Raw genomic sequence first — 68,429 nt, 5'->3', positions numbered from 1 at the left:
GCCACTTTCACACTGAGGTGCTTCTAAACTGCCAGTAAAAACACTGAGTGCTTTTGAAGATCTTTCCATTCATTTCAATAGAGAGGGGAGTTTTTCACAACCCTGCCAGCACACTGCCCCAGTGTGAAAGCATTCATTGATTTTAAGGGAAATAGGTTTTCGTGAGCTTTTTAGGCGCTGTTTTTAGCGGGAACGCACCTGAAAAGCGCCGCAGTGTGAAAGCGGTCTTAAAGTCAGCAGCTACAGTATTTGTAGCTGCAGACTTTACATTTTTTTCTGAGCTCCTCTTTAAGCCACCTGTTGCTTTTGGTGGATGCTACCGCCTGCCAATCGTGACCCATTTAAGTAAATGGAGCCACGTTGCACGTGGCCCTCAATGGCATGCTTCTGCAGGGTCCAAGGGGTAGAACATGTGGTGAAAAAGCAACACAGAGCTGCTTGCTTTAACCCATTGTTTGTTGTACTGCACAAGGTTGCAGGTCACTTGGAGGGTGGCCTCATTCACTTGAATGGGTCATGCTTGGCAGGTGCTACACCAACCATGACAGGGCGTATAACTCCTGCTGTGGCTGCGATATGTGTACACCGCTGGCCACTGCACGTCTTAACTATAGGGTTTTGCCATCCCCCAAACTGCAAATGTTAATGAACCCTTACTTTTCCGAGCCCCCTATAAGGCTTCTTTCACACTGAAGTGCTGCAGTTTACCTGCACTGTGGGTGCAGCGCAGTGCACTGGGTTAGCTGCGCTTTGCCCTAGTCCTCTATTATATCCAGGAGGTGTGGGGTGCACTTTCTGAAAGCGCATCAAAACTCCTGCAACCAGAAAGTGCACCAAACTTTCAGGATGTGATTGAAGTCTATGGCTAAGCACAGCAAACCTGCAGGAAAGCTGTAGGTACACTGCACTGCACCCGCGGTGTGGGTAAACAGCAGCACATCAGTGTGAAAGCAGCCCTATACTAGTATGCCCAGTGTATTGCTTCACACTGACCTGAAGATCTATTTCCTGCTGCTGGCACCACCCTGGGGACCGTTAGCTGGGATAATAGGTGTTGTGCAGTTGGTATTACTCCTTATAGGACAGGAGCCAGCACTACAGAGGAGGCATTGCCCTTTGTAGCTCTTGTTTCCTACTATGGCTCCAACTTTACAAGTAGAGTAGTCCCTCTGCATTGCACTCTGGTGCTCTGGGATGGTGGGTCAGCAGGACCAGACCGCAATCTACCAGTCACCTGTCTGATCTACAGGTTGCTGACCCCCCTCCATAAAGCCACGGCTGACGTATACAGCCTGCCATACCAGTGAATGGTTGTATGCAGTTATAGTCATGTAAATGCTGATGCTTCTGTACATTGGCATTTACCTGTGCATGCATGTTCTAGGTACTTCCCCAGCACAATGGCTATGCTTTTGGGAAATACAACCTATGTATGAGTAGACATCAGCGTTTACACGGCTATGACTGCATACAGCTGTTCACTTGTATGGCAGGATGTACACGCCAGCTGAGACCCCTGGATACAGGAAAACATCTGGAATTTTAATCATGACAGAAAATGCCTTCAGATATGCATGAGGCCATAGACGCTTCCTATGTCACCCGATCAGTAAGCCACCATTCCCACCGGGTTCCATTTGTTATGCATTTCGTGATACTAGACATGAGGATTCCTATGAAATTCAATGGTCCCATTCAGACCTAAGTTACGTGCTGCTGCTTGTTGCACAAACAAGTACTGTATGTGCCAGAATTGTATGTTTTTGGCACCATAGACTTAAATTTTTGGTTTTACTTTAGAACCCGCAGTGTCTTAAAACAAGACACTGAAGTGTACCGAAAAAGTGCATGTGAAAAAAAGTGCAAGACTCCTAAAGGGGGCAAGATACACTGAGGTCCACCTAGCCAAAAGGCCTATCAGACCTCATGATCAGCCAAAGCCGACCAACCAGTACTAGGTGAGGTGCGCTCCCAAAGAGAGACTCCCCCGAAGGCAGGGGAGGAAGAAGCCTTAGGGCCACACATCCTCCCCCTAAACTTCAGGGTATGCCTGAAGACCGACGCCCTACAATCCTTGAGTGAAAATCATGCATAAAAAACTGAAATTGCCACAATGTCACCAAAAGGCCTAGCCCATGAGGTGTTGTGCAGAAAAAAAATGTTGTGGCCTAGTACCCTTTCTCACAGTGGGGTCCCCAACCTTTAGTGATACTAGGAGTTGTCCCGAGGCGTCACTCCCAGGGGGTGCTTAACACTGCAGGCTCTCTGCCTCCCAGACCCCTGGCCAGACAAGGAGGCACTGCTCGAATCAGGAGGCACTGGGCCCCTCAAAAACCTACACACTAGGAAAGTACTAACTGTCGCCACCATACCCAGTAGGTGCTCAATTCCTATTCCTTCCCACAAGGAGGGCTCCTCCGGACCTCCTTCATACAAGCAAGGATACTATATAGCCAGCCATCTCAGGCCAAAGGCCACAATGATGGCGGAGCTCCTCTACTGCACACTGAAAAAACAAATGCTACACTTGATTTTAGCTAAAAGGCAAAGAAGCGGCCAACTGGAGCAGCTGAAAATGAACCTAAAGGTATCCATACACACTTTGATAACTAATCAATTTATTTTCGGACTTATCTCTTCTGATTGGAATACTTGATCTGTAGTTGATGAATGAATGAATGAATGAATGAAAAACTTATAAAGCGCGGCGCATGCGAACTGAATCGCTTCTGGGCGCTAGTTGTTCGTGTCTCATGACATCAAAAGAGCAGAGTTTTGATTCGTCTTCTGAAAGTCAGGTGGTTTTCCTCCAACCGAATGCTGGTTGGTAAAGCGTTCCATAGTCTAGGACCCTGAAAAGCAAACCTTCTTTCTCCTTTGGACTTGTATTTGGTTTTTGGTACCCTGACCAGATTTTGGTCGGTGGATCGCAGAACGCGATTCGAATTGTGAGGTTCTATCTTGTCGCAAAGATATTGCGGAGCCTTCCCATGGATGCACTTATGTGTCAGGCAGAGTGCTTTAAATGCAATTCTGTCTTTTACTGGCAGCCAGTGAAGGGTTCTCAACGAAGGTGAGATTGATTCCCATTTTTTTTTCCCAGTCACAAGTCTGGCGGCCGTATTTTGTACGACTTGCAGACGAGAGATTTGGTACTTTGGGAGTCCGAGGTAAAGGGCATTTGCATAGTCCAGTCTGGAATTCACGATTGTTCCCACCACGACTGCTACGTCTTCTTTGGGGATAAATGGAATAAGTCTGCGTAGTAGGCGCAACAGATGGTGCGCTCCGCTGACTACTGACCCTATTTGTGCGTCCATTGTCATGAAGGTGTCGAAGATGACCCCGAGACTTTTGACTTTGGAGCTAGGGGTGATGATTTGGCCCAGAATGGGCGGGGGTGTCCAGGTTGTTGCCAGTTGACTCTTTCGGCTGGCGTGAAACATAAGGAGTTCTGTTTTTGAACTGTTGAGTTTAAGATAACTCTTAGTCATCCAGTTTTCTATCAAAGAGAGACATTTCTCTAAACTGAGATGATGATCCTTTTTGTTGCAGATGCGAAAATACAGTTGCGTATCGTCTGCATAAGAGTGATAGAGTAGTTCTTGGCTACTGATAATATCAAAGAGAGGGCGAAGATAGATGTTGAAAAGCACCGGTGACAGGGGGGATCCTTGGGGGACTCCACATGACACCGTGCGCTTTTCCGACGTGAAACAACCCAATTTAACTGTTTGTGATCGGTTTTCAAGAAAGGAAGAAAACCATGGTAAATCACCTTCTGCGACTTCTGCTACCTTGGCTAGTCGCATCAGTAACAGTTTGTGGTCTACCGTGTCAAAGGCTGCGCTTAGGTCCAGCAGAATCAGGAGACAAGATTCTCCTTCGTCTGCGGCCTCGAGGGCATCGTCCCATATTTTGAGTAAGGCCGTTTCTGTCCCGTGTCCGGGACGGAAGCCTGATTGTAATGGATCCAGTAGATTGTGGGTATCTAGATGCTGTTGCAGCTGTTGTACCACTACTTTCTCCATTATCTTGGAGAGAACATTTAGGCCTGTTATGGGACGGCGGTGAGTTGGGTCCTTGGGATCCAGGTTAGGTTTTTTCAAGATGGGCTGGATTGTGCCCTCTTTCAACAGGGATGGCACTGTGCCTTCCTTAAATGACTGGTTTATAAGCTGTGTGATGGGTGGTGCCAGGATGTCGGCACATTCCTTCAGCAGTTTGGTGGGGATGATATCATTGGGTGATGTGCTGTTCCGCAAAGCACCAATGATATTTTTTGTGGTATCGATGGAGATCGGTTCCAGAGTGAACTTTGTTGATTGTAGAGCGTTTCTGTGGGTGTTTTGTGGTTGATTGACGGTGGGGTTGAGGGGGGTATTGTTTTGCATGATGCTTTCCCGGATTCTTTCAATTTTGTTGATGAAGAAATCCGATAGTTCATTGCAGAACTCTTGGGTGTCTGAGTTGGGGACTTCAAGACATCCTGGGTTCATGGTCTGGGTGACCATCTTGAAGAGTTCGCGGGGGCGGTTTAGGGCGCTGTTAATCGCCATAGAAAAATGATGTTTCTTGGCTTTGAAGATTTCTTTATGATATCGTGTTGTTATTGCCTTGTAGATGATGAGGTTATCCTCTGCAGGACTTCTTTTCCAGGCGGCTTCCGCCCTTCTGCGCTCTTGCTTCAGAAGCGACAGCTGGTTGTTGAACCAGCCGGACTTTCTTTTTCGGATGCAGGCTTTGCGTTTCGGTGCTACTAAATCGGCTGACTGTAGCAGGGCTGCGTTTATGGCATCCAGTGTATCTGCGGCTGTTTGATGTGGATGGATTGTTTTGATTCTGTTTCCCAAGGTAGATTTGAAGAGTTCCGAATGGAGCTTCTTCTGAGATCTAGCCCAGTGTATTGTCACCGGCTTGGGTGCTTTTATCACTGGGGGAATTTTGGAGATTATGAAATTAATTGCATGGTGGTCTGTCCATGGCAATGGTTCATTTTCTAAAATGCTTATTTTCAGATTTTGTCTGAAAATTAGGTCGAGTGTGTGACCTGAAGCATGTGTTGGCCCGCATATAAGTTGCTGTAGCCCTAATCCCTCCAGGTGATCAATGCAGGCGTCCGCAATGGGATCCTGTGCGGAGTTGGCCCACAGATTAAAGTCCCCGAGCAGCAAAAGGTGTTTGCTGTTAAGGGTATAAGTGGATATAAACTCCGTTAATGATGGCAAAAACTGCGATTTTGGCCCAGGTGGCCTATAGCAGAGGAGAATGTGAACAGTCTCCTGGGGGGAAGTTTGAAGTTGAAGAGTAAGGGTTTCCATGAATGGAAGAGGATTTTGAAGGGCTGGCTTAGTGATTGTAATGCGATTCTTGTGGATCACCGCCAGGCCTCCTCCTCTTTGCCCTATTCTGTTTTCCGTTATAATGCGATAGTTTTCTGGCACCAATTCTCCGAGAATGGTGTTGCAGTCGTCTGAGAGCCAGCTTTCTGTAATAAAGAGGCAGTCTAGATCGTTTTGTAGTAAGAAATCGTGGATTTCTAATCGGTGTTTTACTGCCGATCTTGTGTTGATCAAAGCACATGATATGTGCTCGAGCTGGGTTAAATAGTTAAAATTTTTGATGGTCGATCGTCGATCGAATCTCAAAAGTTGCTCTATTTTTAAGGCCTTTTTGGTGACGGCTGGTAATGCTGTTGCGAATTGTCTCAGACCCCGAATAGAGTGCGCAGAGTATCGCAGATTAGCCATTGTCGCCAGTCACATTGTCATCAGTCTTTCCTAATTGCGGCGGCCGCGAATGAGGCCTGGTCTGGCGCGGATGCGGGAAGAGCCGCGAGACGCCGGACGTGATGGGTGGAAGACTGTCCAAGTGAGCCGTCACTCGTTGAGTCTTCTCTCCCCGATTGGTCCAGAGGAAGGCGAAAAACCCCAGGCGTGCTGTGCCAATCTGCAGCGATCGGGGGAAAAAATTCCTTCCTGACCCCTTAACGGCGATCGGTGCAACCCTGGATCAATTGGCTAGGGGGGTGTGGTGGACCCTGCCTGGCTGCACTATCCCTGGGGAGAGCTGATAACCCATTTAATCCATGCACCACATATGGGGAAGTGGATGTCGATCGATATTTATGATATGATCGGTACTTATGATCATAAGTCATCAATAGCATTTCTGTTTCCATTATAATTGCATAATCTGATTGATAAAAATATGATCGTATTTAATGAGCAAGGTTTTTAATTGCTGCCAGCCGGTGCAAAACAATCGACAATTTTCTGCCTTTGTCCATCGATTCAGTTTGAGCCTAAATTGATCAGAAGAGAAGTTGTGGCTCTTTTCTTTTTTGCAGATTCAATTGTTTTGATCAAATCGAAAATGTTTTAAAAATTTGAAGCATGTATGGCCACTATAAGACCTGTGAACAAAATGGAGGCGTTAGGAGTGACCATGCTGGTGAGGGCCCACAAGAATCTCTACAGACCCCAGCGACGCCCATTGCAAGAAGGGACAGAGGGCCTGAGAAAAATAAGCATAGCGGACATGGCTCATAAGCCCTGATAGAGCAACACACCACAACACCACACAAAAAAACAGGAAGCAGATACAAGGACAATGATGTCAAATGATGTCATAGATGATATTGTTTTCCATTAACCAAAACAAAAATGCCTGCTGCTTAAAACACATTCAGGCCGGGTTCACACTGGTGCGACACGACACTAGTACTACTTTGGATCCGACTTTGCCCTGCGACTTGAAGCTGACATACGTCCGACTTTCAATGAACGGGGATCCGACTTGGATCCCTGCCAATACCAAGCACTGTGTTTGATATGAATCTTGAGGGGGAACTCCACGCCAAATTTTAAATAAAAAACCCGGCATGGAATCCCCCTCCAAGAGCATACCGGGCCCTTGGGTCTGATATGGATTTAAAGGGGAACCCCTACGCCGAAAAAACAGCGCGGGGGTTGCCCCAAAATCCACACCAGACCCTTATCCAGCACGCAGCTTGACCGGTCAGGAAAGGGGGTGGGGACGAGCGAGCGCCCCCCTCCTGAACTGTACCAGGCCGCATGCCCTCAACATGGTGGGGTGAGTGCTTTGGGGCAGGGGGGCACCCTGCGGTCCCCCACCCCAAAGCACCCTGTGCCCATGGCCGTTGGTTGTCAGGGGCGGGGGGCTTATCAGAATCTGGGAGCCCCTTTTAACAAGGGTCCCCCAGATCCCGGCCCCCCACCCTATGTGAATGAGTATGGGGTACATCGTACCCCTACCCATTCACCTGGGGAAAAAAAGTGTCAAGAAAAGAAAACACACTACACAGGTTTTTAAAGTAACTTATTAGGCAGCTCCGGGGGTCTTCTTCCGACTTCGGGGGTCTCTTACGACTTCGGGGGTCTTCTTCCAACTTCGGGGATCTCTTCCAACTCTACGCTCTCTTCTCCATGCTCTCTGGTGCTTTCTGCCCGGTCTTCTCCGCCGTCTTCTTCCCTCTTCTCTTGTCCCGATGTTGACTCAACGAGTTCTCCCGCTGTAATGCCGTGTGCCCGGTGCACAACCATTTATATAGGCATGGGGCGTGGTCACCGGGTGATGTAACATGGTGACCCCGCCCGTATGACGTCACAGTACCGGGGCATTATGGGACTGTGACGTCATATGGGCGTCATATGGGCGGGGTGACATCACCCGGTGACCACGCCCCATGCCTATATAAATGGTTGTGCACCGGGCACATGGCATTACAGCGGGAGAGCTTGTTGAGTCAACATCGGGACAAGAGAAGAGGGCGGAGAAGACCGGGCCCCCCCACTAGTAAAAGAGCTGCAAGAAGATAGTGGAGGGGCCCGGCAGAAGGCAGAAAGCACCGGAGAGAGCGGAGAAGAGAGCGGTGAGTCGGAAGAGACACCTGAAGTCGGAAGAAGATCACCGAAGTCGGAAGAGACCTCCGAAGTCGGAAGAAGTCCCCCGAAGTTGGAAGAGACCCCCGAAGTTGGAAGAAGACCCCCGAAGTCGGAAGAAGACCCCAGGCGCTGCCTAATAAATTACTTTAAAAACCTGTGTAGTGTGTTTTTTTTTCTTGACACTTTTTCCCCCCCAGGTGAATGGGTAGGGGTACGATGTACCCCATACTCATTCACATAGGGTGGAGGGTCAGGATCTGGGTGCCCCCTTATTAAAGAGGGCTCCCAGATTCCGATAAGCCCCTCGCCCGCAGACCCCGACAACCAACGGCCAGGCTTGTCGGGAAGAGGCCCTGTCCTCATCAACATGGGGACAGGATGCTTTGGGGTGGGGGGCTGCAGGGTGCCCCCCTGCCCCAAAGCACTCACCCCCCCCCCATGTTGAGGGCATGCGGCCTGGTACGGTTCAGGAGGGGGGCCACTCGCTCATCCCCACCCCCTTTGCTGACTGGCCAGGCTGCGTGCTCGGATAAGGGTCTGGTGTGGATTTTGGGAGGACCCCCACGCCGTTTTTTCAGTGTAGGGGTTCCCCTTTAAATCCGTACCAGACCCAAGGGCCCGATATGCTCCTGGAGGGGAACCCATGCGTTTTTTTTATTTAAAATTTGGCGTGAAGTTCCCCCTCAAGATCAGGAGAGCACAAGTCGCATGCCAAAGTCGGATCATGCAAGACAGCGTTCTGACTTTGATCCTACTTCAATGATATTCAGTGGAGTGAAGTAGGATCAAAGTAGTACAGGGAGCATTTATAAAGTCGGTCCGACATGTGTCAGACCAGTAAAGACGGCTCCCATAGGGAAACATTGATTTTCACATGTCATGCGACATGAGCTCACAATGTCGGAGTGTTTGTCGGACCAGTGTGAACCCGTGGCATCACATGGGCATCGCTGCTACTAGCAACACATCAGGAGAAGCTGGAATGCAGCTGAATCTCCCTCACCAGTGAAAAAGTGATTAGTGGTCTGGCTAGCGAGGAAGCAGCTCCATTAAAATTGGGGGTTTGTTAGTGATCCAGGTGCTGTTGCGTTGTCGCCATTGACAAGATCATACAAAATTAAATACTCCCCATTGGTGTTTGGCTTTTAGGGCAACTTGAGAAAACAATCACAAAATAATTTGAAAAAAATATTGCATAAATTTATTAGAATAATTGTTAAAATCTATGGGAACACATTTCACCATATAGTATCCAAACGGTAAAAAACAATGCAGTTTATACAGTTCACAGACGTGTATCTTCTTGTTCTTTAGGCCCAACGCGTTTCAGGATAACAATTCATTAGGGGCAATTCTTTCTTTGGAAGGAGATCAATATAAAAAGAAATCTATAACAGAACACAAAAAATGAATTGAGCATATAACAAACTACCGTATTTGCCCTCGATCGGATGATCAAGGAATGCAGACATGTCGCAAGATGTACGCCTAGTCGCATCTCCACACCCACCAGGCATCGTACCTACTAATTTAATGCAGATTGGGGCTTATACCCTTTCCAAATTACCCAACAACTAGCTTCCTGACACTAATACTCAACAAGACAATACACAGGTACTCGCAGATCCACGTGCACTCACAGACCAACATGCACAAGCAGACCCACGTGCACTCGCAGACCCACATGCACCCGCAGACCCACGTGCATCCACAGACCAAAAGTGGTTGTAAACCTCCAACATGAAATATGAACAAAGTATATACCTCTATAGTGTGTACATGTTTCAATTTAAGAGCACTAAGTGTGATTTCTGTCTGCTGCCCTATCAGCATGAGTCACTTCTGACAATTTTTCTTGACACCATGAGAAAAATGGCATGGGAGGGACCTCCAGCTGATTGACAGTCTCAGCTCTGTTCGTGGGTGCTGTGTGAAGGGGGGGGGTTGTCCCCTCTCTCCATTTAACTCTCAGAGCTCTTCTCACTGAGCTCAGCAGAGTGTAACTTCAGCTCTCTGCCCCCTTTTTCTGGCAGCTAAGGCAAACTGTATTGATTCTGGACTTTGAACAGATGTAGGGAAGACAGGACTGCAGATAAACAGGTACAAATTATGTAGGAGGATTTGTTTAATCTCTGTGTATAACCTGGGGCTATTCACTTCAGTGGGTATATGTGAGGGTTTACAACCACTTTAATAAACACAGTGATTTGAAATCTAAAGTGTCGCCTATGGAGATTTTTCTCACCTCGTCTTTTAGGACAGCACTTGGAGAGAGCGCAGCTCCACCCACTTCCCAGGAAACACTGCATTCCTTTAAATCCCGTATCCTTCCACCATGGCCTCAGTTGTAGTGTTTCCTCCGGCCATGGTAGGCCAGGTATGGTGAGCTGATGGAGGTGGCTGGGTGCTTTCTTCCGGGTTTGCGGTGGTCCGGTCCGAGTGGCGGGTGACGTCACTGCCAGTGGGGGCGGAACTTCCGGCGGTGCGTGGCGGCTTCAGGTTCCAGCCGCTGGAGCGCAGAAGGGTAGGCGGCCTCGGCGGTGCTCTTCCGGTCCTCGCAGCGGTGAGTATGACCGGGAAAATTCAAATAAAGCTGCCGGACGTCTGCTGCATTCTGGGGATATGGAGCCAGAAGAGACAGCGGAGGTGGCGGGAGCAGGAGCTACAAGCACCAACCCGGCCCAGGTAGGAGAGACAGTGGTTTCCAAATACTGCCTGGGATATGTATGTTGTGTCCCTCCTTTTGCCCCCCTTAGGGGGGAGGAGAGCCTGCCTCACACTCTCAGGTCACGTCTCTGGGAGAGTGTTTTTTGTTTGTTTGGTACAGCGGTGATGGGAATTGGTTGTGTGTTTGTTCACTGACTGTTGGTTGCCAAATTGCTCGGGAACTGATGCACAAAGGTTAAACAAAGTGTTGTTGTCTTTTGTGTCTTTCAGAAATCTAAAGAAAAACTTAAAGATGCCTTGCCCCCCCCTAAAAAGCGGTGTGCGTCTTGCAAAACATCCCTAATGGGGTCATGGCACAAACCATTATGCAGGGCCTGCATCGCTGAATTGGTCAGAGAGGAGGCTTCTACTAGTGCACCCTCTGAGCAACCTAGGGAGATGCTTTCTTCCTTCCGGAAGGAACTGGAGGATACTTTTCAGTCATTCCGTTCCTATCTAGACAAACGTCCGGTTTCGCAGTTAACATCTAGGGCTTCCACCAGTACCACACACCTTCTGCTAGAGCAGCGGTTATTGAGTCTGAGGAAGACGAACCAAGAAGCATAGCTTCAGGGTCAGAGGCAGAGGAAGATGATGAGAAAGAGACATCTTCCTCACGCTACAAGCTGTCTTTAGAGGAGGTAGATGACCTTCTGAAAACCATACATGCTACCCTTAATATTAAGGAGGATAAGGCCCAGTTATCACTGCACGACAGGATGAAAATGTTAGATGATGTTAAGCATCGCACATTTCCGGTACATAAGGTGTTGTCGGTCTCTGTTAAGAGGGAATGGTAGGACCCAGAGAGAGCCCCCTTCTTCTCCAGGTCTCTTAAAAGGAGATTTCCTTTTGATGAGGATGAGGCACAGGTTTGGAACAAGAAGCCTAAGCTTGATGCAGCATTCTCGAAGGTATCGCATAACACCGACTTGGCCTTTGAGGACATGGGGGCCTTGAAGGACACCATGGATAAAAGAGCCGATTCACTTTTGAAGAAAGCTTGGGATTCCACACTAACCAACCTCAAGCCGGCTATGGCATCTACGGTAGTAGCCAGGAACCTGGAGCATTGGCTGGAGCAGTTAAGAGGTCATATTGAGGCAGGAACCTCTCGCAAAGACCTACTAGAGTCCCTTCCAGTCCTGCAAAAGGCTGTAGGCTATATGGCAGATGCCTCTGCCGAGTCAGTGAGGATGTCCGCTAGGTCTTCGGGCTTGATTAATTCGGCCAGAAGAGCATTATGGGTTAAAACCTGGTCGGGTAATTCAGCTTCGAAGGTTAAGCTGTGTGGGTTACCTTTTGAGGGGGATCTGGTGTTTGGTCCACAGTTCTAGATAGAACGGCAGACAGGGAAAAATCTTTTCCTTTGAAAAAGGTGGTGCCACAGACCAAAAAGAATTTTCGTCCTTTTTACCAGACCCAGAATTCAAAAGAAACACAAAATAACTCTTGGCGGCCCCAGAGGGGTCGGGGGAAGCCTGGGGTCTTGTTCCGTCCCCCCAGCCAACCCGCAAAACCCCAGTGACGGTCTCCCGGCTGTGGGAGGACGGCTCCAGTCGTTTCTTCCACAGTGGGAGGAGGCGACATCCAGTACGTTTGTACTCAAGGTAATTTCGGAGGGCTACGCACTGCAGTTTTAAGAAAGCCCGCTGTCTCGCTTTTATGTGACACAGTTGTCCAGAGATCAAGAGAAGTCTCTGGCGATGATGTCGCTGATACAGGATTTTCTCCAGCAAAAGGTGATCACCCCTGTACCCCAGCAAGAACAGGGTCTAGGGTGTTATTCCCACGTATTTTTGGTAAGGAAGCCGTCGGAAAAATTCTGATTAATTCTGAACCTAAAAATCCTAAACGGTCGATTCGATACAAGAGATTTCGAATGGACTCTATCTATTCAGTAAGGAAGCTTCTCCTGGGAGGATGCTTCCTTGCCTCTATAGATCTGAGGGACGCATACCTACACGTTCCAATAAAAACTTCATCACAACCTTACCTACGCCTGACAATCAGAACAGGGAAGGAGGTGAAGCATTTTCAGTTCAGGGCTCTCCCGTTCGGTCTCTCCTCCTCCCCCAGGATCTTTACGAAGGTCGTGGCCGAGGCGTTGGCACCGCTCAGACTGGAAGGAGTGTCTGTGATACCGTACCTGGACAACCTCCTGTTATTTGCCAATTCAAAAGATCTGTTGTACAGAGACTTGAGGAGGACTCAGAGTCATCTAGAAGGTTTAGGCTGGATCTTGAACAGGGAATAATCAAATCTAATTCCCTCTCAAGTGATAGTTTTCTTGGGTTACGTCATAAATTCGGTTCAGGAAAGAATATTCCTTCCAGAGGAGAAGATAGTCAAGGTACAAGCAGCGGTAAAGGCAGTACAGACAAATCTATCGGTGACTGTTCGGACAGCCATGTCCACACTGGGACTACTCACAGCCTCCATCCCAGCAGTTCAGTGGGCCCGCCTCCATGCAAGAGACCTCCAACAGACGATCTTACAAAACTGGACTTACGGAGAATCGCTGGAGAAACAGTTCAGAATACCATCAACAGTAAGAAGGAAGCTGTGGTGGTGGAGGACACATGTAAACCTGAGTCTAGGTCTGTTGTGGACCTTCCCCACGACAAAAATCCTAACAACGGATGCAAGCTCCTGGGGGTGGGGCGCACATCTCGAGGGCCAGATGGTCCAGGGGTTCTGGTCAAGGGAGGAATCCAGGAAATCCTACAATTGGAGGGAGTTGAGAGCCATTTTTCTGGGGCTGTGGGCCTTCAATCTGACAATCCAGGGTCAACACGTCCAAGTATTGTCGGACAATGCCACGGCAGTGGCATATATTTCAAGGCAAGGTGGCACAAGAAGCAGGTGTCTCCTGAGCCTGGCCTTGCAAACTCTGTCTTGGGCAGAGGACAACGTTGCATCCCTGACCGCGGTGCACCTGAAGGGCAACCTGAATCATTTAGCGGACTTCTTAAGCAGAAGAAGGGTGCTGGAGTCCGAATGGAGTTTAAACCCAGAGGTTTTTCAAGAAATAATAGGCAGGTGAGGAACTCCTCAAATAGACCTGTTTGCATCTCAAACCAATGCAAAGGTTTCTCTCTTTTTCTCCCTCAACAGACTGGACCAAGAGAAAGGCCTGGATGCACTGGCTCAGCGCTGGTCCTTCCGCTTGTGCTACGCCTTTCCCCCGGTGCAAATGATCGCGTTGGTACTCAGGAAGCTACAGGAAGAAAGGAAAGAAAATTTGGACAGGCGCACTCCAATAAAAGGTATAAAGGTGTTGCTGTTTATTCTGGTAAAAAAATACTACAAAAGCAAGAAAAAAACAGCAAACAGTGGGGTAATAGAGCTAACTAGTTTCACATTGATAACCAATGCTTAGTCATAGCTAAACACAATAGTAGAAGCAACCTTATTTATAGGGAAGATCCCAAAAACATCTAATGATCAATCCAATCTGTGATAGGTCCTGGCTAATGCCGATAATCACAAGCATCTGTTGAAAAAAACACACACCCTGTGAAAAACGACAACACCCACAAAGGCCAGGTAAAAGGATAATACAAAAGTCAGCTGATAAGAATGATTAACAAAAAATCAATTAGCTACAAACATGACATTTACCCAAGTAAAAACAAAAAATAAATATAAAATAGATGTGGGAAAAAATGACATGGAACCACCTAACCAATACAATCCATCTCAGAACATTCCATTATCTGTTGTACATGAGAAAAAAGGAAGACGTGAATGTGATATAATAATCATTAAATGTCGCACATGTACAGGTGTGTAACAATGGAAAAAGGTGGATGTATATATGTAGCACTACACTGAATGTGTAAATTGCATTAAATTGAATCTGTAAATAAACACTGTGACAGGTAAAAAATGGTGTTGTAAGTGAGCAATGTGTAGACATGCTAAATAAAAGAAAGGAGGAAATGACAATAGCTAGTGAAGTCACTATATATGTGATGACAAGTGTAAAGAAAGAGAGCAATCAGACCAACAAGGAATTGTATATGTGTGAGTGTTGGAGTCAGCAATTCACAGGACATTGATGAGCTGTCAGTGAGAACACTGGCAGCGGGATCAACATGAATGTGAAAAAACACCTTTTTACCCTTTATTGGAGTGCGGCTGTCCAAAATTTCTTTCCTCCCATTTATGCTCTGTGCTGGATTTTGGGCTATTTCATTTACCACTGAGGTACATCATCTGGAGCGGCGGTTCCTTTTTTCTATTGTCGTTTTGGACTTTGCATCCATCACTGCCAGCTCGACGAGTACCCACAGTGCCTTCATCTTTTTGTGTTTTTTCTGGTTACATCACCCAGAAGCACTGTCCAAACATCCCTGCCTTCTTATGGATACCATCATACCAACTACAGCAAACACAGCAACAGAACCGGGATATAGCAGAACCTTGAAAGCTCCTTCAGACAACCCACTAAGGATGAACCCTTTAACACACACTGCATCTACCAGTGAGGACAACAATGTGTCTGTGACCTTTATATTAAAAAAACTTGAACAATTAATGGCCAAGGAGATTAAATCATATTGGGACACTCACTTTTTATCAGAATACACATCTTTGTCACAAATCCCTCGGGGGCTACGCATCAAGAAGTTTCCTTCATCAGAACTTTTTGACGATGATTTAAAACAGGAGTGGATTGACACTCTAAGCACCTGCTCCCTTAAACTAATGAACATTCTCATATGATCCAACCAAAAGCAGGTGGAAAAACTTCAAGGAGAGATGTCTTCCTTACAAAAGGACCTCACTCCACTGCAAACACATGTTGAATTTGCTACGCTTGATGGACATCTAAATAAGAATTTAGATAGACTGGAAAAATCTGTCATTGAAATCAAAAAAGGCAAAATGTACAGGGACAACATGGACTACGAGAACGGCAACGTGTATACATGGAAGAGATCACAGCATCCATCAGGTCATCCACGTAGAAATCGCACCAAAAAAGTTAGCTTTCCTGACCCTGAATCAGAGTTTGCATATGACACCATGGGCACCACCGGCTCTGATTCCTCCCCTGAACGACCAACTACATCATCGGCACGGAGCCCAGGCCAAGAAGCCCACACTCATGCACACCCTCATGCATTGGATCACATGTCCAAAAAGAAAACGTCTTCTTTAAAAAAACGCGGAGGGGAGGCAAACGACACAAAGGTACCAAAGAAACCTCACTACACCTTTCGGGGATCGAATGAAAAGATAGCCTCCAATGTCTTAAACATTTCCAGCAGGATCCTCAGCACTGAAGAAAATAATTTACTATCAAAAGGACTTATTTTTTGTCCCACGACACATTTTAATCTTTTCAGCACGATCCTGGATGTCAACAAATTCTCACGGAGTCTTACTCTAAAAAAACATTTTCATTCGACCACATCTGAGAGTACACCTTCTTGTCCAGACAGCCCGGAGATTGGTGAGTGTATACCTTCCCCCATATTGTTTAAAGATATTTGTGCCTTACAAGACCTTATTGATTTAGCCAGTGAATCTGATCCATGTACCACTGATCCCACTGATACTGACACTACATTGACTTTTAAACTACGATCTGAGTTTTATCCTGTGGGGTCTAGAGGTAAAGATTTAGATCTTTTCCAAAAGATGGTGGAAGGGGACCTTGTTCGTTTAGCCCAGAAGTGTCACAAGAGTTCTTTTATGAATAATTTGTCTAAGGAAGAATCACTTGCATTTAAAACGTTGAGTGCTGACACCAGCATTATCATTAAGAATTCTGATAAAGGGGGCACTGTGGTCATTATGGATTCTTCTGCATATAGAAATGAGGCTTTACGGCAATTGTCTGACATCCATACATACCAACCATTGAAATCTAACCCGACCATTCCTTTTCGCAAAGAACTGACCACACTTCTGGACCGAGCTGTACATGTGGGAATTTTCTCTGCCAAAGAAAGGGATATTTTCATTCCAGCGAACCCCATAACGCCCATTTTTCATCATTTGCCCAAGATCCATAAGGGACTATGCCCATTGACTTGCAGACCCATCGTGGCTGGCATCGGGTCACTGAATAAACATTTAGGCGAATGGGTAGACAATCAACTCCAGCCTTTGGTCATAGAACTCCCCGGATATCTTCGAGATACCAAGGATCTTCTCACCAAACTGCATGGCTTTGAACGGAATGACAATCACAGATGGATAAGCTGAGACGTTTCCAGCCTTTATTCCAGTATTCCCCATCATTTGGGAATCCAGGCAGTCAGCAGCTTCTTGAAGGAATCTGGCAAACACTCATTGGTGCTCCAGGAGTTCATACTACAAGCACTTGAATACTTGTTAACACAACTTTTTTATGTTTGATGGGGGCTACTACCTCCAAAGATGCGGGGCCTCGATGGGAGCCAAGTTCTCCCCCTCCCTTGCCAACCTCTACATGGGTTGGTGGGAGAGGTCCCGCATCTTTGGATGTGGTAGCCCCAGTCGCATGGACACCTCCTTCTACTGTCGTTTCATTGATGACTTGTTGTTTATTGTCTCAGATGGTAACATTGATTTAGACGCATGGCTTTTTTACCTTAATGATAATGGTCTTAACCTCAAATTGACAGGGAATCTACAAAATTTCGCCATTGAATATTTGGATGTCTAATTGACAGCAATTAATGGTGGCATTACAACTAGCCTTTTCAGGAAGAAAACAGCGGGCAATGCCCTCCTTAGGGCAGATTCTGCACATCCAGGACACACCATTCGTGGTGTACCATATTGCCAATTTCTGAGGCTTAAACGCCTCTGCAGCTCAGCTGATGACTTCTCTAGAGAAGCCCGTGATATGTCCCATAGATTTCTGGATAGAGGCTATCCCATAAAAACCATCAGACGAGCTCCTTCTAAGGCCAGTCTTGTCCCGAGGGAAGTTCTTATTGGTAGCGTCGGCACCTCTACCTATAAACCTTTGAATACCTCCTTTAGAGACACTCCTGTTTTTTCTACTTCATACAGTCTGGAGTTCAATAAGATCAAACATATAATTGACATATATCTACCCATCTTGTACAATGATGGGACATATCAACAAATTTTACACAAAGGCATCAAAACAGTATCCCGACGAGCCCCCACGTTGGGTGGCAGGCTGTCACGTAGCCTATTTCAGAGCCAACGGACTGGTGTCAACTGGCTACAATTTCAGGGCACATTTAGATGTGGTACCAAAGACTGCAGGTATTGCTGTCATATAAAAACAGGTCAACATGTCCACTCACATTCTAGTGAGAAAAGCTTTGAAATCAAGCATTTCATTAACTGTAACACCAAATATCTCATATATGTGATCAGCTGCGACACATGTCAACTCCAATATGTAGGGCGAACCATCCGTAGACTAAAATACCGACTATCTGATCACCTGTATGACATTGAAAAGAGTCATAATACCAACGTTGCCAATCATTGGAATAATGTTCACTTTAAGGACGTGTCCGGTCTCACCATTCAGGGCATCGAGAAAATTATCACCCCTATCAGAGGAGGGGACAAGTTTAAAATCTTGTGCAAGAGAGAGGTATTTTGGATATTCTCTCTCCATACCAGGATCCCTAACGGGATGAACTTTGAGTGGGATGTATCCCACTTTTACGAATAACAGAAGTTCTTCCCATACACATATCCTGATGGTCTTGCATTGTTCTATCTTTCTCTCTCCTTGAGGCTTACAATTATGCCCCACCACTTTACATTTATGTAATCCTCCAGTCATCATCTGCATTGCACAAACAGGCACATATACATATACATATAGACATACCTTTTTACAGGCACAACTGTTTATGCAATTCATCCCCCCAGGCATCAGAAATATTGATTTAGTCTCCACATCTCCTGCATTAGAAACTGAACCGCATCCACAGATATGTTTTGAATATTTTCCCTCTACTGTGCCTCGTTGCACACAGTTGCCCCTGGTGCAGCCTTTTCTGTGGGTTCCTTTCCTCTTTTTTGAATCCTTTTTTGGTCTTGTCTATGCGTTTAAAGCCCACCTGGACTGTTGCATCAGTAATTTTACATGTATACACTTCGCTATATCCAGGTTGGCGGTTATTCATGCACTACATGTGCATTATTTACAACAAAAATTCAATAAACGTAATGTGAGCCAATATAACTTCATTACTAATAGGTTCTATTTTAAACACATCAAAAATATTTTAAAATATCTAAAATATCTTAAAAATTATACAAAATAATCCATAAACGGGACTTCTGTTTTACATATACCATTAGTGGGTGTACTTTTTCCCTCGTTTTTGGGACATTCCATACTTTATTTATAATATGCCCATTTGTTACTTTTCATGTTCATAAACATGCATGTAACAACTTCTTTCACACAAATGTGCTAAATGCACGGTCCTTTTTGTGCATTACCCTCCCTCTTCACTTCTCATTTTTTATTACCATCGTCCACTGCCCTAACATCACCATGTCACTCAATAGGGCGTTCTACATACATATACACATTATTTAACCCATATGCCCCTTTCACACCGGTGCTATTAGCGACATGTACCTTTAATCACTATTCAATGCCTCCACGACTCTTCACCACAAACACCCATATTCATGGTCTCATTCACTTCCAACGGGTGATTTATTCATCCTAAATTTAATACTTATTTTTCATTTTTTTTCCACCGATTCACCCTTTCCCACCATGATATGGGATTTTTTTCACATTCATGTTGATCCCGCTGCCAGTGTTCTCACTGACAGCTCATCAATGTACAATTCCTCGTTGGTCTGATTGCTCTCTTTCTTTACACTTGTCATCACATATATAGTGACTTCACTAGCTATTGTCATTTCCTCCTTTCTTTTATTTAGCATGTCTACACATTGCTCACTTACAACACCATTTTTTACCTGTCACAGTGTTTATTTACAGATTCAATTTAATGCAATTTACACATTCAGTGTAGTGCTACATATATACATCCACCTTTTTCCATTGTTACGCACCTGTACATGTGCGACATTTAATGATTATTATATCACATTCACATCTTCCTTTTTTCTCATGTACAACAGATAATGGAATGTTCTGAGATGGATTGTATTGGTTAGGTGGTTCCATGTCATTTTTTCCCACATCTATATTATATTTATTTTTTGTTTTTACTTGGGTAAATGTCATGTTTGTAGCTAATTGATTTTTATTTAATCATTCTTATCAGCTGACTTTTGTATTATCCTTTTACCTGGCCTTTGTGGGTGTTGTCGTTTTTCACAGGGTGTGTGTTTTTTTCAACAGATGCTTGTGATTATCGGCATTAGCCAGGACCTATCACAGATTGGATTGATCATTAGATGTTTTTGGGATCTTCCCTATAAATAAGGTTGCTTCTACTATTGTGTTTAGCTATGACTAAGCATTGGTTATCAATGTGAAACTAGTTAGCTCTATTACCCCACTGTTTGCTGTTTTTTTCTTGCTTTTGTAGTATTTTTTACCAGAATAAAAGGCAACACCTTTTTACCTTTTATTGGAGTGCGGCTGTCCAAAATGTCTTTCCTCCCATTTATGCTCTGTGCATTGCCTGCACCCACTGGATTTTGAGCTATTTCATTTACCACTGAGGTACATCATCTGGAGCGGCGGTTCCTTTTTTCTACAGTAAGAAAGGACGACTCTAATTCTAGTACCCCCATATTGGCCCGAGGCCCTGGTTTTCAGGCCTGTTGAAACTAGCGGTAGAGGCTCACTGGCTACTACCAGTCAGAAGGGACCTACTGTCTCAGGGTCCCCTTCTACATCCCGACGTAGGTCGTCTAAAGCTTGCAGTCTGGTTACTGAGGAACAAATACAAAAAAATAAGGGTTTGTTCAATCGTTTAGTTGGTACTCTGCTAAATAGCAGAAAAGAAGTTACCAGAGCTATTTATTTTAAGACCTGGAAAGTTTTTAATTCCTGGTGTGAGTCTAATAAATTTTCTCCACAGGTCAATTTCTCTGTCCTGGAATTTTTGCAGGACGGGATGGATAAAGGTCTGGCAGCCAGCACCTTAAAAGCTCAGGTAGCGGCACTTTCAGTGTTTCTGGAGAGAAGGTTATCTCCTTATATCATTAGGTTTTTCAAGGCTTTAGCCAGGGCTAGGTCATAACCATTTAATTTTTTTCCCAAATGTGATTTATCAGTTGTTCTGAGAGGTCTGACGAAAAGACCTTTTGAACCACCAGAGGAAGCCTCTGTTAAGTTTTGGACCTTGAAACTGACCTTGCTGGTAGCAGTCACCTCAGCTAGGCGGGTTAGTGAGCTCCAAGCGTTATCTATTATTGAGCCTTTTCTGACAATCTTCCCAGATAGGGTAATTTTAAGGACAGACCTGGGTTTCCTGCCTAAGGTGGCGTCCACTTTTCATAGAACACAAGAGATAGTTCTACCTACATTCTGTCCATGTCCAACTGGTCCAAAAGAAAGGGAGTTCCATAGTTTGGACGTGAGAAGGTGCATCATGCATCTAGAGATCACAAAAGTGTTTAGAAAATCCAATTCTCTCTTTGTTGTATTCTCGGAATTTCGTAAGGGCTACGGAGCCTCTAAGAACACCGTGGCTAGGTGACTTTGCATGGCTATTCACGAAGCTTACAGGTCTATGGGAACAGAACCTCCCACAGGGGTAGTGGCTCATTCAACAAGGGCGGTAGCAACGCCCTGGGCAGAACGAGCTGGTGCTTCTCCGGAGCATATCTGCAAAGCAGCAACGTGGACAAGTTACTCCACCTTCACTCGCCACTACAGGATGGATTTGCTTGCAGCAGCGGAGCAATCTTTTGGCAGGAAAGTCCTGCAAGCGGTGGTCCCACCCTAGAGTAAGTATTCGGTTATCATCTCCAAGTGCTGTCCTGAAAGACAAGGTGAGAAAATCTTAGTTAGACTTACCGGTAACGGTATTTCTATGAGGCCATGGTGGAAGGATACGGGATTTAAAGGAATGACTGCAGTGTTTCCTGGAAAGTGGGTGGAGCTGCGCTCTCTCCAAGTGCTGTCCTGAAAGACTCATAGAAATACCGTTACCGGTAAGTCTAACTAAGGTTTTTTTAGGTAATGTAGTTTGTTGTCGTAGGTAATTTTAAAGTGTGACATGTTAGGTATCTTTTTTTACTCGATATAACATCAGCTTTTATATTTTACCAAAAAAATGGATATTGTATTGTGTTTGTGTGCACTCTAGTTCACTAATGTGTACAGTATATTGTTCCTAAAAATTAAAAATGGCTGCGCAAAAATCATGTAAAATAAAAAAAAATTGCAACAAGCATTATTGTATTCTCCAGTGTCTCTAATTTTAAAATATATATAATGTTTGGGGGTTCTAAATAATTTCTATGGAAAAAAAATGCAGATTTTTACATGCATGACAGAAATGTCAGAATTGGCCTGGGGTAAGGTGGATAAAGTAAAATTCTAGCCAAACCCTAACTGATCTTAAAAATGCTCCCTGCCCTCTACAAACACCTATTCCTGTGTACACAAGATGTATATACTTACCTATTTTCAGGCCAGTCCAATCTGGTCATGTGACCTTCCCTGTGTCAGCCGGCTGCAGGGGATAGGAGAGGGCACACTGACAACGGCTGGTAATACCTGAGCGTTGACGTCACCCATACACTTTAATAGCCCACCTGTTGTTTTCTGTGCTCCATCCTCTTCCCTACGGCTGACTGAGGGAAGTCAATCGTGTGACCGGACCAGAGAAGGCTGAAAATAAGTATGCAGATCTTTTCCTACACAGGTTAGTCAGAATTGGTGTTAGAGGAGGGGTTTGACTGGAATTCAACTTTAATGCACAAAGGGCAGCATTTAAACATAAAGCCCATTTATATGAGACTGAGATGTACACAGCAATGCCACACAAGCATAGTCCTTCCTGGCAGAGGAGGGGATCTGAGCGTTCTCTGCTTCACTTTCATTTTCACTTACAGGCCTCTTCCTCATTCCCCACCCTGTGACTGGACAGTGGAAGGAAAAGCAGCACTCTGATTTGCTTGTGTCTCTATTACTTCACTCTCTATTATTAGTGTGATTGACTCTGTATGATGCCTGTCCCTCTCCCAGTCTGAGATCTGGTGCACTAAGTCAATACCAGTTACTTACACTGCTTGCATTAAAAAAATACAATAAAGAATTTATTATTCATTACAGAGATGCATTAATTTGGGTCTTTTTTCTTCCTCAAGTTTTGAAGAAGAAAATGAAGAAATTCCAAGAGCCAGTTATCTCTATCTTCGCTTCATTATTTGCTAAGTCACTAAGTAGAAACTAGTACATGCCTAGACAGCTGCAATAGGCGTGATTGTTTCAGGTTCATGACTCACCAGATATAGAAGGATCAAGATTATACTGTAGCGCTGAAACCTGTACCTTCAAAAATAATCCAACAATAACAGACACCATACTACATACTGTAATAGGAGATTCACCTAAAGTGGTTGTAAACCCTCACCGGGTAGGTCAACTGGAACAGGTACAGGCAAACTGATAACAGGAATCACAGGGAACGCTGTAGACCAGACAGCACTGATCTTGGGGAATGAGTCAGTTTAAATAGTCCGTTTTGCGACAAGAACTTGTCACAGAGTGCGCACATGCACACTCTTTGGCATTCGTTTTGCATTGGCACGCATGTGCGTGTGCATCGATGCACTCAAGTGTGCCCGGGCAGCCCTTTTCAGTGGGTCATGCAGCACAGGAGATCTTCTATGTCTGCCATCTTGGTTATTGGTGTGCCCTTCCTGACATTGCCCCCTCCTAATGGGCAGCCTCCGGCTGCCCAATCGGGCCAACTTTATAGGGTGGAATCTCTTGAATGCTTGGACAAGCCTTTTGGCATGAATATTATCTGTAGGTTCCCATGAATTTTCCTCCGGACCATACCCTTTACATTTGTTTAGACACTGAACTTGATTTCTCCTCCTCCTACAGTCCAGAATTTCTTCAACTTTAAATTCTTCTGCCCCATCGACTAATACTGGTTCAGGTGGGCCCGTATTCCGTCTGGGAAATGGATCAGGGATTGCAAGATTTAGCAAGGCTACATGAAAGGCAGGATGTACCCTAAAAGAGTCTGGCAGCTCTAGTTCAAAAGCCAAATCATTGATCTTTCTCTTCATCGGGAAGGGCCCCATGAACTTAGGACACCGTTTTTTAGAAGGATAGGCTTTGAGATTTGCTGTGGACAGCCACTCCGGATGACCAGGTTCCAGAAATAACTCTCCTTGTCTCCTTTTATCAAAGACCTTCTTGTTATATTCCTGTGTCTAAACCATTTTTGTTTGTAACAACTTGTTGGTATCAAAGTTCATAGTTTCAAGAACAGCCGGTACTGAACATTCCAGAAAAGAACTGGACAGAAATGATGGGTTAAATCCATAGTTAGAAAAGAACGGGGATTGTTTGGTGGCAGCGTGAGTAGAGCTATTATAAGGAAGTATTGCAGCCCGGTCATCTTGCGAAAATGAGGAGAAGAAGTGGAAATACTGCTCAAGATTCTGATTGGTTCTCTCCGTTTGCCTATTTGTTTGTGGATGATATGCAGAAGAAAAGGATAGCTAAATTCCTAGGGTTTCCCATAACGCCCTCCAGAACCTTGAGGTAAACTGTACCCCTCGATCCGACACAATGTTTACTGGAATTCCGTGGAGTCTTATAATTTCCTTCAAAAAAATTTGTGCCGTTTCAAGGGCAGATGGTTGGTAGAAAATCAACCTTGGTAGAAAATTGGCCATTTTGGATAACTGGTTTACCACCACAAAGATGGTGGTAAAGCCTTCTAATGGAGGAAGTTCGGCAATGAAATATTCTTCCAGGGTCTCTCCGGCACAGAAAGTGGTTTCAACAAACCTCATGCCTTGGTTTTACTATTCTTGTTCTGAATACATGTGGTACAGGACTCCACATACCTTTTACAGTCTTTTTCAGCTTGAGGCCACCAAAATGTGCGTTGCACAAGTTCAGTCGTTTTGCTAACCCCAAAATGTCTGTCTAACATGTGGTCATGACACAACCCCAAGATAGGAACACATAGGTCTTCTGGCACAAATATTTTGTCTTTGTGCAATCTCTGGCCTGCAGGGTTGTTTCCGGAGGCAAGGGAACATACACAGAAGCCTGTTTAATTACTGAAAGTAGGTTTCCCTGCAATAACAGAAATTTCCCAGAGGACAAGATAGTATTGGGTGATGTCGATTTTTCAGACTCACTAAACATGCGGGAAAGTGTGTCACGTTTCATGTTCTTTGACCCCAGTCTGTATGTTATGTGAAAGGAGAACCTGGAAAAGAAGAGTGCCCACCTAGCCTGACGTGGTTTCAGTCTCTGCTGTCCGCAAGATTGGGTGTGCCGCTCCTTCCAAGAGGTATCTCCACTCCTCCCGTGCAATTTTGATGGCTAGAAGTTCACGGTCCCCAACATCATAGTTTCTTTCTGCAGTTGACAACTTGCGGGGAAACGAAAGCGACTGGGTGTAACAAAGCCCTGGACCCCTGTCTCTGGGACGGTACTTCTTGAACTGTTGTTTCTGATGCATCTACTTCCAACACATATGGTAAGGCTGGGTCAGGTGCCTCAGAACTAATGCAGATGTAAACAGCTTCCTATGGGTCTTGAAAGCACCCTGAGCTTCGTGGGACAATCGAAACGGATGCCTTGCTTGGTCAGTTGCGTATTGGGGGAGATGATGGCTGAAAATCCCCTCATGAACTTCCGATAAAAATTTGCAAAGCGTTGAATGCCTTTCTTGTCCACTGGGGCTGTCCAGTCCAGAATGGCAGCGACCTTTTGGGGATTCATTTTAACACCCTCAGTAGATATAATCAGTCCCAGAAATTGAGTGCTTTACAATTCAAACTGGAATTTCTCGTGCTTAGCGTATAGACCGTGTTGTCGTAGTCGGCCCAGCACATTCCTGACATGTCTGCGGTGATTATCAAGGGAAGAAGAAAAGATTAAGATATTGTCCAGGTTCTTTTTATATGTTAATGTAAACATTATTGCTTAATAAATACAACCTGATTGTAAAAAAAAAAGATATTGTCCAGGTACACTACGACAAACAGGTCTAGATAATCTTGGAAAATGTCATTAATGAAATGCTGAAATGTGGCAGGAGCATTGCATAGACAAAAGGCATCACAAGATATTCAAAATGCCTGAATCGGGTGCGAAAGGCCGTCTTACACACATCCCCCTCCCGGATAACAACCAGATTGTAAGCTCCTCGGAGGTCCAACTTTTTGAATATGGTTGTGGCTCCCAGCCTCTGGAACAGTTCGTGCACCAAGGGAAGAGGGTAAGGGTTTTTGACAGTAACTTTGTTGAGTTCACAATAGTCTATACAAAGCCGAGGAGAATGATCCTTCTTTTTCACAAAGAAGATAACCGATCCTGCCGGGGAGGTAGGTGGGCAGATGAAACCCTTCTTTAGATTGTCATCAACATAGTCTTTTTAAGAAGCAAGTTCTAATTCTGAAAGAGGGAAAATCCTTCTGAAAGGGATTTCGACCCCGGGGAAAAGTTCAATTAGGCAGTCATAGAGCCGGTGGGGAGTAAGAGTCTCTGCCGCCATTTTTGCAGAAGACATCCAAGAAGTTGTAATACACGACTGGTACAAATTGGCAAGCTTCAGCATCAGAGTCCAAGCACAGCAGGGATGGTGGATCATATGAGAACTCCTGTAAGGACAGTGTTGGAGACAATAGGGAGAGTGGAACTTGACTTCCCCTTTGGCCCAGTTGATAAGAGGGGGCCATCAGGCATAAAAGTTCTCTATGGTTATCAGCCATTATGACAGATAAAGGCATAGTTTCTTGTGTGACTTGTCCAGATTTTATGGCAGACCCGTCGACCAGCTGTACTGAGAGTCCCTGGGCCCTGGGTTGCAAAGGGATTTGATGTTCCGCAACAAAAGATAAGCCCATAAAACAGCTATAGGCGCCAAAATCAATTATAGTGGGAACTGGGATACTACCTTCTGGAAGCTGCAATACAATGGGAAGAGCCAGGTGAGTTGAGTGAGTTGGCAGAGTTGGTATATAGGCAGAAGAAATGGTTAGGCACTTACGGAGCTTGGCCGGACATGATCTCACATAGTGATCTGGTTCCCCATAATACAGACAGAGATTATTATGATGTTAGCATTGACGCTCTTCAGCGGAAGTTGAGGGACGCAGCAAGCCAAACTGCATTGGTTCAGGGACATCAGGCGTAGGTGCTGCAGGGACTGATGGAGTAATGCCGCATACACACCATCACTTTATGTGATGAAAAAAAACGACATTTTCTGTGAAGTAAAAAACAACGTTTTTGAAACTTCAATTTTCAAAGACGAAGTTGCATACACACCATCGTTTTCTCACAATGTTCTAGCAAAGCGAGGTTACGTTCCACCACGTTTTTCCATTGAAGCTCGCTTCATAAGTAGCTTCTGGGCATGCGCGGATGAAAAAACGTCGTTTTAAACAACGTTTTTGCTACACACGGTCAATTTCTGTGAAGTAAAAGTTGACGTTTTGAAAAACGACACATAAAATTGAAGCATGCTTCAATTTTTTTTTGTCGTTTTTTAGAAGACATAAAACGACGTTTTCCCCCACACACCGTCAATTAAAGTGACGTTTTTAAAAACGTCATTTTTTCCATCACATAAAACGACCGTGTGTACGCGGCATAAGGCTGGTAGAGCTGGAGACCCATGGTAACATCCATACCAGATGGAATTGTCCCGCTGCTCTTTCAGATCTCCGTTCCCCTAACCGGCGATCCATTTGGATAGCCAAATTAATGAGAGCGTTCAGGGAGTGGGGAATGCCAACTTCGGCCAACTCATCTTTCAAAGGTTCAGAAATGCTCAAGGGGAAATGGTGGCCAAGAGCAGAATCATTTCAGTTAGAGTCAGAACTCCAGCGCCTGAATTCTAAAATGTAGTCCTCGGCTGCTCTGTGATCTTGCTAAAGGGTGTGTAGCTGCTTCCGCTGTGGTGGTTTGCTGTGGCTCTTCATAGAGATGAGCCATGGAGTCAAAAAAGTTGGTTATGTTGGTCAGGGAGGCAGCTCTTTGTTCCAGCAGGCGTTGAGTCCATGACTGGGGCTCACCCTGTAGCAGGGAGATGACGAACCCAACTTTGGTGACTTTCAGGGAGAAGGTGCATGGTTGCAGGGCGAAATAGAGTTCACAAGCATTGCGGAATGCCCCAAATTGACTGCGTTCACCAGCAAATCTTTCAGGTGTAGAGACCCTGGGTTCAGGAGGTAGCATTACTACTGCAGGGGTAGTGGTGACTCCGGTGGAGGTAGTGGATGCATGAGCAGATCCTTGTGGGGCAGTAGTAGGTGACATGTTCCTCCAGTGTAACCCTCTTGTAAGTTCTTGAGAGCCTGAGTAAGGCCCACCAGGTGTAGGCAAAGTTTTTCCATAGTAGAAGCTCCCTGCGCAGACTCAGACATGACTGTCTGATACTGTCATGTACCCAGGGGTAGAGTCTGATATGCAGAGGAGGGCCTCCCCTACACCTCTGACTCAAGCCCCCTGGTAGAGTAAACAGGTGCGGGAGTGCAGAGTCGCACGAGTGCCTGGCAGAGTTGCTAGCAGTGGAGCTGAACCAGAACTGATGGTAGAGTTGTAGAGGACAACTGACACAGCAGGATAACCAGGAACAGCTGTCAGGCTGGAGACTGGAGTAGGCTGGTACTTGGAAGCCATGGGCTGAAGTGTGGGTACAGCAGCTAGCAGGAACGATATCAGCGTGGACTGAAGCACAGTCAGGTGCAGGCAGGCTGGCTAAAGACACTTGTGAACAAGTCCAGAACAGACATGGATACAGAAGCAGTCAGATGCAGGCATGTTTGGCAACAGACTTGAAGCGAGGTAGCATAAGGAACAGGCAGGAGCATAGTTATAGATCACCACTTAGGCTTTCAATGCTTTAACTTCCACTGTTCCTGATGACTGCCATTTCTTAATTACATTCCGAACAGAGGATATTGACATCTGAAAACGCTTTGCTATCTTCTTATAGTCTTCTCCAGCTTTGTGAGCGTCAACTATTTTCAGTTTTCTAAACAACTGCTTAGAAGAACCCATGGTGCTGATTGTTGGGGCAAGGTCAGATAAGTCTGGGCATTTAAAACCTTTGAGATTGACATCACCTGGTCTTCCCAGACGATGATTGAGAATAATCCATGACACTGGCAGGTCTCAGCTTTGCAAAGGGGATAGTGCATGCTATAAATTCTGCAGGGTGCCCAAACTTTTGCAGACGCCATTTTTTTGTTTTCTGTAATTTTGAAAGTGTAAATGATAGAAATAAAATCTAACTTTTTTTTACATATTATAAGAATGTCTAATCTGTAATTTGATGCCTTTTGGAGATTTTTCCATCTTTTCTTGGCTTCGTTATGCACATTAATACAAATTTCTACCTGGGGTGCCCAAACTTTCGATCCCCACTGTAGCCTTCCAGGATAACATGCTTAGTGAAGTCAGTCAAATATAACACCACTCACCTCCTTCCGCTGCAGGCTCTGCCACGATACGCATACAGGGGTCGACAAGATGCCCCCCAGTAATCTCTCCCCCCTCTTCCTTGTCTCCTGGGCGCCACAGGTGCGCGCGCTGGGAGCGCGTTTTTCTGTCAGTATAGAGACATTGATGGGGAGGGCCAAAAGTGGTTGCTAGTTTCCGTGCACAATGAAGGAACCCTGTGTGCAGGCGCCAAGAGGCTGGTTCCAAAGGCCAGCACGCCAGAGCCTTCTGTAAACGGCATGGACACAGAGCTGTGGGCTGTAAGAATCATGTGGATTGAACCAGGCAAACCTAAGACTCCTATTCTGCATCAGGTTGTACAGTGAGCTGATATTTTTGTGTATTGTAAGACTATAGCACAACAGTGATTGCATTTATATTTGTGGATAGTACCTTTGCTTTGCAGTAAGAACTGTGTCCTTGAGAAGAGGGTCTAGGGTGAGTAAAAGAGGCTCCGGAAAATCCCAGCGTTCGGCTAAGGATTCTGAGCTTGCCTGCAGTTTACCATCCCACTCTGTCAGCCTGATAGCAGCCTCACAGGATTATCCCGTTTGGTTTTCAGCTTCTCCTATGGCAGCTCCTGTATACGTCACTTAGGGCGCTTTAAAAGTTGCTTTGGATGGCCTGGAAGGAAGGATTGCTAATATTGTCGCAACCTCCTTGAAAGATAGCAGAAAACGGGGTAGATCCCCTTCATCTGCTCTGGCTCACTTTTAAGATGAGCCTTCTGAGGGTGAAAAATCCCTCCCTGGAGATGAGGATCATGTGCAGTCTGAGGACTCAGAGGATGAGAGGTTTCCTGCGACTTCTCAGTCGCTAAAGATGCCGGTGCAATATTATACAGAGATGGTGTGTTCCACTTACAAATTGCCTCCTGTTGAAGATTCTTTTTAAATCAATACATTTTTATTGGGTTTATCAATTTACAACACTTGAGGTAGTTGCATTCAATATACAACTTAAGTAGTATAATCACCTTGTACAGGCAAACATTTAACAGAAAAAGAATATGGTACTCGGCGACCTAGGCCAGCCTACCCCAATTGGGTACAAACTGTAGGACTAAGGACTGGGAGGTCACCAAGTCACTGTATACAGCTAAAGTAAATACAAATAAAGGAGGGGGGAAGGGATGGAGAAAACTGAAATAAAGGCTGCCGTTAGTTATTATCTATACCAAAGATTCTGTATTTTATACTGTTATTATTCAGACTATAGGAAGATTATTAAAGTAAGGAATCTTTTAAATATTTGGAAGCTTTCGGGTGGGTTAACCACATTTTCAATTTTCTACGATAGGGGATTATAGAATCATTCTTATAGGCTAATAATAGTTCTAATTGAGCTTGGGTGTATAATCTGGTGATGACCATTGGTAGGTTTGGGGCGTCTGCGGATTTCCATAGAGAGGACACTGTAATCAAAATATGTAAGACAATAGTCCTATACAAAGTGGGGTATTTATCTAGATCTATACCTAATAATGCGTTGGTAGGAGTAAGCTTGGTAAGTTTACCCGTAAGATTGGCGATAAAGGAAGAGATAGAGTTCCAAAAACTTTTTAGAGTCTTGCAACTCCAAAGCGTGTGCAGGAGGTTTCCCGTTTGCTCGTTACATTTCCAACAGATGTCGAATGCTGTTGGGTACATTTTGGATAACTTGTATGGTGTTAAGTACCATCTATTAATTATTTTTTGGGCATTATCCCAGTGTTCAATGCAAGAGGATGACTTACTTATTGTTTGAAATGCTTTAATCCACTGAGTCGGGGAAAAAATCTGGTCCAGATCTCTTTCCCATTTCAGCATATTTGTTTTTTTGGTAAACAGTTGGGAGGATAACACATCGTAGAAGAAAGATATACCTTTCTTGTTATCATTTTTCTGAGGAGAGAGGAACTCCCAAAGGTTCATAGGGATTTCGATTTAAATTACTGGGAGAGAAATCCTTCAGTCGGGTACTGTTTCCTCCTTGGGATCCCGGAAATCCACACAGGCTGCATGCGCCTTTTCAGTTCATACCTTGCTGGATAAACTGATGTATGATGACTGGGTTCACCCAGATAAACTGTTTTCTCCTCCTAAGCACTTCTCCCTCCTTTATCCTATGGAGGAAGGTTTCACCAAGAAATGGGGGGTACCTGCTATTGATGCAGCTATTTATTGTGCAAACAAAAACCTGACCTGTCCTTTAGACAACGTGCTAACTGATAATGCCACGCTATAGTGCCTGCAATACGCCCTCAGTGTGAAAGGGGTCTATGCGTTTTTTTTTCAACTACAGGTGACTGTGTTGATAGGGGAATCCCTGAGGCTGCGCTATTTGACAGTCAGAAGTCCTGCTGTCAGCATACAATGATCACTAGATCGACTTCAGTACAACCAGTATACCCCCCCAATAAAATGCAGCCTTACCAGTGCCCTTTAAATGCAGCCTATCAGTGTCCATCTGTGCCACATCATCAGTGCCTACCAGCGCAGCCCATCAATGTCCATTTTCACCACCTCGTCAGTGCCCACCAGTGCAGCCTATCAGTGTCCATCTGTGTCTTTCAGTGCCCATCAGTGCAGCCTATCAGTGCCCATCAGTGCAGCCTATCGGTGCCAATAAGTGCAGCCTATCAGTGTCACCTCATCAGTGTCACCTCATCAGTGCAGCCTATCAGTGTCAATCAGTGTCCATGAGTGCAGCCTGTCAGTGTCAATCAGTGCCACCTCATCAGTGCAGCCCATCAGTGCCACCTCCCCAGTGCAGTCCATCAGTGTCACCTCATCGGTGCCCACCAGTGCAGCCTATCAGTGCCCACCAGTGCAACCTCATCAGTGCAGCCCATCAGTGCCACCTCCCCAGTGCAGTCCATGAGTGTTCGTCAGTACAGCCCATCAGTGCCACCTCATCAGTGCAGCCCATCAGTGTCCTTCAGTGCCACCTCTTCAGTGTCCACCAGCGAATGGCTTCCTGCCCCCTCCCCTGACCACAGACAGAAGACAGAGCAGCCCGTGCGGCCACCACGGCCATACTCCATTCAGCCACTTGGGCTGCTATGTCTTCTGTCTGTGGCTGAGGGACAGACCCAGCTAGGAGATCACCCGGCACTTGCGGATGTCCCAGAGACCGCAGCCAAATGTGGGAGACTTGTGATGTCTGTATAATATGAACCTTTTTGATTGTAAGCTCTGGGGTTAGATTGCACACATCTGATCAGCAGGTCCTGGCTGTGAATCATTGACTGGGACATGCTGTCAGGCTCCCACTGTGTGCAATTGCAGCGGGCAATGGGCAGGGGGTGCGCACGCATGTGCCCCAAAACCTGGAAGTAGGCAGTGCCGTACGGATACATTGCTTTGCCTACAGCGGCCATCCATTAGTGGACAGTCATTAAGTGGTTAAAGTGGTTGTATAGGGAGTTGTTTTACTTTTACCTACAGGTAAGCCTATAATAAGGCTAACCTGTAGGTAAAAAAAATATTCCCCTCGCAATGAGCCGCTGACTGCAGCGGCGCATTCGCACATGGGATTCTCGGCTGAAGGCTCGGCAGACGCCAGACCTTGCCGGAAAGAAGTCTCCCGCGCGCATGCGTGGGAGTGACGACATTGCGGCACCAGCCGCTCACATACTCGGAAGACACACTGAGGGGAAAATGTCATCTCCCTTGTCGTGGACCAGCAGAGATACCGACGCCTCGTTCTAAGGTAAGTATTTCATAATGAGCTAGTATGCGGTGCATACTAGCTCATTGTGCCTTTTACCTTAAAGGTGGAAAAAAATTTTTTTAGGACTATACAACCGCTTTAAATAGATTCACCCTCTCTATTTATCCTGTTTACAATTATCAATGCAAGTGAAAGTAAAAGAAAATCCCACAGTTTGGGTTGACACCAGAACAGGAATAGAGTGAAAATCTTTGAATAGGGACACCAATTATGGTGACGCTCCAGGATTTACTCACTTCCTGTTTTGGCTATGGGAGTGAATGGAAATCTTCCAAATTGGACACAGAAAAAACACTGACATGGGTTATAAGCCTCCCTTAGTAAAATGAAAACACAGCTTTGTCTTTAGTTCTGCTTTAAATACACGAAAAACGTCTGCAGGTCACACCACATGTATGTATCATTACTAATGGAATTCAGCCACCGGCGGTTGTGGCGGCTGTAGCCAGCAGAGGGCGCTGTGAGCACATGGCTGTAGGACTCTATGGTTACCGGTAGGCGTGCAATACTTGTAATAGTTGCAGCAAGTGGTGGTGTGCGATAGTGCGGGTGTTATTGAGGTGAGTAGTGTGTGAGTGATCGGTGTATGTAAGATGTTGTCATTCACCCAGTGAGACAACAAGGTGTGTGATGTTATGTCATGCTGGGTCCGGGGTTTGTATGTACCGCTGTCTGCCATAGGAGGCGCGGAGAGACCGATTGTAGCACTGTTCTCTTCCCGGGTGTCCCACCGGCCTCACACCCCATCACATGTCTGTACTCTCCCCTCCCCCATAGGAGATGGACACTTCACGCACGTGTTTCAGCTCGGAGTCTGACTTCTGCTCGGATTGCGGCTCGGTGCTGCCCCCTCCTGGTATTGCGGACACAGTCACCTGCCCACGCTGTTCCCACCGCACACAAGTGACAGGTAAGGAGACTAAGCTGGACTCATCTCTCTTCTGGACTCTCCTGCCTTCCTCACTCCTCTTCTGCCTCCCTCACTCCTCTCCTGCCTCCCTCACTCCTCTCCTGCCTCCCTCACTCCTCTCCTGCCTCCCTCACTCCTCTCCTGCCTCCCTCACTCCTCTCCTGCCCTGTTCACTCCTCTCCTGCCCTGTTCACTCCTCTCCTGCCCTGTTCACTCCTCTCCTGCCCTGTTCACTCCTCTCCTGCCCTGTTCACTCCTCTCCTGCCCTGTTCACTCCTCTCCTGCCCTGTTCACTCCTCTCCTGCCCTGTTCACTCCTCTCCTGCCTCGTTCACTCCTCTCCTGCCTCGTTCACTCCTCTCCTGCCTCCCTCGCTCCTCTCCTGCCTCCCTCGCTCCTCTCCTGCCTCCCTCGCTCCTCTCCTGCCTCCCTCCCTCGCTCCTCTCTCCTGCCTCCCTCCCTCGCTCCTCTCTCCTGCCTCCCTCGCTCGCTCCTCTCTCCTGCCTCGTTCGCTCCTCTCTCCTGCCTCGTTCGCTCCTCTCTCCTGCCTCGTTCGCTCCTCTCTCCTGCCTCGTTCGCTCCTCTCTCCTGCCTTCCTCACTCCATCCTAATCTGCAAAAACACATTTCAGGGAGGTGGCGCAGCACACCCCCTCCCCCCAATTTAACACATGAAATAGAATCAGTATACAAAGATTTACTTCTCCTGGGAGATATGAAAGGAACACTCTAACCGCCATGATCACTTATAGTGATTTGAAGTATTCATGGTGGTGGGAGTCAGTATGTGCAGTGTTTCTGCTTGAAACTGGTAGGGGGGGGGGGGGCTGAGAGACAAGGTGGTGGACAGAGAGGGGGGCTGAGAGAGAGAGGAGGCCCCACCCATCTCTCTTCTTCACTCGTCCCGACATCCCAACCTGCAAAAACTCATTTCAGGGAGGTGGTGCAGCATGCCCCCACCACCAATTTGAGAGAGAGGAGGCTCGGGGGGGGGGGGGGAGGCTGACAGAGAGAGAGCAGGCTCAGAGACAAGTTGGGCTTAAAGAGAGGGGGGTGACTGAGAGAGAGGGGGGGCTGACACAGAGAGAAAGAGGGGGGTCTGACAGAGAGAGTGAGGGGGGTCTGACAGAGAGGGAGAGAGAGGGGGGGGTCTGAGAGAGAGAGAGAGAGAGGGGTCTGACACACAGAGAGAGAGGGGGGTCTGACACAGAGAGAGAGAGGGGGGTCTGACACAGAGAGAGAGAGAGAGGGGGGTCTGACACAGAGAGAGAGAGGGGTCTGACACACAGAGAGAGAGGGGGGTCTGACACATAGAGAGAGAGAGAGGGGGGTCTGACACAGAGAGAGAGAGAGGGGGGTCTGACACAGAGAGAGAGAGAGGGGGGTCTGACACAGAGAGAGAGAGAGGGGGGTCTGACACAGAGAGAGAGAGAGGGGGGTCTGACACAGAGAGAGAGAGAGAGAGAGGGGGGTCAGAGAGAGAGAGAGAGAGAGGGGTTTGGGTCAGAGAGAGAGAGAGAGAGGGGTTTGACACAGAGAGAGAGAGGGGTCTGACAGAGAGATGGGCTGAGAGAGAGGTGGGGGGGGGGATCTGACAGGGGGAGGTCTGACAGAGAGAGAGGGGTCTGATAGAGAGATGGGCTGAGAGAGAGGTGGGGGGGGGGGTCTGACAGAGAGAGAGGGGTCTGATAAAGAGATGGGCTGAGAGAGAGGTGGGGGGGGGATCTGACAGGGGGAGGTCTGACAGAGAGAGAGGGGTCTGATAGAGAGATGGGCTGAGAGAGAGGTGGGGGGGGGATCTGACAGAGAGAGAGGGGTCTGATAGAGAGATGAGCTGAGAGAGAGGTGGGGGGGATCTGACAGGGGGAGGTCTGAAAGACAGAGAGAGGGGGCTCTGAGAGAGAGAGAGGGGTCTGACAGGGAGAGAGAGAGGTGGGGGGGATCTGACAGTGGGAGGTCTGACAGAGAGAGAGGGGGGGTCTGACAGGGAGAGAGAGAGAGAGAGAGAGGTCTGACAGGGAGAGAGAGAGAGGGGTCTGACAGGGAGAGAGAGAGGGGGGTCTGACACAGAGAGAGAGAGAGAGAGGTGGGGGGGATCTGACAGTGGGAGGTCTGACAGAGAGAGACCCCTAGCCCAGTCCTTATTCGCAGTCTCTCCTTCGCAGTCGGGCACTTCAGAACTGACAGGCTGACACATAGCAGGTGGGCTGGGCGGGAACTCGTGAGACACTGGAGAGTGAAGAAGAGCACACTAGTCCTGACTCCCTGCTGTATGCCGCTGGGTACCGGAGAAGGAGGAGGTGCCGACTGCCGAGGTGGATGGAGACAGCAGTGCAGCACTAGGCGCCGGCCTCGCTCCCGGTCTCACTGCCAGTCTGTGACATCACTGTTTGCTAGACGCCAGGGTGGCTGCACTGGTTTTGTCCGCTATTTGGTTCTGGGACACTGTATTGTCCCAGGACAGACATATCTATTGCAGGACCTGGCTGTGTCTTGCTTGTCTGCACATCCAGCTCCTGATGCCGCTCCTTTGATCCCACACATGCACAGTCTGCCACAGGTCCTATATGGGCCTAAATGGTTAAAAAAAACACTATGATTAAAGTGGAACTTTAGGCAAAACTTTTTCTTCTGGCTAGCGTAAGGGAGGGTTATAGCCTCTGTCAGATCGATTTCCCTTTACTGCCTGTCCCATAGCCAAAGAGGAAGTGAGTGAAAATCCCTGCAAATTATTGGAATTCCGTGGAATATTTCCCCTCTTGCTGTTCTGGGGACAATCCGAACTTTGGGATTTTCTTTTACTTTAATTTTCAATGATAATGGATAACAGGACAAATAGAGAGGATGAATCTTCCAAATGGGGACAGACAGCAATAAAGATCTGACAGCGGTTTTAATCCCTCTCTACTCTATCCAAAATGAAAAGAAACAAAAGTTTTGCCTTTAGGGCAGCACAGTGGTGTAGTGGTTAGCACTTCTTACCTAGCAGCAAAAGGGTCGCTGGTTCGAATCCCAACCACAACACCATCTGCTTGGAGTTTGCATGTTCTCCCTGTGTCTGTGTGGGTTTCCTCCGGATACTCTGGTTTCCTCCCACACTCTAAAGACATGCTGGTAGGTTAATTGGATCCTGGCCAAATTGGCCCATTATATATGTGTGTACGACTGTGTCCCCCAAGCGTGTCAAGGTCCTACGGGGTAAATGACTGCACCAGCTAGGAAGACACTGGCTGCAAAAAGCGCCTAGAGGCGATTCAGTTCGAATGTGTAGGGCTATACAAGTCACTCATTCATTTAGTTCTACTTTAAGTCCACAGCCTCCTGAGTTGTGTGGCGTATACAGTGGGGAAAATATTTGAGTCCCTGCAGATTTTGGAGGTTTTCCCACTTGGTAATAAATGAGGGGTCTATAATTGTTATCATAGGTGTATTTTTAATGATGGAGACAGAATATCAACCAAAAATTCTGAAAAAAACCTCACGATACAAATGTTATATATTGAGCTGCAGTTAAGTGATTAAGTATTTGATCCCCAAGCAAAACATGACTTGGTACTTGGTGGAGAAACCCTTGTTGGCAAGCACAGAGGTCAGACGTTTCTTGTAGTTGGTGATCCGGAGGGATTTTGGTCCACTCTTCTCTACAGATCTTCTTTAAATCCTTAAGGTTTCTTGGCAACTTGAAGTTTCAGCTCCCTCCATAATTTTTCTATAGGATTAAGGTTCGGAAACTGGCTAGGCCACTCCATAACCTTAATGTGCTTCTTCTTGAGCCACTTCTTTGTTGCCTTGGCGGTATGTTTTGGGTCTTTGTCATGCTGGAAGACCCATCCATGACCCGTCTTCAGTGTTCTCGCGGGGGAAAGAAGGTTCTCATCCAAAATTTTACAATACATGGTCCAAACTATTGGCCCCTCAATGTGACAAAGTCGGCCTGTACCTTTTAGCAGAGAAACCGCCCCAAAGCATCATGTTTCCTCCTCCGTGCTTGACTGTAGGGATGGTGGTTTTAGGGTCATAGTCAGCATTTTTAGTCCTCCAAACAAGTGAATGCCAAAGCTGAATTTTGGTCTCATCTGACCACAGGACTTTTTCCCAATCTTTCTCTGAATCATTTAGATCAGGGGTATTGAATTAAAATTCATGGAGGTCCGATTAGTAAAATTTTCTTCCAGCCGAGGTCCGCATCGCAGTTTTGTGCGATTACCCCAATACTTTACATTGCAGCCCAGGGGTGCAGGCACGACACACCATTTGTTTGAATGGGCTGCTGCGCCTGTGTTTCTGCTGGGAAAAGGTCCTGGCATCTTTTTAAAAAGGCAGCCACATGGAAACTGCATGATGCGTTTGTACCATGCAAGTTCCATGTGCAGAAAATTGCACTTTGCATTTTAGTGCATTCACGTTTTCTGTGCAGCACCTCATTTTGTGCGCAGCTGCTTGTTCCCTTCACATCTTCCCCACCACAGCCCTGTCCCCCTTCACATATCACCCCACACAGTATTACCCCCCTTCACATATCCCCCCACACAGTATTTCCCCATCACATATGCCCCCCACACAGTATTACCCCCCTTCACATATCCCCCCCACACAGTATTGCCCCATCACATATCCCCCCACACAGTATTGCCCCATCACATATCCCCCCACACAGTATTGCCACATCACATATCCCCCCACACAGTATTGCCCCATTACATATCCCCCCACGCAGTTTTGCCACATCACATATCCCACCACACAGTATTGCCCCCTTTACATGACCCCCATCACATATCCCCCACACAGTTTTGCCCCTTTACATGACCCCCATCACATATCCCCCACACAGTATTGCCCCATCACATATCCCCCACACAGTATTGCCCCATCACATATCCCCCACACAGTATTGCCACATCACATATCCCCCCACACAGTATTGCCCCCTTTACATGACCCCCATCACATATCCCCCCACACAGTATTGCCCCATCACATATCCCCCCCACACAGTATTGCCCCATTACATATCCCCACACACAGTATTGTCCCCTTTACATGACCCCCATCACATATCCCCCACACAGTATTGCCCCATCACATAACCCCCACACAGTATTGCCCCCTTTACATGACCCCATCACATATCCCCCCACACAGTATTGCCCCATCACATATCCCCCCACACAGTATTGTCCCCTTTACATGACCCCCATCACATATCCCCCACACAGTATTGCCCCATCACATATCCCCCACACAGTATTGCCCCATCACATATCCCCCCCACACAGTATTGCCCCATCACATATCCCCCCCACACAGTATTGCCCCATCACATATCCCCCCCACAGTATTGCCCCTTTACATGACCCCATCACATATTCCCCCCCACACAGTATTGCCCCATCACATATGCCTTCCCCCACACACAGTACTGCCCCCATCACATACCCCCCCACACAGTACTGCCCCCTTTACATGATGCCCCCTTTACATGATGCCATTTTTACATGACCCCCCTCCACACACACACAGCACTGCCCGCTCCCCATCCTTAACATTTTTATACATTTTCCTCCCTTCCCTCTCCACTCCTACCTTTCACAGAGCGGAGGGCGGGAGGCGGGACAGTCGTGGACTGAAGGCGCGGGAGCTGTCGGGTTGACTTTCCAGCGAACTGGTGATTGGCTGCTAGGACCGCCTCCTAGCAACCAATCACCTCCATCTAACAGGCAGCTACCTCTCTGGTCCCGCCCACGGTCCGGGATTGTCCCGCCTCCCGCCGTCCGCTCCTCTTCTCTGCTAACAAATAGCGGAGGAGGCTGGGGACAAAAGCGGCGGCTAAATGGCGCGATCGCCGCGGTCCGGAAAGAGCAGCAGCTCGGGCCGGACGCGGACCGCGGGCCGCCATTTAGTGATGCCCGATTTAGATGTTCATTGGCATGACTGTACATGTTCCTTCTTGAGAAGGGGGGCTCGCCATGTTTGGAGGAAGAAAAATGCTGACTATGACCCTAAAAACACCATTCCTACAGTCAAACATGGAGGTGGAAACATTATGTGGCTGTTTCTCTGCCAAAGGTACAGACCCACTTTGCCGCATTGAGAGGTCAATGGATGTAATGTAAAATCTTGGATGAGAACCGCCTTCCCTCAGCCAAAACACTGACGATGGGTCAAAGTTGGGTCTGTCAGCATGACTAAGACACAAAACATACCACCAAGATTAGCTTTGGGTTGCTTTGCACTTTATTTGAATTGTTTTAAATTATTGTGTTGTACAGTATTATTGACATCAGATATCTTGCACCATTGATTTGTATTATATTAAGAAAAGGAAGTATTGATTTTATTTACTTATACACGTTTAATAGATGATCTTGTAACTTTAAGGCACAGTAAAACCTTGGATTGCGAGCATAATTCATTCCAGAAACATGCTTGTAATCCAAAGCACTTGTATATCAAAGCGAATTTCCCCATAAGAAATAATGGAAACTCAAATGATTCGTTCCACAACCATTTATTCATGGGTCCTTCTGTTTATAGTCCATATAAAAAGATTATAGCAATGTGATAGGTTGTGTAACCATAAAATGTCCATCCACAAGGGGAATAGAAGCAAAATCCAGCAGGAGCTACAGAGTATAAAAGAGAAGAGAGGCGCCTCTAAATGTTGTGTCTTCATTAAATATAACCATATTGCTACAATTTGAGGCGCCTTTCTTATCTTTTATACAAAGTTGTGACATGACGCTACTTGTATATCACGTCACTACTTGTATATCAAGTAAAAATTTATTACATTTTGCTTGTCTTGCAAAACGCTCTCAAACCAAGTCACTCTCAAACCAAGGTTTTACTGTAATTGTAAGCTCTCAGGATCAGGGTCCTCCCAACCCTCCTTGTATTAATTTTTATTGTTTCTGTACTGTCTCCCTTTGTGTTGTAAAGCGTTGGTGCTATATAAATCCTGTATAATAGTAATCAGTACATTGTGAATGAAAGGTGCTGTGGTGATGTCCCTATGACACTCTGCATTCATAGTATGCCCTCAGTCTTCCAGAGTGAATGATGCCTAGTGAAGACTGAGGACATCTTGTGGTGAAAGGTAGTACTGTGGGGGACAGTAAACTTGAGTCCTGCAGCCTGTGCTGCATGTTTATTGCTGTTGAGATGGGTGGGGAGTCATTTGAACAAAAAATTTCCTGACTGGACATTCATAAGCCTATTATTTTCTGTCTGTATCCTGTTGGGGAGATTTCTCTTTACTTCTTGTCCTGGAGATTTAAGGAAAAAAAAAAAATAAACACAAAAAACTCCTAGGAAAATTCCACTCAAAAAGCCTTGTACACACAGTCAAATTATTGGACGAATTTTTTTTTTTTTTGCATGCTAGTCTTAAATGGAAAGTGAATAGGGTACTTGCCATCAGAAAATGTTCTGATGAAAGCATTCAACGTCAGAAGTGACGTAATGTGTCGCATTGTTTTTGTATGTTTTATTTTATTTCTGAGCATTGCTAGTCTTGCTCTTCAGATTTTTTTATTTGGCAGAAAACCATACAAATTTTAACCACTAGGGTACCGCACGCCGTCAAATACCGGCGGGCGGAATACCCTATTGTTCTGACAGGAGGTCATATGACGTCCTGTCATTTAAAGCCTCTAGGGCACGCGCGTGCCCGTCGCGTCACTGGGAACACAATGCGTGTGCCCGCGATGGCCGCCCGGGCACCCGTGATTGCCCAGTAACTGAGCAGGGACGTGGAGCTCTGTGTGTAAACACAGAGCTCCACGTCCTGTCAGGGAGAGAGACCGATCTGTGCCCCTTGTACATAGGGACACAGATCGGTCACCTCCCCCAGTCACCCCCCTTCACCTACAGTTAGAACACTCAATAGGCTACACATTTAACCCCTTCCCCGCCCCCTAGTGGTTAACCCCTTCCCTGCCAGTCACATTTATACAGTAATCAATGCATATTTATAGCACTGTTCACTGTATAAATGTGAAAGGTCCCAAAAATGTGTCAAAAGTGTCCGTTGGTTCCTCTATAATGTTGCAGTCCCGAAAAAAAACGCAGATCGCTGCCATTCCTAGTAAAAAATAAATAAAAAGAAAATCATTATGTCCCCTATTTTGTAGGCAATATAAGTTTTGCGCAAACCAGGTTATTGCGATTTTATTTTTTTATTTATAGCCCAAAAAATAAAAACCGCACAGACGATCAAATACCACCCAAAGAAAGCTCTATTTGTGGGGGAAAAAAGGACGTAAATTTTGTTTGGGAGCCACGTAGCACGACCGCGCAATTGTCAGCTAAAGCGACGCAGTGCCGGAAGCTAAAATCTCGTCTGGGCAGGAAGGGGGTGTATGTGCACAGTAGGCAAGTGGTTAAAGAAAATCTCACGTGGTCACATCAGACAAAAATATTTGAGCCTGTATATCCAGTTTTTGTCTGAAGAAATTTTGTAATCGGCTGTCAAAATCGGCATACTAACGATCAGAAAATTGGCAGATCATTCATCTGACAAAATTTTACTTCAGATTTTCTGACCGTGTGTACGGCCTTTACACCACATCAACACTATTAGATTTTCTGCAGGTTTACCAAAACCATCTAATATGAGGTCAAACCTTAATGCCGCGTACAGACGGTCATTTTATGTGATGAAATAAAATGACATTTTTAAAATTGTCATTTAAAATGATCGTGTGTGGGCAAAATGTCATTGTATGTCTTCTGAAAAATGACAAAAAAAAAATTCGAACATGCTCGAATTTTTTATGTCATTTTTTAAAATTTCATTTTTTGTGTCATAAAAAATGATTGTGTGTGGGCAAAAACGTTTTAAACCCGCACATGCCCAGAAGCAAGTTTTGAGATGGGAGGTAAAACTACCATTCATAATGGAGTAAGCACATTCATCACGCTGTAACAGACAAAAAAGCACGAAACGTCTTTTACTAACAAGTAACCAGCTAAAAGCAGCCTCAAGGCGAATAGAACTTCCCCTTTAGAGTGCCGTCGCTTTGTTCATCATTTTTCAAAACGATGGTGTGTATGCTACATCGTTTTTGAAAATGAAGTTTCAAAAATGTCGTTTTTTTTCATCACTTCAAACTTCATTTTTTTTCCATCGCAAAAAACGACCGTCTGTATGCGGCATAAGAGTTTCAATTTGTATGAAATCAGACAGGCCCTTGCACTACATGGTTTTGGTAAATCTGGAGACAAATATCTGCAGAAAATCTAATAGTGTGTATGGGGCTTTAGTTGTGGCCAGAAAAGGTGTCCATGTTGGGATACTGACCTTCTTTCTGTTTCTGGTTAACAACCAGTTTTGGGAGAACAATGCTGGAGCCTGCTGGAACAGGGAATAGAGTAAGTAATTGAGCCCTGTTCCCCTACCCCTAGAAATAATGAGCATTTAGCCCTTGCACAGTGGTGACTGGTTCTCTTTCAAAAGGTTTCCTTTCACTTTGCATCACTGTAGTCCTCTACAGACCTGAAACTTGTTTTTGTAATCTGACAACAATACACTATTTCTCCTATAGATTTCCTGGGAAAGTATGTTCAGACATCTGTAATGTTTAACAAACTGGACACCATTGCGCTGTCAAATGAGGCGGAAGAGACTGGAGCGTTAAATGGACCCCTGGTAAGACGATCACCCTGAGTGCTTAACACACAACTCGGCTCATTTGTACACACATGCTATACAGCCCACTACAGATTGTAGTTCTTTGTAGTCTTCCAGTGTTTAAAGCGGAGGTTCACCCTAAAAACATGTGTGTGTGTATATAACATTACATTCTGCATACTTCCAACATTTACAGTATGCTGTTTGTTTTTTTGTTGTACATACCGTATTATTGCTATTTTCCACCCGACTTCCGGGTACTCACTCCCGCGGGAGTAGGCGTTCCTATGCAGAGGCGCAGTGTCATGTGGGACTTCGCCCAGATGATTGACGTCTTGAGAAAAACTTCCCCTCGGCGGATAAGGCGCGTCACGAGTTTCCGAAAGTAGCCGAACTGCGAGTCGGCTCTATAAGGCGCCTGCGCAGTCAGCTCTACACGGCTCCTAGTTGGTGCGCAGGCACTGTATAGAGCCGACTCGCAGTTCGGCTACTTTCGGAAACTCGTGACGCGCCTTACGCGTTTTTCTCAAGACATCAATCATCTGGGCGAAGTCCCACATGACACTGCGCCTCTGCATAGGAACGCCTACTCCCGCGGGAGGAGCTTGTGAATGATCTTAAGGCAGTTGGGACCACAGTCACCAAATAAACCATTGGTAACACAATACGCTGCCATGGATTGAATTCCTGCAAGCCCCCCACTCTTTTCGAGGAGGCACATGTACAGGCCTGTCTGAAGTTTGCCAATGAACATCTAAATGATTCAGAGAAGGATTGGGAGAAAGTGCTGTGGTCAGATGAGAGCAAAGTTGAGCTCTTTGGCATTAACTTGACTCACCATGTTTGGAGGTAGAAAAATGCTGACTATGACCCTAAAAACACCATCCCTACAGTCAAGCATGGAGTTGGAAGCATTATGCTTTGGGGCTGTTTCTCTGCTAAAGGTACAGGCTGACTTTGCTGCATTAAGGGGCCAATGGACGGGCCATGTATTGAAAATCTTGGATGAGAACCTTCTTTCCTCAGTCAGAACACTGAAGATGGGTCATGGATGAGTCTTCCAGCATGACAATGACCCAAAACATACCACCAAGGCAATAAAGAAGTGGCTCAAGAAGCACATTAGGGTCACGGAGTGACCTAGCCAGTCTCCAGACCTTAATCCTATAGAAAATTTATGAAGGGAGCTGAAACTTAGTTCCCAAGCGATAGCCAAGAAAATTTAGGGATTTAGAGTAGATCTAGATTACCCCCCCCCCCCCCCCCCCGAGATGTAAACCTGGTAACACACTACCACAGACGTCTTACATCTGTGCTTGTCATCAAGGGTTTCTCCACCAAGTACTAAATCGTGTTTCTCTTATCGTCCATGGACGGACACAGCTCCTTAAGTCTTGACAAGTGGGTTATGTTCCTGTTTACAGGAGAGGACTAGGCAGAAACATGTTAAATGGTTAAATACATGTTAAATTAACAGAGTTGAACAGCCCCGCCCAGGGGGCGGTCCCTCCAGACATAACCCTCCTCACTGCAGCATGCAGCCTCAGTTTCGTTCTGCCTAGCAAAGGAGAAGGACGTATGGCTCCCTTTGGGCCCAGCGCCCTGAGGAGAAATTTTATTTCATTCTATCTTCTTTTATTTTATTTTCACTTTTTCTTGAAGAATTTTCTTTCAACTGTCGGCTGAGTGACAGGCTGGATATTATAGATCCTTGTAGTCTACTCAGTCCGACCAGCAAGCGTGGACACACCTATGCAAAGAGGCTTGGTCTGCCACGCCATACCTCATGACTCCTGAGGTGGCCGTGAGCTTTGCTCAGAGGTCCACATATGACTGGGCTGTGGTGTTGCCTCACTCACAGTGGACCGGGCCGACAGCTACCTCCATTGCGGTTGTAGGTCTGTCAGGAATGCGTCAGCGAGTCCTCGCTCGGACAGGTAAGTACAGTCCCTCCTACTTCGGTTGGTTGGTACGGCTGGGCATTCCTGGGGTTCGGAGGTGCCCTGACAGTGGAGGAGCACTCCTCCCTTCCCTGCTCCTTTCCCTTGCTGCATTGCTAAGGCACGCTGTCCGGGGGGGGGGGGCTTTCCTGAGAGGGCTGTGTTATCTGGCACCTTTTACTGTCTGATACGGGGTTTTTCCTGTGGGGGTTTTCACTGTAAAGGCTCTTGGAGGCTTTCCCTGTTTAAAAGGTGGCGTTTTGCCGCCGTTTGGCCGACGCTGGCGCCATTTTTTGGGAGGTTTTCAATTACATTGAAAACTCCCATTGGCGGCCATTTTGTCGTAGCCGCGCCATGTGCAGCGGGCGGCCATCTTTGTGCAGTTCTGTCCCCTAGTGCTGTATCTACGGCGCACACAGGTCCCTGCAGACGCCGCAGTTCCTTCATGTTTTATTTCCTCTCCACACGCTGTGTGATGAGAGCGGTCGGCAGCGCTGGGCAGTCTCCTCCTGAGGTGAGTCCCCTGGCTAACAGACTTCTATTGGGATACGTTTTTAACTCCCCGGGTCAGCGCAGCAAGTGGGTAAGATGCCCTGTATAGGGCCCTGGGAGCGTCAGTTTTTATGTTAAGACAGGTATTACATACACATGTAAATGTCTTTTATATTTGGAGTCAGTATCTGGTCCTTCCCCCCAACATGCTCAGCGGCAGGTGTTAGCACCTGGGATCTCCACAGAGACTTCTTTGTTAGCCCTAGACACTTTTGGGCCAGGCTGGGGGCGGAATGCGGACGGGCGGGGGTTAAAAGAGTGCCCCCTCCCTCTGTTATCCCCTGGGGAATGCTCCGTCGTATTGAATTTGTGACCATATGTGTGTTTTATCTATGGTTTATATGACTCTTTTTTTTTTTTTTGTGTGTCACCTTTTAAAGTCCCACCCTCAGGGGGGTACCTTTGTTTTTTCTGCTATGGAGCCATGGACCAGGTACCTGTGTAGTAAAAAAAAAAAAGCAGGATAAGGCATTTATGGGTGCGCTTCTCACTGCTGTAAGGGACTCTCTTAAGCTGTATAGTGCAGCTGTGTTTCCGCCGAGGGCTCGGTCTTTTTTTGGATCACAAATCAGACCGCTCTGTGTAGGTTCTCTCCTTCTTGCCCTTCTTTGATAATTTCTAAGATGCGGAATGAGAAAAGCCGCTGAGGTAGTCCCTCACCGCCTGGCGGTTCAGTGCCCTTTTGAGGAGAGCCCTTTCAGGGGATCCTCCGGGTGTCATGTATAGCTGACCACTCTCCCTATTACGGGAGTCTCCGCTTGTATGGATCTGGCTGTTAGAAGATCCGAGGTACTGGCCCTTGTCATGTTTACCATGCTGGGGTCCGTCTTGCGGCCTATTGTGGCTACTACTCTGGAGTCTCAGTCAATTTCTGACTGAGCATTTTGCACCAGACAGTGGAGGAGCACCGTCTCTGTACCAAGGATATTAGGCTAGCGGACCCGTTGGTCCAGGGCCTCATATAGGTCTGTGATGCTTCTTTGAATGCTGTGCCCTTGTTATCCAGGGCTTCTGTTTCAGAGATGGTACGTGGTGGTGTAGTGGTTAATTCCATTACTTGTCAGCAACAGTCATTGGTCCGAATTCCCGGACACTGACACCAATCTAGCTGGAGCTTACTTTGTCGCTCTCTGTGTCTGCGTGGGTTTCCTCCGGGTACTCCGGTTTCCTCCCACCCTCCAAAGACGTGTGCATACACTTCCATAATATACATGCAAACTTTGTGTATGTATTAGTACGGGGGCCGACAAGGGCTCAGCTGGGGGACTAAATTGTCCCTGGGTGCATAAACGCTATATGCAGTCGTCTTCCCTCCCTGCTCTAGGTGTGGGGGGGGTGGCTTACAGGTTCACAATTCAGTGAAGCTCTCTGACTGATGGGGGGCAGTCCTGCATGGTGCAGTGGTAAGCCACCTGCACTTCGGTGCACAAGGTCATAGGATCGAATCCATTAGACCCACCATGGGGCTGCTACCTGTATCTGCGAGGTGGTCTCTTCAGAGTCCTAGATAGGGTTACGCCTATCCATAGAACAGAGTTCTTTTCTCGTTTATTCCTCGCCCGGCTTGTCGGTCTGCCTGAGAACAGTGCAGGACTTGTAAGTCCCGCAGGGACGCATACATGCATGTCCCGTTTTGCATATGTCACAGAATTTTCTGTGCTCCATGATGGGGGAGGGCTTCTGTCAGTCTGTGGCCTTCCCTCTTATCTGGCGTTGGCACTGAGGGTTTTCGCCTAGGAGCTCGCAATTGTCCTAACTTTGTTGGGACAGTGAGGTTTTGCCTCGTGGGCTTCTTGAACGACCTTCTTCTGAGGGCAGCTTCTGTCTCAGACCTAATGGAGCTGTTTATAGCCATTCAGACCCCCCGAAGTCTCGGGTGGGTGCTAAACATTTGGAGCCGGTCCTGAGTCTGACTCAAAGGGAGCGAAGGTCTTTCTTCCCCTGGAGAAATTGCAGACTCCTCAGTCTGCAGTGAGGGTATTAGCATCACGCTATCGGTATCCGGGTGCGTGCTGGTCCGGGACCTGTGGGTAGCCTTCTTCGAGGCGGTACTGTATGCCCAGTTCCACACTTGGGCTTTTTTCAGGAAATACGGTCCAGGTGGTAAGAAATTTCTTGTCTCTGTAATCGCCAGATTCAGGTGCGCCACCTAGTCGGAGTCTTCTGAGTTGGGACGGAGATCCCCGGATCTTCGGCCCGGGAAGTTGTTCCATCCTTCCAGTGGTCGTTGTTTACGACAGACGCAGGCCTCACGAATTGTGGGGACCCCTGGGCGGGGGGTCCAGTCGGCCCAGAGTCGGGCCTGCTCTCTTCTGATCTTGGTGGCTACCCAGGGTCGGGCCTGGTTAGTACCTAGGTGGGAGGCCTCCTGGGTGCTGGGGACCCTGTCTACCGTTCTTTGTCCCACTATTTGGTTGATCAGGCTTTGATTCTCCTCGTGTTCGAGGCGGTTGCAAGGTGCTAGCCAACAACGCCACGACCGTGGCTTCGGTCTACCATGGGTATGCCAGCAGGCGGGCTACTAGAGTCACCTGATGCTGGACCAGGGTGACTGGTTTTCTGTGCCCGGGGGTGTTTCGGCTCCCTTGCAGGAAGTGAGTCTCACAGGGCAGGCGAGATTATGGCTCAGCGTAGACTGCCTGCCCTGCAGGCAGTTGCCTCTGGGTTCAAGCCCAGGAAGATCTGTGTCGTTACGTGGCCCGGGCTCGCCTTGGTTTTTTTCCACTCGTGGATCTCCTGGCCGCTCGTCTCCACCGCAAGGGTGTCGAAGTAGTGACCAGGTCTAGTGCTCTGGTACTGACGCGTAAGTTGCGCTGGTGACCCTGTGGGGGTCTGTATCAGCGGCCTTATACCGTTCCTCCATTTGTGTTGCTTCCTCAGGTGCTCCATAGTGTGGAGGCTGAGGGGATCCCGATGTTCCTAATCACGCCAGATTGACATTGGCGTCATTGGTACGCCGTTTTCGGGCGCTTCATAACGGAGGTACCCTGGCCGTCGCCAGGGCGAGAGGTCCTTCTGTCTCGAGGTTCCATACTTCCTTCTGTTGTACAGTCACTAACTTACTCAATATGGCTATTGGTAGCCAGACTTTAAGAGACCTGGGTCTGTCTGACTCGGTCATCTCAACCATGTTGAGGGCATGGTTGTCTTCTTCCAGGAGACTCTACAGTTACACCTGGCAGACCTACATCTCTTGGTGCGAAGGGATGAAGTGACGTCCACGGACGTATTCGATGGCCAGGGTCCTGCTGTTTTTTTTTTTTTTTTTTTTACAGCTTGTTGTGGATCTCAAACTACTTTTAAGCACCTTTGGGGGGCAGAGTTCAGCCTTGGCTGTGTTCTTTCAGTGGCCCTTTGGGGCCCGTTCCCTGGTGGGAACCTCTTTGTGCAGGGGGTTTGTCATATTCTCTCCCCTCTTGGCCCATCTCTTCCCCAATGAGTTTTGACTCTGGTGCTCTTGGTTCCTCAGGAGCTTTCCCTTTGGAAACTTCAGAGAGATTTTCTCTTAACACTATCTCGGAAGGTGGCCCTTTTCTTCCGTTAGAGGGGTCTCTGAGCTGGTGGGCTTGTCTTGCAAGCCGCCATGCTTGATACTCCATAAGGATTAGGTGGTGGTGCGCCCACGACCTTCCCTTCTTCTGAAGGTGATCTTGGACTTTCGCCTGAATAGGGGCATTGTTCCGTCCATCCTTTTTGCCCTTGACCGGCGCATCCTACGGAGGTTGCTTTTCATACTTCAGGCGTGGTACGCGCTTTGCGGGTGTATCTACCTGCTACGGCTCCGTTTTGGAGATCTGACCCTCTTTTGTGTCAGTGTCTGGTCCACAGAGGGCCTGGCGGTCTTGTCGACCACCCTGTCTCGGTGGATCTGACAGACCGTCATACAGGCCTATGCTCTTAGGGGGCGGGCCCCCCCTTTTCCGGTCGCGGCACTTTCGACCAGGGCACCTGGTGCTTCCTGGGTTTTTTCCAACTTCATACGTTGGTGTCACAGGTGTGCAGGGCGCCGACTTGGTCGTCCGTTCACGTTTTTGTTTTTCAAAATTTCCTGGTTGCTGTGAGTGCATCATATGATGCTTTCGCCCGCTAGCGTTTGCAGGCGGCCGTTTGAGGTTGCATCTCCTCCGTTTGAGGAGCTCTGCTTGTTTTGGGGTGAAGTTAAAATTGGTTTTACTGATATATTTCCCACCCCTCGTTTTGACACTGCTTGGGGACGTCCCACTTGTCAAGACTTAAGGAGCTGTGTCCGTCCATGGACGATAAGAGAAAATAGGATTTTTTGTACTCACCGTAAAATCCTTTTCTCTGACGTCCATGGACTGACACAGCTCCCACCCCTCCTTTTTAGGTTTGTACTGCTTGTTACGAACTGAGGCTGCATGCTGCAGTGAGGGTTATGTCTGGAGGGACCGCCCCCTGGGCGGGGCTGTTCAACTCTGTTAATTTAACATGTATTTAACCATTTAACATGTTTCTGCCTAGTCCTCTCCTGTAAACAGGAACATAACCCACTTGTCAAGACTTAAGGAGCTGTGTCCGTCCATGGACGTCAGAGAAAAGGATTTTACGGTGAGTACAAAAAATCCTATTTTTTCTTTGATCAAATACTTATTTTACTCACTGAACTGCAACTCAATATTTTAAAATTGAATAGTGCCCCATCGTTGGTGTCGGTGGGAGGAATAGTGCCCCATTTTTGGTGTCGGTGGGAGGAATAGTGCCCCATCGTTGGTGTCGTTGGGAGGTATAGTGCCCCGTCGTTGGGAGGTATAGTGCCCCGTCCTTGGTGTCGGTGGGAGGAATATTCCCCAGTTGTTGGTGGGAGGAATAGTGCCCCATCGTTGGTGTCGTTGGGAGGTATAGTGCCCCGTCGTTGGGAGGTATAGTGCCCCGTCGTTGGGAGGTATAGTGCCCCGTCCTTGGTGTCGGTGGGAGGAATATTCCCCAGTTGTTGGTGGGAGGAATAGTGCCCCGTCGTTGGTGACGGTGGGAGGAATATTCCCCAGTTGTTGGTGGGAGGAATAGTGCCCCGTCGTTGGTGTCAGGTGTTTGGAAACAATTGGGTTGCTTTTCAGATATACACACTCCCACACTATTAGGTCTGTATGGTGTATGGATCTGGCAGTAAAAGGCTTAAAGCGGAGGTTCACCCTTAGAGAGCACTTTTTAGCTTTAGATTCATGCTCGTTTTGTCTAGGGGAATCGGCTATTGGTTTTAAAATATGAGCTGTACTTACCCGTTTACGAGATGCATCCTCTCCGTCGCTTCCGGGTATGGGCTGCGGGAATGGGCGTTCCTTCTTGATTGACAGTCTTCCGAGAGGCTTCCGACGGTCGCATCCATCGCGTCACGATTTTCCGAAAGAAGCCGAACGTCGGTGCGCAGGCGCAGTATAGAGCCGCACCGACGTTCGGCTTCTTTCGGCTACGAGTGACGCGATGGATGCGACCGTCGGAAGCCTCTCGGAAGACTGTCAATCAAGAAGGAACGGCCGCTCCCAAAGACCCATACCCGGAAGCGACGGAAGAAGATGCATCTCGAAAACGGTAAGTACTGCTTATATTTTAAAACAAATAGCCGATTCCCCTAGACCAAACGAGCAGGAAAATTTTTTAATAAATGGTTGAACTCCCGCTTTAACCTTGCATTGTATATGGAGGACATGGAAGCGACTGTGGTTAGGAGCGCTTTAGGGAGGAAGCTTTGCAGAAGCGGTGGCACCATGCAGGGACCTTACTGGAGAGAGAAATAAGGTAAGTATTACGTAGTCTTACCAGGTATTTAACCCTCACAATCCAGCGCTTGACAAAAAAGATGTCTGAGTTGAAGAAAATGTTCACAGGCACTTGGAGAACTCCTATGTGTGTATATGGGGCAGAAGAATAAAGAACATTGTAAAAAAACAATCATTGAAGTGTGGAGATAAAATGTGGGGCAGGTGTATTTTTGAGCCACGATTGTTTCTGTGGAGCCGTATAGATTTAGGCCAGACCCTCGAGTATTCCCTAATATCTCTCTGCAAGTCCCCATAACTGTTCTGTTTTGTACATATTCAGCTTTTTTTAACAGCTGCCTTTTTTTTATTTTTTATTTTTTTAAATAGATTGACAGGCGTTGCTCACGCTGTGGATATGAAAAAATGGTTTATTACACAAGACAAATGCGTTCAGCCGATGAAGGTCAGACGGTCTTCTATACCTGTGTGCAGTGTCGGTAAGTAGAGATATATATTCATGATTTTTGCGCATTGTATATGTTGCCTGCTTGCTTCATTTTTATGGTTTATTACACAAGACATGCTGGAATAAAAGACACAAATTGACACAGAAATAATTGCTAAAATGAATATTCTAATACAATATTTATATAGAGCCAACAGTTTGCACAGCACTTTACAAAATTAACGGAGAATGACAGTACAATTTTATACAAGATGGCTAGGAGGGTCCTACCCATGAGACCTTACAATCTAAAGGGAAGGGCAGGTGATACAAAAGATGACAACTGTGCGAGGATGAGGAGTTTCTTGAGAAGTAAGATGCAGTTAGGTTAGGGGTGGGATAAGCTTCGCTCAAGACGTAAGATTGCCTAAAGGCAGACAGAGTAGGAGATAGTGATACAGATTGGACTAGGGAGTTTCAGATGATTGGAGAGGCTCTGGAGAAGTCTTGGAGGGGAGCATGGGGCGAGGTGTTGAGGGTGCCGGAGAGCAGGAGGTTCTTAGGAGGAGCGAAGAGGATGGTTTGGATGTTATTTTTAGATGAGGTTGGTGATGTAACTGGGGGTAGAGTTGTGGATGGCTTGGTAAGTTGTTGGTATTTTCGATGTAGTTGCGACAACTTCAGTGATTTGCAGCTTACACAGGGATTGGTCAGGTATGATATATTCTTACTTACATTGGTCCAAGCAGGACCAATGGTGCTATACAAGAAAACTTCTTCTTTTCTTCTTTCTTCTTCTAAAAAATAATCAAACTTCTTCGTCCATTTAGCCCAATATGTATTTTTTTTTATTGGTAATGGTGGTGATCAGCAACTTATAGCGGGACTGCAATATTGCGGCGGATAGTCAGGACACTAACGACACTTTCTCGAGTCGTCTTCCAGGACGGCACCTTGAGAGTAGACTGGCTTCACCTGACAGGAAACACAATCAAAAAGAGGTTTAAAAACCCCGCCCCTCCCCGTGCACCTCAGTTCATGATTGTGTTTCCCCCAGCGAAACGTTTTTTTGTTTTCTAAAAAGACCTAAGGCCTGGGGCTGGTGGTCCCCCTCCTGGAATATGAGCCATGGGTCCTGGGAGGCCTTGAGCTCAGTGAAGCTATTGCCTGTCCAGAGGGTCTCCCCGTATTGAGGGGGGGGGGAGCTGAAGGAAAACTTTGTTTTGGAAACCCCCCCCTGCTAGGTGTATCTGGGATAGTAGCTACCTCAGAACACCTAGGTGGCTGGAATCCCTCTCTCCCGAGCGTCCTCCTACCTGCTGGGCCGGGTAAAGACGCATCTCCGCGCTGTGGACTCGGCTGCTGTTCTCCCAGGCTCGTTTCTCGGTGGAGCCAGCATTTCGACGCTGCGTCGATGGCGGCGCATGGTGATGACGCACTTCCGGTTCCGGTCTTCACCAAAATGGCGGCCGCCATCGGCGTTAGCTCACACGCACGGAGCGCAGCAGGGGAGAGAGTGGTGCCATGGAGCGTGAGGACCGCCCGGCACTAACCGCTGCTGCAGAGGAACCCACCAGGGGTGAGTCTACCTCTAAAAAACTTCATTGGGGCACTTGGACTGGGTCCTTATTCCCCACACACCCCCCTTCCCTTCCCCTACTCCTTTTGTATTAAAGCCTTGTCTTTTACTTTCAGGGGAAGAGGTTACTGCCCAGGGGGAGGCTTCTAGTGTTTCTGCTAAACATACATCTAAAGCTAAAAGATGTGGGAATTGTAGCATTAAGCTAGCCACAGACTATTCCAAGCTTTTGTGTGCTAAGTGCATTCAAAAACTCACAGGGAAGGAAACTTCGCTAATAATGAAAGAATTCCTGACGGTTCAGTCAGAGATGCTTGCCACATTAAGAGAGTTTAAGGAAGTCTTAAAAACCAAAGAACCTGATCCCCTAGCAGCTGGACCCTCCTCACAGGAAAGCTTATCCACCTCGGCTCCAAAATTGTTGAGGGCTAGGGACGTTCTTCTGTCAGACTCTGAGGATTCAGAGGCTCAGGAAGAAGGTCTCATTGATAGCCAGACAGATGAGGAGGATGAAGATGCTAGATCAGGCAAATTCATTTTTTCAGCGGATGACATGGGTGGTTTACTGGCGGCTATCTATACCTCTGAGGGGATTCAGCAGCCGGCCGAACTAGTGTCAGCACAGGATAAGATGTACCAGGGTTTGGCTAAACCCCAGCCAAAGGTTATCCCAGTTCACCAATCTCTTCAGGACTTAGTTCTAAGAGAGTGGGCTGAACCTGAAAAGAAGTTACTAAGGTACAAAACCTGGAAAAGGCGCTGTCCCTTTAAGGAGGAACTAGAAAACAAATTTTTCAAAGTCCCTAAACTAGACGCTTCCCTAGCTCAACTGTCTAGACAGTCTGACCTTTCCTTTGAGGATGCTGGGAATTTAAAAGATTCACTAGACAGACGGGCAGAGACCTCCCTTCGCAGGGCCTGGGAGGCTAATGCGGCAGCCCTTGGGCCCGCCCTGGCCTCATCCTGCATTGCCAGGAATACGGATACCTGGCTATCCAGGATGTTGGAACATATCCCGCAGACTTCAAAGGATATCCGAGAGTCATAGGTAGCGCTGTCGCCTATCTAGCAGACGCATCAATTGAGTCCGCTCGAGCCTCTGCTAAAACGGGCGCTCTTATTAACGCCTCAAGAAGGGCACTATGGCTCAAAACATGGGAAGGAGATTTGGCCTCCAAATCCCGTCTCTGTGCCCTGCCCTTTGAGGGATCCCTCCTCTTTGGGACAGGTTTAGACCAGGCTCTAACTAGGGCCTCAGAAAAGGGTAAACGGTTCCCTCCCAAACCTAAACAAAATAGGAGGAGATTTTTTCGAGGCCCCCAGAATAAAAACCGACCTTCAGACCGAAGAGCGGCCTTTAATAGGAGGTGGATCACAGGAAAGGATAAACCAAAAGGGGGGAATCCTTTTCCCTGATCCTAAACCCGCTGGGAAAGACTCCAAGTGACTCGAGAGTCGGGGGAAGGCTCTCCCGATTTCTTCCAGCTTGGGAAAGCATAACACGGAGTCCTCATATTTTGCAGATAGTGAAGGAAGGCTACAGATTGGAATTACGCCATCTTCCCCCACCAATTTTCCTCCTCACTCATTTACCCCAAAATCCCCTCAAAGCGGCAAGCCTTCTAGGGAATGTGTCAGACCTAGCACAACAGGGGGTCATAGTCCCAGTTCCGGTAGACCAACAGGGTCAGGGGGTGTACTCTCACATCTTCGTAGTACCAAAACCCTCGGGAAAATTCCGTCTAATCATCAACTTAAAACCCCTGAATACTTATCTCCTCTACAAGAGGTTCCGCATGGAGAACATTTACAGTCTCAAAGGACTTCTTTTAGAAGGGGTATTTATGATAACCATAGACCTGAAGGACGCCTACCTCCATGTCCCCATTTACCAGGACCATCAAAGATTCCTGAGATTCGCCATTGTTTCCCCTCAGGGGATCCAACACTGGCAATTCACCGCTCTTCCCTTTGGGCTTGCCTCCAGCCCAAGAGTTTTCACGAAGGTGCTAGCAGAGGTGGTCGCCTTTCTACATCTGAAGGGCATCTCCCTTGTTCCCTACCTCGACGATCTGCTGCTGTTCAATCCCAGTCGAGCACTTCTTCTCACGGACCTGACCACCGTCCTGACTACACTGGAATCCTTAGGATGGATTATAAACCGAGAAAAATCTTCTCTCCTCCCAGAACAGAGAAAGATCTATCTGGGATTCTTAATAGATTCCTTAGAGAAAAAGCTTCTCCTACCAGTAGACAAGGTCCAGAGACTCATCTCAGTGGTCAGGTCTGTCAGGGGAACAGCAGATATTTCACTCAGGGAGATCATGAGGTTGTTGGGACTTATGACCTCATGCATCCCAGCAGTTCCCGTGGACCCAGCTCCACTACAGACCACTACAGGCCTTCCTCCTCTCCTCCCGGGACGGGAAGGAAACATCCCTAGACTCCAGGGTCTCCATTCCAGAGTCGGTAAAGAACACTCTAGAGTGGTGGCTCATTCCTCGGAACTTGGGAAGAGGCCTTCAGTGGAACCAGTCAAACCCCCTCAGGATAACCACGGATGCCAGCTCCTGGGGATGGGGAGCCCACATGGCGGGCCTACAGGCCCAGGGTTCCTGGGATCGACACCAAAGGGAGTCGTCTTCCAACTTCCGAGAATTATCAGTGGTCAGAAGAGCCTTGGAAGCGTTCGAAGAGAGAATCCTGAACCAAGAAATACAAATTCTCTCCGACAACGCGACCACGGTGGCGTTTCTGAACCATCAGGGAGGCACCAGGTCCCGTTCGCTCCTAAGGTTGTCCCTAGAAATTCTAGGCTGGGCAGAACAGAGGGTCCGCTCCCTGTCAGCAGTTCACATCAGGGGAGTCCTAAACCTAGAAGCGGACTTTCTAAGCCGCCAACCCATTCTCCAGGGAGAGTGGGAACTAAGTCAGGAGGTCTTCGATTGGGTATGTCATCATTTCGGCATCCCAGAAATAGACCTCTTTGCTCACAGGAGGAACAAGAAGATAGAAAGGTTCTTCTCCCTCTCCCGGGATCAGGGATCGGAGGGTGTGGACGCGTTGGCCCAGGCCTGGACATTTTACCTAGCCTATGCCTTCCCTCCCCTGAATCTGATCCCGAGGGTATTGCAAAAACTGAGTCGTTCACAAGGGAAGCTGATCCTGATCGCTCCCTGGTGGCCCAAAAGATCTTGGTTTCCAATGTTTGAACAGTGGTCAGTCCTTCCTCCCCTCCCTCTCCCGGTCCGGGTGGACCTTCTGCGGCAGGGGCCGATCTTTCATCCAGAGCCAGGCTTTTTCAGTCTGACGGCCTGGTACTTGAGAGGTGGAACCTGCAGCGGAAGGGTTGCTCAGAGAAGGTAATAGATACCCTCTTAGCGAGTCGTAAGGAAGTTACCAGGAAGATCTATGCCAAGACCTGGGGAGTGTTTTCACGCTGGTGCGCGGCAAGACAAGCTCCACTACCCGAAATATCAGTTATCTTGGAGTTCCTTCAGGAAGGGGTAGATCTAGGTCTAGCTACGAGAACCCTAAGAGTACAGGTTGCCGCCTTGTCCTACTTTTTAGACAAGAGGCTGGCTCTGGATCCTCTTATTAAGAGGTTCCTGACGGCCAGGGATAGGTTGTCACCTATACAGATATCCAGAGTTCCCCCTTGGGACCTCTCCCTGGTGTTAGACCAGCTATCCAAACCTCCGTTTGAACCGATAGACAGCATTCCGGTTAGGCTGTTAGTATTTAAATTCTCCTTTCTTTTGGCCATCACCACGGCCAAAAGAATAGGAGACATGCAAGCGCTCTCAATCAAAGAGCCTTATTTTCGTTTATTCGAGGACAGGGTAGTCCTAAGTCAGGATCCCCTGTACCTACCTAAGGTGGCAACGAAGTTTCATAGGTCACAAGAAATTATACTTCCTTCTTTTTGCGCAAACCCACAGAATGAAAGAGAACAAACCTTTCATTGTTTGGATGTAAGACGCTGTTTGTTAATTTATTTAGAAAGGGTGAGCGAGTTCAGACGCTCATCACACTTGCTAATCAACTTTTCAGGACAGAAAAAGGGTTGCCAAGCATCTAGAGCCTCCATATCTAGATGGATAAGACAGGCAATTTCAGTAGCATACAGTAAGGCTGGCAAAACAGTACCTAAAGTCAAGGCACATTCCACGAGATCTATAGCAACCTCCTGGGCAGAGAGAGCAGGAGTTTCAGTGGAACAAATCTGTAGATCAGCAACGTGGTCAAGCCAGAACACCTTTCTAAAACACTACCGAGTGGAACTCCTGTCACCCCAAGACTTGACGTTTGGCAGAAGAGTCCTGCAGGCAGTGGTCCCGCCCTAAGGTAGGCCTGAGGGTTACTTGCTTATCTCTCAAGGTGCCGTCCTGGAAGACGACTCGAGAAAATACCAGTTACTCACCGGTAGCTGTTTTTCTATGAGTCTTACAGGACGGCAGGCCTATTTCCCACCCTGATGACTTGGTATGGTTTGTATTTTCATATACTGGTTCCCGTGCTCTTATGGTGGTTACTTTATCACGAACTGAGGTGCACGGGGAGGGGCGGGGTTTTTAAACCTCTTTTTGATTGTGTTTCCTGTCAGGTGAAGCCAGTCTACTCTCAAGGTGCCGTCCTGTAAGACTCATAGAAAAACAGCTGCCGGTGAGTAACTGGTATTTTTTGGGGACCAGTGACACTAGTACAGTGATTAGTGTTAAACATTATGCACCGATACTGGGAGGGAAGGGGTTAACATCAGGGGCAATCAAAGGGTCAACTGTGTGGCTGACCAGTGATTTACTACTGTGGGGGAGGTGCTTGAACTAGTCAAAGGCATAATTTGTGCCCCTACTTAGCAGAGAAGCAGGATCTGTGTATTCTGCACAGACAGAACAGCGATCTGCCTTGTTTACATAGGCATACCACCGTTCTGTACCGAAGCATCAGTGGGTGCTGGCGGATATCGAGTCCGCCAATTGGCTCCCGCTGCGTATATTGTTGGCAAGTGGTAAAGGCTAAGTTTGCATTTTGGGAAGAAATTTATAAATGCAAATATTTCTACAGGAAAGAAAAGTGCATTTTATGTTGTTTTTTTTCAAGCAGGAGCCTAGAAAACTTTGCACCCATGATCAGTAAGCTGGAGCATGTTATACATTACACTCCATGTAACATGCTCCTGAAGGTGAACTTATCCTTTAGCTGTATTGGTGTGTAACACATCTCTCTGTCCTGCCACTCGCCAAACATTCTTCTGAAATTGACTTCCTCTTCTTGTTTTCACACAAAGGCAACTTCCTCCTGTGCAGTTCCCCTTAAGCTATGTCAGATATTTGTGTTGTAATCTTCAATTCCAGATAAGGAGGACTACATTTGTCAGATACAAATTTGGTTAGACTTCTTTTCCTTTGCTGCACTCTAGTGGTTTGCAAAGAAATAAATATGAGTTCTCCCCCTTTTCCAGTATACACAATATTTTTTTTATTTATGTCCTCTGAACGATTTATCGGTCATTACATGATGACACCATCGTTTGCACTCACGGCCGAATGTTTGTTTTTCGAAAATGCGTTCGGCCGATTTTTCGTATAGTATATGGCCAGCATTAGAATCATTGAACAAGCTAATTGGTTGCTATGCACAGCTGCACCAGTTTTAGTACATCTCCCCCAGTGTGTTTGAAGCTGTTTGGCTGGGCTTAGAGTTAGTTTAAAAAACAAACTACAACGGCATTGCTTACCGTTTTTACCTTTTTAGTGTGATGTGTCCCTTGTGCTTCTGTCTTCTAGTTCAGTCTCTCCTCTGATAAAACCCCACCCGCTGCCATAATCTTTTGTGACAGCAAGGGTTAATAGAACTAAGGAACTGTCACAATCTCATTAGGAGTGCTATGCCTGCCCTTTCTGCCATACTACAGCTTTCATGAATGGAGGACAGGTGGATGATTGAAAAGTCTACCCCCTCATTCATACATTTCTTTCATAGAAGCTGTAGTACAGCTATTATGAATGGAGGAGGGGACCCGAAAGGGCATGCATAGTCAGGTACACTTGATGGGAGCCTGAACTAGAAGACGGAAGCACAAGGGATACATCACACTGAATAAGTAATGCCCCTTGTGCCTATTTTGTGGGGTGTGTGTGTTTTTTTTTTTGTAGGTAAACTGTAGGCTTCAAGGTGGTTCTAAAACCTGAAGGTTTTTACCTTTTACAGTGATTGTAAAGTCGTGTTTGTTTTTATAATATTATTATTATACAGGATTTATATAGCGCCAACAGTTTGCGCAGCGCTTTACAACATCAGGGAAGACAGTACAGTTACAATACAATTCAATACAGGAGGGATCAAAGGGCCCTGCTCGTTGGAGCTTACAATCTAGAAATAAAAGAAAGTTATACTTGCCTGCTCTGTTGCAGTGGATTTGCACAGAGCAGCCTGCATCCTCCTCTTCTCGGGTCCCTTGCTGGCGCTTTTGGCCCCTCCATCCTGTTGTGTTCCCCCACAGCAAGCAGCTTGCTATGGGGGCACCCGAGCTGAGTCACAGCTCTATGTGCTCATTCAGGCACAGAGCTGTGGCCTGGCCCTGCCCCCTTTCTATTCTCATTGGCTGACTGACTTTGACAGCAGCAAGAGCCAATGATGGTGGGAGTCCCAGATGGGCGAGACATTCCTACAACATCGCTGGAGCTAAAGGGGGCTCGGGTAAGTATTAGGGGGGCTGAGGGGGACTGCTGCACACAGTTTTTTTTTTTATCTTAATGCACAGAAAGGATTAGAATAAAAAACCTTCAGATTTTACAAACCCCAATCAATTTATTCTCTGCGTTTAGATAACCATTCAGTCTGCTGCTCCCCTGTCCCACAGCCCCCTTATGCTTACCTGAGCCTGATATCGATCCAGCAAAGTGCATGACAGCAGCAGTTCTCTCTGTCATCGTTGAACAGAAAGACACCAAGAGAAAAATGGTGACAAGGAAGGGACCTCTAGCTGATTGACGGGCCTCAATTCTGTTCCTGTGTGCTGTGTGAAGGGAGGTGTGTCCCTTCCCTACAATCAGCTCTCAGAGCTCTCCTGACTGAGCTCTGCAGTGTCTAACTTCAAGTGATTTTAACGGTTTGTTTTAAAAATAAAATAATATATATATTTTTTAAATAACAAACATGTTATACTTACCTGCTCTGGTCAAGGGTTTTGCACAGAGTGGCCCCGATCCCCTTTTTCTGGGAACCCCCTCCTGCTGCGCTCCTCTTCAAGACATGCCTCCATGGAGAGCTGCTTTTCATGGGGGCACTCATGCGGGCGCGCTCCCAAGTCCTGCTGCTGCTGCATCCATTGACACAGACAACAGGACTCTGCCCCACCCCCCGGCTCCTGTGTCACTGGATTTGATTGACAGCAGCAGGGACCAATGGCTCCTGCTGCCATTTATCCAATGAGGACCTAAAACTGTGGCGGGAGCTGCTGGGCTCATTCTTGTCACTGGAACAATCTGGTCAAGGTAAAGGGGGGGCTCTGGGGGACAGCTGTACCACAGAAGGTTTTTCACCTTAATGCATAGAATGCATTAAGGTGAAAAACCTTGAGACTTTACAAGCTCTTCTCCCCCCTTTTTTTCCTAACGCTCATAGACAAACTTTTTATAAATGTGAGGCTTTGAACAGATGTATAGAAAAGACTGCAGATAAACAGGTACACCTTGTATAGGATGATTTGTTTAATCTCTGGTTTTACAACCACTTTAAAGTGACGATACAAAAAATTGTGTGGTCAGATCATTTTTTGACTTCGTATGTTCTTCCCGACTTTGCTCTCAAAAGAATACAGGCGGGTAATAACATGCGTAAGTCAATCCCATTTCGAAAACTTAAGCCTGTGAACTGTGATGAATTCAAGAACTGCTATATTAAAACCGACAACGAGATTGAGGAGAATAAGCTTGTTGACGATCTCGAAGAAGGTGTTCTCCAATTAGAGAGTGCCTTGGACGATTTTGAATCTAGGCTAAAAAAATCATTGAACAAAGTGGCGCCCTTTCAGGTGGCTAACAACCGACCGAGATTACAGAAATCCCAACCGTGGTATTCATCTAGCCTCCTCCCTCTCAATAAAAAGAGACGGTTCTTGGAGCGAAAATGGCTAAAATCTCAATGCAATCTGGACAAACAAGCCTACCGCATACATTGCAGAGGTTATGCCAAGGCAGTAAAAACGCTAAAAAGAACATATTATAATACCAAAATTAGCGTTGCCCCTAATCAAACGGGAGAACTGTTCGCCATAGTCCGGGAGATTTTTGAGCCCAAAAGATTCCACTCCAAGATTATGGCATCCCCACAACTGTGTAATGATATCCACCAGTCTTTCATTTCAAAAGTGGAGAAAATCCGTGCTCGATCCTCCTTAGCACCCCCCTGTGCAACATTAAAAGCCAAAACCACCCCGGAAAAACTACAGAAATTTCGCCTAGTGTCAGAGGAGGAAATCAGAGCTATCATCTCAAAACTGAAACCAACCAGTTATCCTGATGACCCCTGCCCTGCCTGGTTCATTCAGAAGCATGTAGACACTCTGATTATTGACATCTGCAGAGTAATTAATTTGTCCCTCCGCTTGGGTATAGTGCCTTCTAGATTCAAGAGAGCAATCATACTCCCATTATTGAAAAAAGTGTGCCTGGAACCCACGATACTTACCAACTACCGCCCCATTTCTCTACTGCCTTTTCTATCTAAGGTCCTGGAGCAGGTTGTGTTTACCCAGCTGCAGGAGCAGTTTGAGTCACACGGTCTGTTCCATGACTGCCAGTCGGGATTTCGACCCGGTCGCGGTACGGAGATGTCTGCCCTAGATATGAGGGAACGTCTGCTGGGTGTCCGCGATGCGGGGGGGTCCGCAGCCTTGGTGCTGCTGGACCTCTCTGCGGCGTTTGACACCATTGACCATTCTATCCTTCTCTCTAGAATGCAATCCTTATTTGGCTGTGAGGACGCAGTGTTAAATTGGATTAGATCTTTCCTGTCAGAAAGAACACACTCCATAAAAATGGAGTCGTACCGCTCAAATACCCAGTCATTGACCTGCGGGGTACCTCAGGGCTCTGCCCTTTCTCCCTTATTCTTTAACTGCTACATGCGCCCACTTGCCGACCTCATTACCAGCTATGGTCTAGGCTGCCAGATCTATGCGGATGACACACAGATCTTGGCAGACCTTGCAAGTGGACCTAATATGCCTGAGCAGCTGAATAAGGGATTATCTAACATCCAACAATGGATGGACTCAAACAGGCTAGGCCTTAACGCCGACAAAACTGAGCTTTTGCTGATCGGCCCACAAGCCAACTCTACCTTTTTACCTGCCTGGCCATCCTCGTTTGGCCCTGCCCCAACTCCAGCTAAGCAGGTAAAAAATCTGGGTATAATTTTTGATGCTGAACTAAGCTTCGTACCTCACGCAAAATATTGCATAAAATCAGCCAACTATCATCTGCAATTATTACGGAAAATTAAGAATCTCTTCACTCAGCACAACCGTATGATCTTAGTTCATGGACTTATCCACTCTAGGTTAGATTGTTCTAATGTTTTCTTTCTAGGGCTCCCACAGAAGTGGATAAAACGATTGCAGATTACACAGAATCATGCTGCAAGACTAGTCACAAACTGCCCAAGGCGGAATCACATCTCCCCGGTGCTTAAGAATCTACACTGGCTCCCGATAGCAAAACGGGTTGAGTTCAAGGCACTCTGTCTGGTGTTTCGGGCCTATTGGCAACTAGGTCCGATGTACTTATCGAATATGACACAACACTACTGTCCACCCAGAGAGCTTCGCTCGACTGACGCCCTGTTAGCAATTATTAAATCTAGTCGATCAGCTTCAAAAGGTGGCCGCCGGCTCCAAACACTGGGGAACTCTCTTTGGAACCAGCTCCCTCATCGGCTCCGAGCATCCTCCTCCTTGATGGCCTTCCGTAAGGGCTTGAAAACACTTCTTTTTTCACAAGCCTACAGATAGAGACTTGGCCTTCCAAGCCTTTAGCAGGACGCTGCCTTAATCCCAGGCTGTGGTCCATGGTCAGGGAGTAGGGATAGGCTTTTTGTGCCCTGACACCCCCCCCCCTCTTTTACTTAGATGTCCTAGCTTCTTCTTTTTGCTCTTGGGAACTAGATACCCCCAGCTTGTTGGTAAGCGCTTAGACGCGAGTTTCACAACTCGCATTCGGCGCTCTATAAGTATTTATTCCAATCCAATCCAACGTGAAGTTCAAGTGTATGCTGCAGCCTCTTGAGTGTACCTGCTTTACCAATTTTTTTATTTTATTTTAACACTGTTCATAAAAACTTATTTGAGTAAAAATGTGAAGTTTACTTCCACTAGTCTTAAAGTGGAGTTCCACCCATAAATATAACATTACATCAGTAGTTTTAAAAAAATGTCATTAGTCCTTTAAGGAATTTTTTTTTTTTTTTAGATGCCTTCAAAGTGTTGTTGCTAGGCAGAATAGTTAATCTTCCCTCTTCCTGCACCTAGGTGCTTAAGCTTCCTAACTTCACTGCACAGACTCCTGGGAATGTAGTGGGTGTAACTTTCCAGGAGTCTGTGCACTCCCCAGTCTTGAAGAATCATGTGACTTGGACAGTACAGGTGCTGAAACCTGATCTGAAACCTATTACACTGCTTGTGCAGCACTGAGCATGTGCGAGATCTGCAAGGCTGAAATCCAGGAAGTCATACAGTCCGGCTTCATGATGCCCACACTTAAGATGGCCCCAGTCAATTTCTATTTTATAAAGTGTCTAAATGCTGTAACAACCTAACAAAACGGACCTTAGTTTACAGACTAACTTTACTAGAATACATTAAGCTTGTGTATTACAGGGGTATTTATATTTAAAAAGTGACATTGTGGCCGGAACTCCGCTTTAAATTGAATGTTTAATATGCTTTTTGTAAAAAATGCTGACAGGCTTTTTTTTTATGACAGAAGTCGCTGTGTTGTCCCTGCGGTCATAAATGTTTCTCCCTGCCTATCAGCCCTTTGTTACAGTGTACACGAGCAATAAATATATAAGCCATGCACATTTGTGGGAGTTGCAACTTCTGGGTCCAGCAAATCAAATGGCTGAGGGCAGCAAACCCAGAAGAATATTGAGAGGAGGTGGAAACAAAGATATTGCAGAGCTGGAGGGGTTCTCTTCAATAGGGAAGTCTGCCATAATGCTGTGCATCCAACGCATTATGGCTAAAAGCTCCTGGGGAACCAACAACCAAAAAATAGAAAATTGGGGTTTACTTTACTTGAAATTGTTCATTAGTACTGTATTTAGGTTTCTGATTGTTGGTAATCTATATTTGCATATTTTTGGGCAATTTAGTCCTAGTTTTTTTTTTCTCCACAAGAAAAGTCCTAGTTTCTTTTATATACTGAAAGCAGATTGTATGAATTTAAAGTTGACCGGTGTATAGTATAAATGGAATAGAAAGGGGTAAATTATGCGCTAATAGTACAAAAAAAATATTGCTACAATATATGAAGTGAGAAAAGCTGCAACACAAAAACATGTGATAATCATGTAATAAAGTGGATAAAGATGTTATAGTTGTGCTAAATAAACCTGACTAAGTGTATGAATTTAAATATTGAGAATACCTATAAGTAAAGCAGAATACAATGTACCACTAGTGACAAATTACTCTGTTAATATAGGTAAAATTCACCATACATATGTGCAAAACTGCAGAGATAAATGTGATATATGTAAATACATCAAAAATTGCTGAGCAAAAATGTATTCGTATCCCAAACAAGTTTGGAGAACCATAATAAGTGTCCGTGTTTAAAACAAACAGAAAGTGTCCAAAAGAAGAAAAAATAAGTGACCATAAGTAAAAGTACAAAATCTCCTTTGTCCAAAGAGCAATAGTCCAATTCCACACGAATGGCAAATTAGGAGTGCAAGAACAGGAAGTGAGACTGCTGTACACCACCACCACACTAAATTCTTCCTCAGGTGTCACACAAAATAATAAGGGGGACCCTTACCAGATATGTTGGACCTCAGATGGCAAGGTCATATGCGCTTGTGCAGATATTAACCTCTGCAAGGGTTAGAATGGTGAACCGGAATGTTCCAAACCACCAAGCTCCCCAGGTACTCCTCCTCTGGAGTTAGCAATGGGGGTCCCGTAGTGTCGCTCTCTCCGAAATGGACAAATCCGCAGACTGTGATAAAGTACGTTCCACTTTGTCAAGGTGTCATGTAGAAAACTTCTCTGCAGGGTGCCCAGTAAGCGTGCCAACTGGCCATTTAGTTACTAAATGGCTAGTCCTCTGAAAATAGTATGTGTTTATCATCGTCCCGCTTTCCTCTATCATTTCTATGCTGTATTACAGCGGTGTACAGTATAAGGAAGTTTAATTTGAACATATCTATGGGGCATTAACTGGTTTACTTGTGATTCTGAGAATGTAAGCCCAAAATGCCTTTTTTGATGGGTTGAAAGAATTTTATTAGGCTAAAAAAAGTAAAATAACCTTCAGCATCCAATACTATTTCAGTTCATGGAAAACGTGACTGCTTTGCTGCTGCAAGTTACTGTCCTTTCCCTTAGACCTTGTTCACACCATATGTGCAAAGAACCGATGGGAAAAAATGCACAAATCCAATTTGTATAGAATATGTTGGGCTTGTTTTGCGTATTTTAACATTGTGTCTGCAGAGATCTATGTGCTGTGCTCACACCACAATTTTTATGTCATTTGAGTTTTTTTGGTGCAAAAAACTACGTACACGTTGCAGAAAAAAAATTGCACATTATATCAGTGCTGTGGTGTGAACAGGGCACAGAGAACAATTGTTTTCTTTTGTGCCCTTAAGGAGATGGGTGCAGAAAAACTCAGGTTTCTGCTCATTGTATGAAGAAGTTTGCATGAACTTTAATTCTCATGTCTATCTTTTTTTTTTTTTTGTCATCCTTTTACAGCTTCCAGGAGAAGGAAGATTCCTGATGCCCATGCTGTACAGCAAGATTGTGTCTTTTTATGTAAATAAAAAAAATATTTTGTACTTGCTTGCCCTGTTGTAACTTTTAACAGAGGATCTGTTGTAATTTTATGTATTAATTTGAAATGTATAAATTGATACAAAAGTATCCTGAGCTTGCTCTGCCCTCCTGACAAGGGCTTTTTTCCTAACATGTTAACCGTTCCCCAGTAAATGCCACATTACTTTTTGCAACAGCATTTGTTGCAAGTTTTTGAGTGTCCTATTACAGCCGTGGCCAAAAGTTTTGAGAATGATACAACTCCCCAGACCTTAATTCCATTGAGAACTTGTGGTCAATCCTCAGACTGGTGAACAAACGAACACAAACACAAATTCTGACAAATGCCAAGCATTGATAATGCAAGAATGGACTGTCATCAGTAAGGATGTGGCCCAGAAGTTGAATGGCAGGTCGAATTGCAGAGATCTTATAAAAGAAGCATCAACGCTGCAAATATTGACTCTGCAAAAACTTAATGTAATTATTAATAAAAGCCTTTGACATTTATGAAATGCTTGTAATTATACTTCAGTATACCATAGTAACATCAGACAAAAAGACCTAAAAAAAACAGACTTTGTGAAAATTAATATTTGTGTGGTTCTCAGAACTTTTGGCCACGGCTGTATACAGTGGCTATAAAAAGTCTACACACCCCTGTTAAAATATCAGTTTTCTGTGATGTATAAAGAAGTGACAAATTAATTTCAGAACTTTTTCCACCTTTTTAATCTGACCTATAAACTGTAGGGAAGTAAAAATTTAAATAATATGGTTGCATAAGTGTGCACACCCTTAAACGAATACTTTGTTGAAGCACCTATTAATTTTATTACCGCAATTACATAGTTACATAGTTAGTCAGGTTGAAAAAAGACACAAGTCCATCCAGTTCAATTAGTCTTTGGGTATGAGTCTATCAGCATGGCACATCTTGACTTGGCAATAATTGCCCACTCTCCTTTGCAAATCTTTTAGATTGTGAGGGCATCTCCTATGCACAGGCCTCTTCAGATCACTCCACAGATTTTCTATAGGATTTAGATCTGGACTCTGGCTGGGCCATTCCAAAACTTTAATCTTTTTCTGGTGAAGCCATTCCTTTGTTGATTTGGATGTATGCTTTGGGTCGTGCTGAAAGATGAAGTTCCCCTTCATGTTCAGCTTTCTAGCAGAAGCCTTAAAGGATCACTAAAGGATTTTTTTTTTAGCTAAATAGCTTCCTTTACCTTACTGCAGTACTGGTTTCATGTCCTCATTGTTCGTTTTTGCTTTTAAGTTGCTGTAATTCTGCTGTGATCTCCACACTTCCTGCTTGTCTGGCTCCTTCTGAAAAAAATTCATGGCAGCTTTTCACTGTGGTCCAAGCTGTGTGTCTAAAACTCCTCAGAACCAATCAGATTCATTTTAAAAACAAAACACTGCCCTGGATTTGTTTGTTTTTGTTCTGTGGGTCTCTTTACTTCACAGAAACATGAAACCAGTTTAAAAACGAAGGTGAAACTAGAGGCACATTATATGATTGAATTTAATCTATTTGTAATCATTTTTAAAAGGAATCAGTTAACTTTTATGTCTCTATACCCTGTAAACAGTCATTTCAGCAAAAAAATTGTTTTCCTTTAGTGACCCTTTAAGGTTTTGTGTCAATGTTGACTGGTAGTTGGAATGGTTCATAATTCCT

General features: G+C 46.3%; 1 protein-coding gene across 1 annotated transcript; it reads left to right on the top strand.

Annotated features, from left to right (window-relative positions):
• The first annotated feature begins 33,371 nt into the window (after window positions 1-33,371).
• POLR1H (RNA polymerase I subunit H) lies at window positions 33,372-66,769 on the top strand. Its single transcript, XM_040343218.1, has 5 exons — window positions 33,372-33,479; window positions 33,697-33,829; window positions 43,376-43,479; window positions 52,058-52,167; window positions 66,683-66,769. The coding sequence occupies exons 2-5, from the start codon at window positions 33,700-33,702 to the stop codon at window positions 66,705-66,707; spliced, it is 369 nt and encodes a 122-aa protein (XP_040199152.1). The 5' UTR covers window positions 33,372-33,479; window positions 33,697-33,699; the 3' UTR covers window positions 66,708-66,769.
• The last annotated feature ends 1,660 nt before the right edge of the window (window positions 66,770-68,429 follow it).

Source organism: Rana temporaria, chromosome 3 (assembly GCF_905171775.1).
Source record: "Rana temporaria chromosome 3, aRanTem1.1, whole genome shotgun sequence".
NCBI lineage: Eukaryota > Metazoa > Chordata > Amphibia > Anura > Ranidae > Rana > Rana temporaria.
Note: the sequence above shows the minus strand (reverse complement) of the source record. Positions and strands in the feature narration are given on the sequence as shown.

Coding starts and splice junctions, on each gene's coding strand:
- POLR1H (XM_040343218.1), top strand. CDS start 33,700: ATGGACACTTCACGCACGTGTTTCAGCTCGGAGTCTGACTTCTGCTCG. Junction 33,830..43,375: donor CCACCGCACACAAGTGACAG/GTAAGGAGACTA, acceptor TTTCTCCTATAG/ATTTCCTGGGAAAGTATGTT. Junction 43,480..52,057: donor GAGCGTTAAATGGACCCCTG/GTAAGACGATCA, acceptor TTTTTTAAATAG/ATTGACAGGCGTTGCTCACG.